Source organism: Ovis canadensis, chromosome 13 (assembly GCF_042477335.2).
Source record: "Ovis canadensis isolate MfBH-ARS-UI-01 breed Bighorn chromosome 13, ARS-UI_OviCan_v2, whole genome shotgun sequence".
Taxonomy (NCBI): Eukaryota; Metazoa; Chordata; class Mammalia; order Artiodactyla; family Bovidae; genus Ovis; species Ovis canadensis.
Window position 1 is genome coordinate 73,827,349 of NC_091257.1, and position 71,707 is coordinate 73,899,055.

The 71,707-nt window shown below is 43.6% G+C and overlaps 2 protein-coding genes across 4 annotated transcripts; both read right to left on the reverse strand.

Moving 5' to 3' along the window:
• Positions 1-3,774: 3,774 nt before the first annotated feature.
• Positions 3,775-21,919, reverse strand: RAE1 (ribonucleic acid export 1). 2 transcript variants are annotated; one of them, XM_069546829.1, is made up of 13 exons: positions 21,663-21,919; positions 21,182-21,256; positions 18,795-18,891; positions 18,108-18,212; positions 17,083-17,175; positions 13,277-13,363; positions 12,250-12,336; positions 12,056-12,127; positions 10,965-11,072; positions 8,783-8,889; positions 8,623-8,698; positions 7,848-8,042; positions 3,775-4,873 (listed from the first exon to the last, which is right to left on the reverse strand). In XM_069546829.1, the coding sequence occupies exons 3-13, from the start codon at positions 18,882-18,884 to the stop codon at positions 4,787-4,789; spliced, it is 1,107 nt and encodes a 368-aa protein (XP_069402930.1). In that variant the 5' UTR covers positions 18,885-18,891; positions 21,182-21,256; positions 21,663-21,919; the 3' UTR covers positions 3,775-4,786. The 2 variants fall into 2 exon arrangements, with proteins under 2 accessions (XP_069402930.1, XP_069402929.1); XM_069546828.1 differs by lacking the exon at positions 21,182-21,256 and having other exon boundaries at positions 21,663-21,904.
• Positions 21,920-29,337: 7,418 nt separating this feature from the next.
• On the reverse strand, positions 29,338-43,898 carry SPO11 (SPO11 initiator of meiotic double strand breaks). Of its 2 annotated transcripts, XM_069546830.1 has the most exons (13): positions 43,768-43,898; positions 41,629-41,742; positions 40,263-40,351; positions 39,786-39,852; positions 39,433-39,541; positions 39,004-39,087; positions 37,802-37,838; positions 37,254-37,363; positions 33,699-33,798; positions 33,376-33,413; positions 32,208-32,284; positions 29,939-30,050; positions 29,338-29,457 (listed from the first exon to the last, which is right to left on the reverse strand). In XM_069546830.1, the coding sequence occupies exons 1-13, from the start codon at positions 43,896-43,898 to the stop codon at positions 29,338-29,340; spliced, it is 1,188 nt and encodes a 395-aa protein (XP_069402931.1). The 2 variants fall into 2 exon arrangements, with proteins under 2 accessions (XP_069402931.1, XP_069402932.1); XM_069546831.1 differs by lacking the exon at positions 41,629-41,742.
• Positions 43,899-71,707: the final 27,809 nt, after the last annotated feature.

Here is a 71,707-nt window from a genome sequence, read left to right on the forward strand (position 1 = left end):
CTTAGCAGCAAATTCTGCAGAGCTATGAAACGCTGGGTCTCTGGGTGTCAACCCAGCATCTTTCAAGGAAATAGGACTCTAGTGTTGAAACTGCCTTTGCTAAACACTACAGCCCTGAGAGACTTCCCACCAGGCACTCTGGACCCCAGGACTGGGGCTTATATAGCTTGTTCAAGGGCCTGCAAATGTGTCTGGGGTGGGGTTGGGAGCAGGAAGGAGAGAATGAAAATTGGCTTCAAAATATAAAAACAACCCCAAACTAATGTAAGTGTCCACAAATATAATACTGTCAAACTCTCCGGTGTTCCAAAGATTCATCAGAAAACATGTTTTGAGAAACTTCCTGGTATTCTTGGTGATCATTAAGAAATCATTGCCAAGTGTGAGTTACAGACTGCCAAATAATCTCAGAAGTAAAACATCAAAAAAAAGTTTTTTTTCCAACAACTTGCAGCAAGAATATGTATGTAAGGTGGGATGTGGGTGCATTTTAACATATGATGTGATGAGGGGGGAAATCTTCAAAAAGTCAGAGGGCCTGGGGCCCCAGTGTCCTGGGGAAATACACTGTGGTGGATTTACATTTCTAGTAGCTGCAGTTACAAAAGTATGACAGGGTGAAACTGATTTTATCGTCTAGAATATTATTTCAATGTGATATTAAAAAGAAGATATTTATATTGTTTTTGAAATCTACTGTGCCAAATTTTACATCTCTATTCTGACTTAGACACACAGAGGCCTGGAGCACCCAAAGTTACTAAAATGCATCTTAAAATGGGCTGTTTGCCACCAATACCCATGTGGGATGGAGATTTTCTGAATCTTACTTTCTCAAACCAAGGCAGGGATGCTGAAGGGTGAGCAAGTGCTCAGAGCCCCCCGCCCCTCACCCCACACAAGAAGGCCTCAATGTCCTAGGAGGAAACCAACAGGGACATTAAATCTAAGTAGAAAGTGGGGAATCTGACCTCTGAAAAACTGTCCCCTTCAGCATTGTGGCACAGACATTAAGGAATCTGCTTACAATGTGGGAGGCCCAGGTTTGATCCCTGGGTCAAGAAGATTCCTTGGAGAAAGGAATGGAAACCACTCCAGTCTTGCCTGGGAAATCCCATGGACAGAGGAGCCTGGCAGGCTACGGTCCATGAGGCTGCAAAGAGTCGGACATAACTAACACTTTCACTTTGACTTTCCTAATTTCCCACACAGGACATCAATCTTCTAAGATAAAAAAGTATTAAAGACTAGTCTTCTAGCAGCATCAATAATCCTTAGACTCTACTTCCCAAATATTTTACAAGCTTAGTAACAACAACAAACGGTGACCCACCCCATTTCTTCTAATAAGCTGAAGTCGGTGAAATCGAATACAACACTGGCATTGGCATCCTTGGCGCCATCTACTGGTCACATTGAAACACAGCCTCCCTGAGGGAGAACCCTCTTAGGTCCCGAAAGGCTCCCTGGGACAGGAAACTTCCCACATCATCATCTCCCTGAAGTTAGAGCATAGCAGCTGACATTTATTATGCACCAGCCACTGAAGCCGTTCACACCCATTAGCTCTTACACTGACCATTTGTGGCAGCTACTTTTAGTGTCTTCCATTTTAGATGAAGTCACTGAAGCTCACAATTTAAGTCACATGCTTAAGGTCGCAGAATTGGTCACCACTTGACAGCTGGGATGTGGAGGCAGGAGGTCCAACTCTGAGTGCATGTTCTTTACATCATACAGGCATTTCAAGTGTCACCTTGGAACTGATGTAATTACCTGTTCCATTTGGGGAGAATGCAAACACACAGTTACGACTGGTGCTCAGGCAATAAATGCTACTTGAGGTTATCGGACCTCAAGAATTCACCCAAATCAAAAGTCCCCAACACTTGGGTTCTAATGCCTGACAATCTGAGGTGGAGCTGATGTAATAACAATACAAATAAAGTACACAAGAAATGTAATGTGTTTGAATCATCCTGAAACCATGCCCTCCAACCCCTGGTCTGTAGAAAATTTCTCTTCCACAAAACTGGTCCCTCGTGCCAAAAAAGTTGGGGACCACTGCCCTAGACCATGTAAAAAGAGGGACAGAAAAAGAAACCCCAATCCAGTACATTATTAAACATGTAATGGTAGCACACCATGCAAAACAATATTTACCATTACTGTTAAGCCACGTAGAATAGGTTCTGTCTGTGGCTTGACACAATTCGTTGTAATTGTACCACCTACGAGGGGTCATGATTTAATTGGAAAATGCTGGCTTAGATGTTCCTATATGCATTCAAGGTTCATTTCTTACTGAGCCTTTCCTTTAAAGGAAACTAAAATTTTGAATTAAAAAAAAAAATCCCTCTCTCTCTCTAGGTAGCCCAGAACACATGGAATAGTCACCTTTGTGGAATTCTCACTGTATTTTCTATGGTAACTTTCTAGTTTGGGTAAGAGATACTAGTTTTCCATGTAGTATTGAAATTTTTTTCTCTAAATTTATGTCAATGACACATTTTTTTTTTGAGGAGCAAACGTTTTCAGTAACTGAATCGATTTAAAAGAAAAACAAGGGATAGTAGCAAAGTGTTGACTGTAGCATCTAGGTGTAGATAAATGGTCACTATAAAACTCCCAACTGCTTCACGTGTTTGAAATTTTTCATTAAGAAGTGTTTGGGGAAAAAAATGAACGACAAAACCTGTCTTCTCCATGAGGTTTACATACTCCACCTTCAGTGAAAGCAACTCCAACTTAAACTGGGTATAAATCTTTAATGGCAGAATGACTTGACACTAAGTGGAGTGAAGATTATACTTGGGTCTTCCCAAACTAGATGATGCCGTCAAATGTGTGAATGCCTATTGAGCACCTGTGGCTTAAAGGTGGCTCAGTGGTAAAGAATCCACCTACCAATGCAGGTTCAACCTTTGGGTTGGGAAGATGCCCTGGAGAAGGAAATAGCCACCCACTCCAGTATTCTTGCCTGGGAAATTCCACGGACAGAGGAGCCTGGTGTGCCTGGGGTCACAGTTGGGACTCAACTGAGCAATGGGGCACCTGCTGTATGCAACACGTAGTACTGGTGCCTACAGAGATGTCAAAGATGGAGAGTTCCTAAGAAACCCACATAACTTTTTACAGAACGTGAAAACAAGTATCTTACGAAATTTAATGATTTCAACAAATATTTACAGGTTCACTTTTATGTTTCAGGTTCTAGGCCGACAGAGGACTGAACCCATCTCCAGGACTCACATCCTGGGGCCCTTACTTACTACTGGTTTCTACAGCCATAAGTCCAACCAGGGACTTAAATGTTTTAAATCTGACAGAAAAGAACATTCTAAAACGTTCATGACTTAAGATGTACTATTCTATGGTCACTTTCAACCATAGCCAGTCACTAGCTTGTAAAAAAAGAACAGTGAAACTCTGGCTGAACTAACTGTGATACATTTCTTCTCATCTCCAGCGAACGCGGACTACCGAGACAATCGAGTTTGGCTAGAGCCTGGCTCTCTTCAGAGCCACATCTGCACATACATACAGATGACAGGGCTCAGGGCTGATTCACAAAGGAAAGGAAAAAATTAGCTGCAAACATTTAACTTGAAAACTAAGAACTTTCTAATGCACCTGCCTTTCTCTCTCAAAAAATTAAAATTAGAAAAGCCAAAAGAAAATAACAAAACTTTTCAGACCAAAAGAACCAGATAGTTAACAGTCTGAATTCATGTATGATTTGATGAGTGAAGAATTTAAACCACTGACTGCAGGTTGTCTTTTAGTAGAAAACTTTATTTTGTCTTTTAGGAGTAGGCAAACATGTCTTACAATATTACAATACCTGACTTCCACACTGAGCAAGTTAATTTACAACCGGCCCCAAAGAGTAAAGCGGCAACATTTGGGTTTGCAGGGTAAAAACACAATAGGCTCTCATTTCTGATACTTACCAATCAGGAATTTTATACATGAAATAAAAAAACACTCCAAAACTACGGCTACTAGGGGCAAGAGCTCAGAGCACTTCCCATGCAGTGGACTTGGGAGTCCACAAAGGCATCACCCACTCGGGCTCTGCCCACAAACGGCTGTCCCTCAAAACAGGAAGAACCATGTTCCAGTCACCAGGACACCCAGCAGAGGTGAAAAGCACTAGAATGTCAAAGATGGGAATGAGGGAAGCAAGAGAAAAGCACACCCAAACTCTTTCCAGCAATGCTTGGAGAGGCTGCTGCTGGACATGCCAACGGGCAGAGACAACCCCAGCTCAGGACTCTCTCTCCTGAGGGGCAAGATCTCTCATTTCCGAAAGGGCATCTGCAATCACAAACCAAAACCCAATGAGGACGCCGAGCAGGACACTACTTCAGAGCTCATGGGTGGGTGAGAGGAGAGTCGGACAAAGGGAGCTTAGGAGACAATCTTCAAAATGTTTATTACAAAATACAGTACAGGCTCGCCAAATGTTTCCCAATGTTGTCTAATACGTACACTGCGGGATGAAGCACTGCAAATACCTGGCAGGCACCCATGTGAATCTAAGGACGTCTATAATGATTTGAATCTCCTTAGAGGTACAGACGAAACCTGTAACCGGCAGTGGAATGGAGACGGACAGTCACTGCGACCGCCGGGCTCCTGCCTGCTGAAGAATGACATCGTTTTCTCCAGAGGTTGAAATCCACATCCAGGGCTGACAACCTACTGAAAGCTGGGACCCAAATTCGTACAGAGACGAGGCAGAATGGAGAGAAAACTCCGGACAACCCACAGGTCTCCGCCACTACTTCTTATTCCTGGGTTTTAGCTCTTCAGCTGCGTTACGCAGGAAAATGTAATTTTTCTTTTGGGGATTATAAAATTCATGTCCCTAAAGGGGAAAAAAAAAACCACAGTATCTTAAAAACTGATGAAAAGTCAGGTTTGCATTTTGTGGGCACTTTTAACATGCCAAGTCCTATGCCCTGTGTGTGAAGCATCTCTTAGGAGTGAAAGAGGTAAATGGAGAGAAATAAAAGTCAAATCTTAAACAAAAACTTCAGTCCCCAGAGAAAAGGTTAAGGATGTGGGACTTGCAATGTCCCCTTGGAAGGATGATCTTTTACATATTTCTCTCTTCAGCACTGAGACTCCTGTCAACCTTCCACCCACTGCTTTACTGCTGAGACGACTCCCAGACAGCACAGCCTGGGAAGAGGAGGGTGGTGCAGGATGAGCTGCACGTTTCTTAGTACAGGAGACATCTGGTCTGTGACATCAGAGGGAGCAGACGTGCCGTCCCAGACGCCAAGGGAGGTGAAGTGCAGGTGTTGGCGTATCTGCCGGGGAGGGAGGGGGCCATGTGACACTGGGGGAGCTGGTAACACCCAGTTCAGGCCAGGCTATGAACGACAAGGGGAAAAAGGAATGGCAGCCACAAAGGCTGTAAGTGACAATGACAGTGACAGGACAGGAAGAGAGCAGAGTGGGTGGACAAGACAGAGGAGTGGAAACCCACGGTAACCGAAAGGCCTGAACACAGGTGGGAAGGGCCTCTGGGTGTACCCTGCCACCTGCACTGCAATGGCACATTTTATTCTCATTCCTTGACAGTTATGCCGAGATGGTTCTAGAAATTCTGCTCAACCAATGACCAATCATTCTCATAATATACAAAGTATAGCTTTTCTTATTGGTTATGCTAAAGCAGCAACCTAATATTAATCACATAATCATGACTCTGTCCTTCAATTAAGAACAATGGAAAACTCCTAAAACAACTTTTTAAAAAATTAAAAGATTATAATTAAGTATTCCACTGTAAATTGACATTAACTGTTCACATTAAGGGATTCTGAGCAGCATTCAAATCAACGAGCTTTGGTTGTACACCTCTTTGAATTTACAACTATTTTTTCAAGGCTTGAAAACAAAACCCTGAGTATCATGTGAGTAAAACATAAGAGTTCTGATGTGGCTGCAGGTCGAGCAGGTGAAGAAGAGGAGTTCCATCAGAGGCCCACGGGGACACTGGGGCCTCAGGCCAGAAGATGGCTCCAACCCCAGACAGGCAGAAACAAAAACAGCATACTCTGTAAAACTGAGGGTATGGCTTCCACAGGTGAATAGATAAACAGTGATCCCAGACCACAGGATACTACTCAGTCGTAAAAAGAACTAGTGACATACTCAACAGCAAAAAAGCGTACCTACGTATGACTCCATCTGCATAGAATTCTAGAAAACACAAATTCATCCATAACAACAGAGAGGAAATCAGTGTGTGTGTGAAAGAAAGGATTACAATAATACACAACATTTTGGGAGATAACTGTTTGTTAATCTTGACTGTGGTGATGGTTTCCTGGGTATATAAAGATACTGAAACTGATCAAAGTATACTTTTTACATATGTTATGTGCAATTTACTGCATTTCCATTACAACCCAGTGAAGTTGCTTAAAAGGGGGTGGGGGCGGGGGAGGGGCAGCTGCACAGCTCACAGAAGCAAAGGCTCAGAGAGGCTGAGCCTCCCACAGGCCAGAGCAGGCACAACAGGTCAACAGTGTGCCGAGCGGGCAAGATGTACCACATAGGTGAAGTGGATGCAGCTCAGTGACTGCCCAGCTCTTCTGAGAGAAAGAGGCAGAATCAAAGGCGATTCCAAGACTTCTGCCCCACTGACCAGGTGGTGTTTAAGGAAAGAGGAACATAGGGGAAGCAGCAAGCCTGGAGGATAAAAGGAGATGGGTCGGAAAATCCACCCGATTTTTATGTCCTAGGCTAAGGTGCTCACGGGGTACCCAGGTGCAGACACCCCACTGGGATGGGGACACAGGGAGAACTGGGGCACAAGGTCAGGAGGCAGGTTAGACACAAGAGCCACTAGCTTATGCTGGAGGTGCTTCATGAATGCAGATGCGCCTTGAGGAACCTGCAGGAGAACTCTAGAAAAAGGCCTGCGTGCAAGAGTTGGGAAGACGAGCAGAAGCCACCAGAGAGGGCGAGCAGTCAGGAGTAGGAATACAACAGAAATGTCAGAGGCCAGGGAGAAGGCTTTGTGAATGGGAGAGGAAGGGGTGGCCCACGGTGCCCAACACAGACAATAAGCAGCTTCTGGACTAGATGAGGACAAAGGCAGTGAGATCCCAACTACAGCTCCAGGAAACAGGAAGAGACAGAGGCGGGGGAACAAGAGGGCAGGTGGTTACCTCTCTGGGCAAGTTTATCAGGAAGGAGACATTGGGATTCTTAACGCTGGTTTCAGAACAGCTAAAGTGTGTGCTTACAGACCGCAGAATGAGACAGGGGACAGAAGAGAAGATGGAATAACAAGAGGCAGAGAAGAATGGAGTTAAGTGTGTTGGGGATGGGAGGGGAGAGGGGCAGGACGAGTGAAGACAGACACGTGTGGAGGTGAGACTGTGGCTGAAACCTGAGTGTGAGGGTCAGTTCTTTTACCGCGGCACTGGGATGACTCAAACACAACCAGGACCCCATCAGTCTGTAACTTCCCTCTCCAAACAGCTAACAAACAAAAAGCCTATGCCTCTGGTGAAGGCTGGGTGCCTTGCCGAGCCCTCGTCACTCTCACCCAACAACCCCCGACATCCCTGAATGACTCAGATGCCCCAGAGTGTCGGCTGCTGGGTTTACGCTGACCAAGCACCTCACGTGGGCATGTTCTCAGGCAAAGGCTGAGAGGAAGGCCCTGCTGCTTCCTGCTGCAGTGAGGTGATGGTGACAGGCCACGTGCAAGACACACAGCACGTTTGGAGAGGCCTCACGACTAAGCTCAGGCCTTCCGTACTCCACAGCTTGGCTCTGCTGCCGGAGGGCGCCAGTGCAGGCCTGGGGATTCTCACCTTTGACCAGTCGTAGCTGGAAGCATATGCAAATATGTTTCCATTGTGATTGAAGCAGCAGGCTGATATCGGCTGATCTAACTGTTCCGAAGTCTTTAGTTTTGTTCTGGCATCTTTGTCCCAAAAGCTGAATCTACCATCAGATCCCACAGTGGCAAGGGTGCCATGGACAGGATGGAACGCAATTCCGTTAACCTACAAAAGATGGATACATACAATGAGGAGCAGAGAAAGGAGGAAAAACCAGGTTTTTGACAACGCAGACGTCTTGGTTCAATGAGAACATAAAATGAACAACCATAATTTCATTAGAGTTGATGGCCTGCTGATCACATCAGAAACCAGCCCCGCTTCCTGAACCAACTGATAGCCCAGGACTGAATCTTGTCTCTCATTAAAAACACAAGTCAGCAGAAGTTAATAAGTATGTAAGCTAGTGGCATCAAGAAGCAAACCTCAGGAAAATGCCTTTTTCTTTTTCAGCAAATAGCAAATTTCTCAGTCTTAGCTAAGCGTACCAACTGTCTACCAGCACTCACACAGGTGGAAGTTGCTCCCCAAAACTCCTAAGCTTGCATTTCAGAAACAGAGAGAATGAAGAGAGTCAACATGTTCATAAAAACAGAAAACCGAAACCTCCCACGTAAGCCATTTATCCCTGCACATGAACACACACAATGACAGCGATCTTTTCTGATCCCATAATGACTCAGCTATCCACCGCCAAGTCTAGTTTCTAGACACATTCTCAGGATTAACATTTCTAAAAACGCACCGCATAGATGTCCTGAGGAGCAGAAGTGTTGGTCCCATTAGATCGATGACATTTAAAGGTGAAGTTATCCTTGGCACTGAAAAACAAAGGCCCAACTTAGCTTTCCTTCAAAACAAAATGTCTCACACGAACATCTGCAAGCTGGCCAGGCCTCACTTACGGATTTGGGGGGTTGATGTAGTGGATAGCAACTCTCCCCTCGATGCTTCCCAGGGCAAAACCTGTCGGCTTGTTCTGTTTGTCTTTAAAAATAGCCACACATCGATGCTATAGTTGGGGAGAAAAAGTATATCATCATCATGTAAAGCATAACATCCCATAAATAACGTAAACGACTTTTACTCCATTTTCGGGTTTTGAAAGAACCAGAAACATATTTCTCAAACACGATAAAGATTTCTCCATTCCTCCAGTAGGCATTATTTTTTTATTTAGCCACATGATTTTATGAATAAACCGCAGACCACATGCTTCCGTCCAGGTGCTGCTGCTCCTTTGCCACGCTGCAGGCCTCGCTGTCACTGCAGCAGGGCATGCACCCCTCAGCCCCACCAGCTCCTATTCTGGCACTGACCCCCTGGTGGGTTGGGAGGACACGTCACTTTGATTTGCAGCATACCACTGACTAGGCGAGTACCCTCTAGGAAGACACCCAGCGTCCCAGGGTCTCTGCGTTCCCAACTGGAAAAGGGAAGTAGTGTTGGCTTGGGAGGATGTGGGAACAAGGGTCAACCATACAGTGGATACGGCCAGAACTTTTTAAACCATGAATAAGCTATGCAAAAGCTAGACACTGCACTTGATCCAACACTGAGCCTGAGGGCCCAAAGGAGGGTCTCTTGGACCCCACAAAAGATCCCAAACAAACAGCCCATAGCCCAGTCTCCAGAGGCAGAGACACACAGGTCCACACTCCTGTTGTCATTCAACAAGAGCTGCTTTTGAGTTGGAAGGAGAGAAATGGTCAGATTCGAAACCACACACAGGGTACAAGTGAGCATGGTGGTTAATGAGATGGGGGAGGAGGAAAGGAAGGGCAGTGAGTAAAGGACAACTCCTGATTTCTGGCCTAGACAGCTAAAGGTGGAGGCTCCACCTAGTGAGATGCAGAGCATATGGGTAGGAGCAGGCTGGGAGCAGTGGGGAGGGCCTGGTATGGGATACTATTGGGCTGAGATACGGGGGGCGGGGTGGGGGGGAAGCGGGGACATGCCTAGGGAGCCGTCAGACTGCGGGTGCCCTTGTCAGGAGCACAGATGGTAGGTAGCTAGGGATCCAAGACTCCAACCCACCACACACCCCTAACCAACAGTCATGAACAGCAGACGGGACCGTGCTGAGGTTCAGAAGGCAGTGGCCCAGGGCAGATGCCTGCGGAACCTCAAGATACAGCAAGGAAGACAAAGCAGCAAGCAGAGGCAGGAGCTAAGAGACCAGCATTATAGAGCCCAAGCACAGTCTTAAGAACACACAGTAAGGCTGTCGGTGAGTGCCACGGCTTTGGGAAGATGAGGGTGAGGAGTATCCACTGGAGTTACTGACTAGGAAGCCATCAATGGCCATGCCAGAAACAGTTTTGGTGGAGTAACAGGGGCGGAAGTCTCAAAGGAGTGGGTGAGAAATGAGTAGGAGGTAGGGGAACCAGGAAAGCTCATTTAAGACACTTGACTTACAAGGGGAAAAGGTACCTAGCCGGCTACGGATGTGGGGGTCAGAAGAGGTTTGTTTCCCAGGATTAGACTTGAGTCTGTCTTATGCCAATGAACAAAAGTTGGGGGGGTAAGAAGGGGGGAAGACGAGATACAGGAGGGAGGTGGGTGGCTGATAGCCTGAGGCTCCTGAGAGGTGAGAGGGCACAGAGCCCAGCCAAAACTGGGACTGGAGAGCGTGGCCCACCCCTCAACAGGTGGGGAAGGCAGGGAAGAGGCAGGTGCAGCCAGAGTTCTAGGTTCAGCAGGAGCACGATGAGGAAGCTTCCAATTATCAGCTTCTGTGTTCTAGGAGCAGAGGCTGCAGATCAGATCTGCAGAGACAAAGGCCAAAGGAGTGATGGATCGGAAGAGGGTGAAGAAGATCTGAGAATCTGTGGCAGGTGGAGACCGAGCTGAAGGCAGAAGCTATGGACTCATGATGGAACCAATTCACTGTGGTGTGTACCCATTCAGCAGCATTACTGCTACCTAGGGGATGTCTGCCAAGGATGGTATTTACCCACTAACACTGTGTTTATATCCTTAAATTCACCTCCTTTTAATATCCGACAGTATAACAATTTCCACATGCAGGCACTTACTTCCTAATAGATGCTAAATACAAGTTTCCTGATCTGATTTGTGACTCACCTGATGCTTCAGTGGAGACTCTATCCTCCTGAATTCAGAAGGCTGATTCTCTAACTGATACACAATCAGGCCCCTTTCTGCAGTTGCCACCACAGCCATAGGATATATCTAGGAAAAAGAGGAAAGCAGAGACCTACTTAAAGTGGGGTGTGCTCTTTTGTATACCAAAGTATTCTATCAATTTTTTCAAAGTTGCAAAAATAAGTGAATTTTTTTTAAGTTTAACAATCCAATGGTATTTACATGTTTCAAGGTAATCTAGAGAAATCATATTTGAAAGTAGAACATACCTTTTTAAAAGACTCATTTTTTAAAACTATGAAATATTATGAAACATTTATTTAGACTATATACTGAGGAATAGAGAAGAAATGAAAATCATTGTTCTACCACCCCCTTCAAATGCTAACAGTTGTCAGCATTATGGTATGTTTTCTCTTGTCTTTTTGTTTTTTAAGCGTTTTTTTAATACACGTGTGTATATGTATGTTTCTATATAATTCACATCCTTACTAAAGCGTGTTCAGTGAGCACTGCTCCACACATTTTCCTGAGAACACTAGTGGTGGCCACCTAAGTAACATTCCCTCAAATCAAACGACTATGTCTGTCTAGTTGGCCCACTGGGTCATTTCCAATGTTTCACTCTATTATACAGAACAAAGAACATTTGCATCTGTACTTTCCTCATGATAAACTCCTGAAAGTGGAATTATGGGGCAGTTAATACACTCTTAAGACTTATTGCTATACCAACAGAGAAAGTTCTTCAGCTTCTATCCCACTCAGAGACAGTCACCAAAGGATCTAGTCCCACATCACAAAGTTATTGCCAGTTTTTGTACAGTACGCATCAGACCAGTGCTGGCATAGCCTGTGACTGAATATGTTCGCTAAGAAGTGACTAAAAAAGTGTGACATCCAGTTTTCTGTAATTCTGGAACACATGCAGTACAAAAATCTAGATTTACGACAACTGAGGCAATCCAAACTACATCCCACATCTATAATTAAAGTCTGAAGGGGTTTCACGTTGTCCTCTAAATGTTGTCCTCTAATTATAAGATATCATAAAGTAAGAAACTCCTTACCACGTCAGCACAGTAACACCTTTCAGGGAGCTGTAACACCATCATAGGATTTGATGATCGTGTATCCCAAAACTGAAGGACCAAAAAAAAAAAAAAAAAAGACAAGTGACCAACCATTCAGAACTAACATCCAGATAGTGTAAGAATAATGTCCACTTGGTCAGGCCAGGAAGTCCCTCGACTATACAGCATACCTTCAAGGTCTTATCCCAGCTCCCAGTCATCACACAGCTGTAGTTTGGTGCTTTGATCCAATGTATTGTTTTGACAGGAGCATCATGCTTTCAAGACAAAACCAAAACAGATCAAGGTAAATGTAATATAACATGCCACACAGCTTTGGTTCTGGAAATTCAAAGAGAAGGAATCTTAAACATTGAGGTCATACTCGACAAAAACCAAAGGATAGTTTAGTCCTTCCCCATGACCAATGCGTGTAACATTCCATACCAACAAAATTTAATTTGATTTGAACCATAATTAACTAGTATGAAAGTGAAGGGGGAGGTACTCAGAAACAACTCACAGGGAAGAACTCCACCACAGTTGTGTCACTGAGAAGACAAACATTAGAGATCGAAGAAGTGCTCTAGCACACAGAACTGCCGTCTCAGGGTATGTGACACCTTCCTGAAAATGTCTCACTGTCAAGAGGCTCTTCCCTACCAGGCCTGACCCTCTGGTTCAAGGCTCTCTCCTCTTCATTGTTTCTACTTTTCTTAGCTGTCTTCACATAAGAACCGGCCTGCCATCCTCAAGCAGGCTGTAAAAGCTCCTGAAACGGAAGGGTGCTTCTCACTCACTGCTGTGTTTCTACTCCAAGGGCAGTGCCTGCGGTATCACTGGCAACTGATACATACTTGTCAATGAACAAGTGACCAAACGCAGCCTGGGACAAGGCAAGCCACACACGGGTGCTGGAATGCTGAGGATCAGTTTTAACACTGCCTTTTATTACAGGTCTGAACATCACTAGCTCCTTATGATGCAACCCTCAACCACACAAATGCAGAAGACCCTTGATAGAACTTGTGAAACATCAGTAAAAACGAGAGTGCTCATAAAATTGGTGTTATTTTGTGCTGAAGAGGTTTCTGGTATATTTAAGTCTAATTGATTTGGTAAAGTTGAACTGCACCTTTCCTGTAACAAAGAATAAGAATCATCACAACCCTGCCTTGCCCAGCATCTCTGCAGAGAATAAATTTTATTATTTATTACCTGTGCAATCTGTATCGCCTGGTTACTATTGAGGTCCCACATTTTGGCAGTTTTATCACATGAGGCTGTAAATACTTTACTCCCATCCTAAAATAAAGTAGAAAAAATTCTGACATTCTAATAAAAATTCTATATGTACATTTAGATATTAGATTGAACATACTGAAGAAAGTTTTATTTTGCAATTTTTATTTTTCCAATTATTTGGGGGCTTGTGTATTGCAATACAATGTCATATACAAAACACATTTCTAGCTCTTTTCAATGATCGATTTTTTCCTGAGAGACAATGTGTAAACAGGTTAATAAAAAATTTAAATAGCATTTCGAGTTATGTAATGAAAACCAAGTCCCTCCCTGACCCCAGCTCACTGTTCAGAGGCAGTCGTGGTCACTGGCAGGTCTCTAGGAATAGCCTTTCATATCCTGTATCAATGTGTATTGCCTACCAGGAGCCACTTACATTTTTTTTTCTTATTTTCATCCATTTTAAGCCTTCACAACAGGTACAGGAACAGTACAATGAATATTCACAAACCCATCATCTAGGTTCACCAATTTAAACATTTTGCCACATATACTGCATCTTTCTCCCCCAATTTCTGCTCTATACCACACATGTTCAGTCATTATTACTTGTGTTCTGTTCAACATCTAATAGCATTCTGAAGTGCATGCAATAAAACTACACTAATTTACAATGGTCACTGGTCCAATATAAACTTCAAAACAGCTTAGAAAACTGGCAATCACTGTGTTATGGTTTTAAAATATTCACATACAGAATTCATAAAGTAGGTCAATTATGAAGTACAAGACAATTTAAAAATAGTAAGTACCGAGTAGAAAATCTAGACCAATCATCAACAATTCTTTTTCCTAAAGGGTGATAAAGTACATATTTCAGCTTTGCAGGTCAAGTGGTCTCTGTTGCAACTCCTAATTCTGTGTTGTAGCTAGAACGCAGTCATACACACTGTCAAATGAATGAGTGTGGTTGTGTTTCAAGGAAACATTATTTATAAAAGTTAGCAATGGGCCAAATTGGGCCCATGGGCCATAATCTGCAGACTCCTAACACTTCATTTCTGGTTCCACAGCTCAAAGAATTAACATTATCCTTCCCTAGCAAAAACTTATCACCAGCTCTCCATCTGAAAGGAGAGAGAAAACCTTCTCTATTAATGAGGCTCTGTAAGTCCACAAATCCTTGGAAAGATGCTAATGTGGGCTGTCCTGAGGCTGAGTGAAACACTGGCCCCTCAATCTCATGAAATGCTGACCCTACCAGCTACAGGATGCCAGGCCCCACTGGACACACCAAGACAGAGGCCAGTCTATCAAAAGGCTGGGGCAGAAGAATGAGATCCCTAAACGCTCCCAAATCAGCTCCTCTAAGCTCCACCTGCTGTGTCCATGCAGCGAGCCGCGTTCTTGGACCGCTGGAGAATCACCCTTACCAAGTTGGGCTTTTACACCTCGAGGGTAACTCTGGCTCTTCTGTGCCTTTCCATACATGCTTTCCTCTTCCAGGCCAGCTCCTATTTCCTATAAGCCCCTGCGAGTGAGGTTGTCAGTGCATGGGCTCTGAAGACAGAAGGTCCAGGTCTGGGCTCAGCCTTTCTCTATGTTCCCTTAAGCAAGTCTCTTAACCACTCCCCCCAAGTGCCATGCTAGTCTTTGAGTGACTGGATAACAGACTCAGAGAGATTAAGTAACTTGAAAAAGCCAAAAAGTGAAGACAGAGCTGAAATTTGAATCCACGCTTGGAACGGACAACAGTGCTCTAAAGCCATAAGCAAATGGCTTGCTTTTAAGATCCAGCTCAATTCTTGCCTCGTCTGCGTAGCTTTCAGCACACCCTTCCCAAACTTCATAGTTGCCTTCTGGGTTCTGCCCACCCAGCACAGTGCATCCTGCCTCTCTAAGAACTTAGCTCCCTGAACTGGAACTCTTAATGGCTATATTTTGGCTCCTCCACTAGACGGCGCGTGACTCTAATGGAGATAGAGAAAGGAAATGGGCTGTGTACATTTCCGTAAAAGGTGACCCACGAACACTTGAGCAAGAGTTCTGGCGTCAGGTAATTCTATTTCTTACCAAACCTGTTAAGAAACTTACAATTCTGACCTGTTCTCTCATCAGGAAAGAAAGACAGGTAAAATAAATTAGAAGTATTTAAAATCTACTCAAATGGCTGTTTTTCTATGTGTAATTTAAAACTATTATTAATCTCATAATAACCTAATCAGACAAATCAGCAATACATTTTACAGATGACAAAAATGTCTTAGAGAAGACTTTCAGAGATGATTAAAATGGGAGCAACTCAAAATATTTATAAACAGAATATTTACAAATTATAAATTTATAATGTATATAAATTATATAAATGCTATGTGTAAGCTAAATACAATCACATAAATGCATGGTGTGAGTAGTCTGGTGTTTCTCATAAAATTAACATAAATTTTTCTTATGACTCGGCAAGCCCTCTATTAGATATAAACTCAAGAGGAAAGAAAATTTATGTTCACGGAAAATCCAGTATACAAAATGTTTATAGCAGCATTTATTCACTACAACCAAAAATGGAAAACAACCTACACGTCCTTCAGTTTGTGGATGGTGAACAAATGGTGAACATCCATACAATGCACCACTACTCAGCAACAAGGGGGACTAACTACTGCCAGATACAAGCTGGTTGGACCACAAGTGCACTGAGCTGAAAGCAGCCAGATTCAAAAGGATTCTGTTGATGGCGTTCTAGTAAAGGCAGAAACACAGGGACCGAAGACACACCAGCGGTCTCCAGGGAAAGCAGCTGAGGAGGATCTGACTACAAAGGGCAAGAGGAAATCTTTTCGCTGACGGATCTCTTCTATGTTTTGATCACAACTCTATGCATTTCTCAAAACTCACAGAATCATACACTTAGAAGGTTTAATTTTACTGCCTGCAAACTACATCTAATAAAAAAAATTCTATGAGCCTGGGGAGGGACCTTGAGACTTAGTTTCCTCAGCACATCTGCCCTACTCTGAGTCAGGCGCTTTTGTTTTCAGCTGCCAACAAGGGAAGAAGGGGAGGGAGGCTGGGCCCTTCACAGCCAAGGCTCCTGCTGAGCGTGACTTCACCATCCCTGTTGGCTTCTTTGTAAATGGTATACCTTCATTAAACTCCCCAATCACCCACCTTCTCCCCTCAAAAAAAAAGAAGAAAAAAAAGAAGAGCTCAGAGTTGAATAAACTCAAACACATTAATTTATAATGCTAATGTTCAGTATTTGGGAGGAAAAAGAATTTCAAAGAAAGGAAATATTTCAAAAGTCTAATAATGGTAAAGGACTAATTTTCCCCATAGGACTTACTTCCTAGGACTGTAAATTTCTAATTTTAAAGCAACATAAGCTCCTGACACATCAAGAGACGTAAGAAAAGCTTTAATAGTCTAACCCCTTGCTCAAGAAAATGGCAACCTGCTCCAGTATTCTTGCTTGGAGAATTCTATGGACAGAGGAGCCTGATGGGCTACAATCTATGGGGGATGCAGGGTGCACAGAGAGTCAGGCACGACTGAGCAGCTAACACTCTGCTCAAGGAAACAGGTCAATAAATTAATGGATTTTTTTTAAATAAGAAGCTTTCAGAGAGACTAGCTAAAGCTAACATAACAAAAGTTAACTGACTACAGTATGAATATCAATCAATGACCGTACTTAAATTCAGAAACAGCATTTCTAAAATGTGCATGCATACATGCTATTTGTATTTCAGGTCATATAAAAACATAATAAAACTTACATCACTCCAGCAGACATCCAGCACAGGCCCTGTGTGCATCTGCTGGGCTTTTGGAATAGTTTGTCCGCTATCTTGAACTTCCCAGCATCGAACCTACAGTAATAAAACAATGCAGACACAACAATTAATGATAACCCCTATGCTCCCAGCCATAATCAGATAAACACAAATTCACATGACAGACACTTTCCCCTATCAAACTGGGATAATAAAATGAATAATATTTGGCACCAGCAAGGAGAAGCTGAAATCTGAACTAGTGGTAGCTGTACCCTGTGTCTCAGATACTCCCTTCCTGGGACTTGAGGATTTCCCATGATGTACTTTGTATGCGTTATCTGAATTCATCTCTACAACAGCTAAACCTCTGTGTACTTAATGTCATCTCCATCTTATTTCAGGATATGAAGCTTAAAGAAGTAAGATAACTGGCCTAAGTCCCCCACTTAAGTCAGCAGCAAAGCCACTATGCATTTATCTGATTATGAGTATGGTTATATGGTTCAAGTTTGCTCCAACAAGCCACATGCACTTCTTTTGTGAAGTGCTTCTAAACATCCTTTGCCTTTTTTTCTACCAGAATTTTTATCTTTCTTTTTGAATACTACAATTTTTGTTTGGTAAGTATAGTGTTGATGCAGGACTGTTAATATAGCTAAAGGTGAAAAACTTTAACATATGCCTAAAGAACACTTTCAGGATGTCTAGAAGGGAAATTCACACAGAGCATCAGGGACAACATTTATTTTCAATGAATACGACACATGATCAGGGAATCTATTCAAGATACTGAACTAGAGTATAAATTTTTGAATGATGCATATGATTTTGCTTTCTTAAAAAATGGCACAAGAAGTGATCCCTGCCATTCAGAACGGTTCAGACTCTTAAACTCATTTCTTTAAAAAAACGTCATGAATAAGCCGTAGGTTTGCTTTATTCACTTGGAGCAGAAACAAAAAACCCAGCCCTGCCCATACAGAGAGATACATGACAGAGAAAACATGCGTTTAAGGAGCACTTACATCATTAGCCCACGATCCTGCAATAAGAAAGTTTCCCGGCAAGGTTGGGGGGCTAAATGATAGACAACCAATGCTATCATCAGGAGAGGATGTTACTTCAATATCCTGGGGTGAAAAAAGTCCATGTTAAAATGTATACATCATCACGATTTAATTCAAAATTGCTTTCTTTCTCACCAATACTTCCAAGGTCAAGTGTTCCTGTTCCCAAGAACTACGTTAATCAGATCTCACTTACTTGGATAAAAAGGCGGAATGTAACCCAGCCAGTGAAAGTACTGGCACTGTGGGACCGCAGGCAGCATCTGCAAGCCAGGCCTGCAGCCATGTTTCCCAACAATGGCCCACCAGGTCATTCCTGCCCCGCAGTGCTCAACCATCATCATCACCTGCCTCCCTCTCCCAGAGAAACTCATTCCACAGTTGTGGACTGGACTCGGGGCACCTGCAATCTTAACAAGCGCCTCGTGTGATTCCAGTGACTAGGAATGTTAGAGGAAATAGGACACTAGTCCAGGGGACACACAGTTTCTCTGCTCCAGTATTTGAGAAAGCAGGCTGAACAAAACTTCAGCGTTTTCACCTCAAAGGAGGCTCCCACACCAACTGGGATTCTCTTGCTATCATGGATGTGGGACTCTCTGGCCTGTGCTGTTTCTAAAAATCCTGTGAAGCTGTATGTGGTACCTTCATAGGGTTGTGATTATCTGTGGTTGTGCTGCCAAACATGCTGGTCCCACCAGATCCAAAACCCGAGGTTGTTCCAAACAAACTCATTTTGGCCCTAAAAAATAATGGAAAAAGTAAAGGACAGGTCCTCTCTTAAGTAATAAACATCCTTAAGAGGCAATAAAAAGATACAGTTAAGTTATAGAAGAGATATAGAGAGTAAATAAATAAATGACTTGATGTCAGGCTTCTCGCTTCTGAGGAGATTTAAATATGCAATAAGCAGAATGCCTTTTAACAATAAGCTTTCTATTTTTAGAACAGTTTTTAACGGAAAATTACAAAGACAGGAGAATTCCCATATATCCCACATCCAGTTCCCTTCTTACATTCATCATAATTAATTAACCAATATTGATACATTATAGCAGAGTATTTTTTAGTCACCAGCTAGAAAATAAATTCATTTTTACACAGTTTGAGACACAGTGCTGAGCAGTAGGAATACAACAGGAAACCAGCAGGAGGTTCTGTTCTTCCAGGTTCCCACTTAGTGACAGTTCACTTTCCTTGTACAAATTTCTGCACTCTGGTTTAGGTCACTATTTCTGCATGAAGTTTCTAAGAAAAGCAACCAATCTTGGCAGCAATCACAGTTTTAAAGAGTAATCAACCTTTATCTGGTTTGGCATTGTGCTGGACATTTGCCTGCAAGAATTCCCCACTTAGAGTTTTTTAGGGGTGCCAGTCTAGTAGGCCCACCTAGGTTAGAACCATGCCTCTGCCACTCCCCGTAACTGGGATCCTAACAGGACCAAGCCTCATTTTCCCTATTCTGCAAATACAGAGAATATTAACACCTTCTCCAGGGTTGCTCTGAGTATCAAATCAGATTATCTATGTAGAAAATGTAGTATTTAGTGGACAGTGGGTCATAAACAAGTTTCCCGTTTTCCTTATAAGGAGAAAGTATATATAACTCTCTGATGATTCACTTACATTGATGTCATATTTTCAGTTCTGTAACTGGTTAGTAAATTCTTACATCCAGCTGCCTACCCAAGGAGCCTTGCAGCTGAGTGACATGAGATAACAAGAGTAGCATCTCTTATGATGACAACACAGAATGGGAAAACTATGAGGAATTTTGGAAGATATCTGAGTTTCCTGAGCTTCAAGAAAAATAATCAAGTGTAGACATACTAGGTCTATGAGTACATTAATATCTCAAAAAGCGACTCTGTGCAAGCATGTGGCACTTGCTGACCACCTCTGACTCAAATGATTGAGATGTATTTGGAACATCAGCTAACTGTGTGAGCAAAGGAATGAAAAAGGTTCTGCAATCAAGTCCAGGAGCTAAATATATGATTTCGGGCAAATTATTTAGCCCCACTGGCTCAGACAGTAAAGAATCTGTCTACAATGCAGGAGACCGGGTTCAATCCACAGGTCAGGAAGATACCCTGGAGGAGGGCATGGCAACCCATTGAAGTATTCTTGCCTGGACTATCTCATGGACAAAAGAGCCTGCCGGGCTACGGTCCACGGGGTTGCAAAGAGTTGGACACGACTGAGCAACTAATACTTTCTCATCTACAAAAATAGACACTAAGATCCACTTGAAGTGAAGCCGCACGCACAGCTCCCGAAACCTCTGTTCCTTCCTTCTCCTCAGCCATGGAGCATTAATCAGCCTGTGTGGACCATATGTTGTGCAGGACACTGGGAACCCACAACAAGTTCAGAAGGCAGGTGCTCAACTCTAGCCTACCTAGTCTCTCACTCCCTCCTTGAGCACCCCAGCTCTGAGGGTTTCCTTTCTGCCTGTGAACACAACAAGCGCCTCCCAGTTTGAAGCATTCCTACCAGCTGTTCCTGCACCCTGGGGTGACCCGGCCTCCCCCGATGGAGGGAATCGGTTTTTGAGATTATTGTGCTCACAGACCTAGTATGTCTACATTTCATTATTTTTCTTGAAGCCCAGGAAACTCAGATACCTTCCCAAATCCCCAGCTTTCTCAGTGCCAATTTTCAGGTCCCACTTAAAAAGGCAGCTCCTCTTGTGAACTTTTGGGGGTGATGGAAATGGTCTAAACTGCACCGTGATGATGCTTACACGACTGTATTAAACTTTCCAAACTCATCAAAATGTGCCCTTTAAATGGGTTACAGTGTGTAAGTGACGTTCAGTGAAACTCTTGGAGCATCTTTTTTTTAAAGTCACCGCCTCTCCTCAGAGGCCTCCCTGCCTTCCGAAGGTGTGACACCTGATCCTCCATCACTAGCCCCTTTTCTTCACAGCACCGGTCCCCATCCGGGACTTGTCTGCAACCAGCCCCCTCCCCAGGAGAGTGCCGGCTCCAAACGGCCCAGAACTGTCTGGATGCTCCCCTAAAACACACCTGGCCCGCAGCACAGCGCCTGGCGTGTCAGATGCTTGCCTGGGCGGAGTGTGTGCACACGCATCTAATAAAACCCTTGGAGGAAAACAGAGAGAGAGTTAACTGCAGACAGCGATAAGTGTAACAAAGGAGCTCAAGCACGCTTCCCTGGGAGAGACTACCAAGAATGATCAGGGAGCGCCCGCTTGCATCTGAGGAGAAACCAGACGTGTAACCAGTAAGGGCAGAGGCGATAGGGGCTGCCATCGACTCTGCCCTTTCTCGGTGCCTCAGTTTCCCCACAAGAAAAACGAGGGGGTCAGACCGGCGGTGATCTTAAGACACCCTTGCAACTCCGACGTCCCTCCCAGGGGCCACTCAGGAAGCTCGCCAACGGTCCGGCTCGCGCTCCAGCATCTCGCGGCGGGACGCACTTCCCCGGGGACCCGGCCTCAGCAGCGCCATGGCGGCGGGGAACAAGGGGAATCCGCACGGGGCCTACCTGAGAGTCGCGCAGCGGAGGGAAGCCGGCGATGGGAAGCGGGAGGAGCTCGAGAGCCTGCGACCCCGCTCGGGCGCGGAGGAGACAAAGGCGAGGTGACAGGAACACTAACCCCGAGGGACTGGGGTCCCCTCACGCCCGCCGAGGAAATCACCCGAATTACCGCGGAGACACTACGCATGCGTCCCCGAGCCACTTCCTTTGGCGTCCGGAAGTCAGGGAAGGAAAGAAAAGGCTTCTCCGCCCTCAAGGCAATGGCACACGCGCAGAAGCACTATCGATCCTAGACATTCTCGTGCCAGCAGTTTGCGGATTGGTCGAAAGTTGGTGTCCGACGCAGTTGCCGAGCGACCGCTCTGGTAATTCCGCGGTCCCGGCAGGAGAAAGGTAGTTAGAATCTTCTCTTGTGAATTTACTGTAACAAAATTCTGATTGCCGCCAATTCAAGTTCAAGGCCATCCTTCGAATACCTCGTGGTTTGCTGCCTGGGTTCTTACCGTGGCCTCCCTGTTTGCGACTAGGGTATCTTGAGCCATCTGGGCTCTATGACCTCAGTTTATAGCTGTAAAATGAGGACAATGATGCCCAACTTCCAGGACTATTCTTAGCTAGGCTCAAGTGAAGTAACACGAGTGAAGGTCTTTTGCTAAGTGTAAGGTTCCATAGTAATATTAAGGGACTGTTGTGGCGCACATATGCCAATTCTGAATATATTAGCTGGCTTTCCCCTCCCCCTTTATGAATATCTAAAGGCAAAAAAGGGGGGTTGTACATACACTGAACCTTCTCCTTCTCGACTCAGTGTGGGCTGCGTACCAAAAACCTTGACGTCTGAAGATCCGGGGGATCTAGTTATAGCATGAAGATTCAGAAGGTCCAGTGTGGGTCTAAGAACCTACAGTTCTAGCAAACTCCCAGCTGAAGTCGCCAAACGGACCACAGTTGAGCACCAAGAATCTATGTTTAGAAATCACTTGGGGAAACTTTTAAAAAAATAACTGATGCCTGGGCCTCACTCTTGAAGATTCTGATTTAGCTGGTTTGGGGTGGAACAGAGGGAATTAATATTTTTTAAAAGCTCTCAGTTATTCTAAAATGCAGCCAGAGTTCAAGAACTCTGGTCTAAATAACGCTAATAGCTCGTTTACTATCTGGCTGCTGTTTATTATCTGGCTGCTCCATCTCCTGTAATTTCCAGAGCAGCCCTATAGGGTAGCTGTCTCCATTTTATAGAAAAAGAAAAGGAGGCTGAGAGAGGTAATGTGACTTGTCAGACATCAAACAGCTGTTAAGCAACAGAGCCACCAGCAAAACCTCAGAAGCATCTCTGACAAGTACCCCCTCCTCAGTGACACCTTTCCTCATTCTTTCCCACATGAATCATCTCATACCATCTCTCCTTTCATCTTTCAAAGTCCTCTCAGTGCTTATCATATTCTGTCTCATACAGTCATGGGTGTATTTGCCTTGTCTAGCTTCCTGGATTTTAAACTTTGTGTTTTACGCCCACATATATAGCACCGAGCACAGTCTTACATATTTTGGGGTTTAATATGTGTTGAATTATATTTTCCATGTCCAAGGAATCTTCCAGAAGCCTCTATTATATTCAGATTCTTGTATAATAGTGGTTCTTCAGCATACTTTAAAAAAATCTTTCTGCGGCTTAGGAATATGTAATTGACAAGCTGCTTTTGCATACCCTATCAGTGGAACAATAGTAGCAGCCTGTGTACCAAATAGAGCAATAACATCCCGAAGGTGTTATTCAAACCCACACTTGCCCTAACAGTTATACTACAGAATAGCTATTATTACTGTTATCCCCATTTTATAGTCAATGAAACAAAGGCCAGATTGTAACTTCTCCCAGTTACAAAGGCAGTGAGTATAAGTGGAACTGGGATGCAACCATCCTGTCCCTCAAAATATGACTTTACAGATGGAAGACAGGCAGTGGTGTCACCTAACTTTTCCCCTCAGAAACAGGAAGAGGGATCAAAACCATCTATATCAGGCGGTATGATTATTGAGCCATAAAATAAAGGTGAAATTATGAAAAAAAGTAATTAAAATTCAGTTTTGGTCATGGCTATTATTCACATTAGTAAATCCTTCTGCAGTTTTAACACACGGAGATATTTATGAATGACTATAGAAGGCGATGGCACCCCACTCCAGTACTCTTGCCTGGAAAATCCCATGGACAGAGGAGCCTGGTAGGCTGCAGTCCATGGGGTCGCTAAGAGTCGGGCATGACTGAGCGACTTCCCTTTCACTTTTCACTTTCATGCACTGGAGAAGGAAATGGAACCCACTTCAGTGTTCTTGCCTGGAGAACCCCAGGGATGGGGGAGCCTGGTGGGCTGCTGTCTCTGGGGTCGCACAGAGTCGGACGCGACTGAAGGGATTTAGCAGCAGCAGCAGCACAGAGCTTCCCAGGTGGTGCTAGTCGTAAAGAACCTGCCTGCCAATGTGATGTAGAGTTGCAGGTTCGGTCCCTGGGTTGGGAAGACCCCTTGGAGGAGGGCATGACAACCCACTTCAGTATTCTTCCCTGGAGAATCCCATGGTCAAAGGAACCTGACAGGCTACAGTCCATGGGGTTGCAAAGAGTTGGACATGACTGAAGCAACTTAGCACTCACACATATAGTTTATATTCCATGTTTAGGTGAGTAGAGACTGAATATATTTGTAATTTTAGTATCAATTTCTTTTCACTTGAAGTGATATTTAATTCTTCTATTTTAAAAGTCCTAATATATTGTCTTAGGTTTTTGTAAATAGCCTGGTTGCAATGATGTACACATTAAGTGTAGCTTTACAAGGAATTTGGGGCATCTAGAAAGCCAGAGAGTTCCAGAAAAACATCTATTTCTGCTTTATTGACTATGCCAAAGCCTTTGTGTGTGTTGCAATAAACTGGAAAATTCTGAAAGAGATGGGAATACCAGACCACCTGATCTGCCTCTTGAGAAACCTATATGCAGGTCAGGAAGCAACAGTTAGAACGGTACATGGAACAACAGACTGGTTTCAATTAGGAACAGGAGTACATCAAGGCTGTATATTGTCACCCTGCTTATCTAACTTACATGCAAACTACTTCATGAGAAATGCGGGGCAGAAAGAAGCACAGGCTGAAATCAGGATTGCCGGGAGAAATATCAATAACTTCAGATATGCAGATGACACCACCCTTATGGCAGAAAGTGAAGAGGAACTAAAAAGCCTCTTGATGAAAGGGAAAGAGGAGAGTGAAAAAGTTGGCTTAAAGCTCAACATTCAGAAAACGAAGATCATGGCATCTGGTCCCATCACTTCATGGGAAATAGATGGGGAAACAGTGAAAACAGGGGCTGACTTTATTTTTTTGAGCTCCAAAATCATTGCAGATGGTGACTGCAGCCATGAAATTAAAAGACGCTTACTCCATGGAAGGAAAGTTGTGACCAACCTAGAATAGCATATTCAAAAGCAGAGACATTACTTTGCCAGCAAAGGTCCCTCTAAGTCAAGGCTATGGTTTTTCCAGTGGTCATGTATGGATGTGAGAGTTGGACTGTGAAGAAAGCTGAGTGCCGAAGAATTGATGCTTTTGAACTGTGGTGTTGGAAAAGACTCTTGAGAGTCCCTTGGACTGGAAAGAGATCCAACCAGTCCATCCTAAAGGAGATCAGTCCTGTGTGTTCATTGGAAGCACTGATGCTGAAGCTGAAACTCTTACTTTGGCCACCTCATGCGAAGAGTTGACTTATTGGAAAAGACCCTGATGCTGGGAGGGATAGGGGGCAGGAGGAGAAGGGGATGACAGAGGATGAGATGGCTGGATGGCATCACCGACCCAATGCACATGAGTTTGGGTAGGCTCCGGGAGTTGGTGATGGACAGGGAGGCCTGGCGTGCTGCAATTCATGGGGTCGAGAAGAGTCGGACATCACTGAGTGACTGAACTGAACTGAAAGCTGATGATACAAAATGGGTTCCTGTGTAGAAGTACTCGATCTCACAAAGAAAGCCTCACAGTTTTCACAACCTCTTGTGTCTCAGACTCTTTCACCTCATTCCTGGAAACAAGGGTTTGAAAATATTGCAAAGAAATAGCCACCTAAAATAGTGGAAGAATTTGAGAGAACTATAGAGCTTCTGCCAGCAGAGGGAGACCTTGACTTCTTTTTACAAGATTGTTTTCTTGAACAGAAGTCCAAACAGAAGTAATGTTTCTCAATAGTTTACTACAAAAAAACATCCCGCTGAAAATATTTTTTAACATCTATGTACTTGTGGCTTAGCTTTGACAGCATCCCTTCTTTTCAGCATCACTGAAGAGGTATTAACATCAAACAGTTCAAATGAGACACTAAGGGAAGTCATAGATGGAAATCCCGGAGTGTTTTTTTGCCTGTTTTGTAGAAAGTGCAAAATGGGTTTATTTTCCCATGAAATCATGACTTCTGAAACCAATTAGCATCATCAATGATGACAGTTAAATTTCCCAGAAACCTGGGGATATTATGAGAGCTTTTATTTTACAAGGGTGATTATGAGCCCTTAAGGAAAAACCAAGATTCTCTGAACATCTTTCTGTTGCACCAGTTTTTATTCACTTTAATTATAAACAGATTCCAACCCAAATGTTCTTTCTTGATTAAAATTATAAAAATATTAAAAATAAATACAGATGGTAGAGAGGATGTCTGTTGTCAGTTGCCATTTTAAACAGCTGCCTATTTTACAGTAATCCTTTTTAGAAAGAAATCTTAAGACTCAGTATTCTAGCTGGGTCCCAAACAGCTACTAACGTTTTCATCTGTATCTAATAAAGATAGGGAGCTAAGCCCAACTGCAGTGTATTTTGCTCTCCTCTCTCCTCCCATTTTCGTTTCCCAAAATAAATGAAAATTAGTTTACATAAATTTCTAACATAAACTTGAAAGGAATTTAATTATCCAAAGTGAATGTATCTGCAAACCTTTTTCAAATCTATTTTCAGATTTTAATGACTATGGTAGATTTTTTAAATTTCTCCTCATTTTGACAGTATACCCTAATCCAGACCTTCTGTGGCTTAACCACATATTTCTAAGTTAGTATTTTTCTCTTTTACAAAACTTGTCAAAATTCAATGATTATTAGATGTTAAGGCAGAAGTGTTGTATACATTCAAAGAAAAACTTGCAATTTATAACGATTTTTAGAATTTGCAATAGTCTCACAAGCAAGTCAAACTAATGACATACCAAAATACACTCAAGAGGAAATATCTGGTTCTGATGTGACTAGAGAACAGAATATAACAGGCTTGACATCAGAGACCCTTACTGGGCAGTGTGCATGTCTGGCCACACATGACACACTTAACAAGCACCACTACCATGATTAAAGCGTGAACTATGGAATCAGACTCCCTGGGAGTAGGTCCCAGCTCCACCACTTTGTAGTTATGTGACCTTGGGAAAGTTGCTTAACCTCCCTGCATGCTTGATGCCTCATCTGAAAATGGAGATAGGAAAGGTACTTGCTCATAGGGTTTCTGTGAACATGATATTAGCTAATGCTGGTAAAGCACCTAGAAAAATACCTGGCAACATAGTAAGTGCTATACAAGTATTTTCTTTCATTATTGTATTTGACCTTATTTACTCAATCTTGAGTAGGATTGGCTTAATGGCTGTGCCACCGGTGCAGTCACACAGGGCCTTGTGCTAAGAAGGGCCCCGTGCTTGGTTTAAGTCTCTGCTGCTGTCATCTTGAAATTCTTAATAACTCTGAAACAAAGGACCCTACACTTACCTTCTTCACTGGGCCCCGAATATTGGGTACTTGGTCCTGCCCTGGAAGTAGATGGTGTCACTGTCCCCTTGTGCTACATCTGGCTGGGGCTTTAGACAAGCAACAGCCTCCGTGTTCTCACTTGTAAACTGTGAGTCTAACTACTGCCCTGACAGGGCTCTTGGGAGAATTAAGTAAGATAATATGTAAGCAGTAATTGGCACATATAAGTTCTCAAAGGTACATTCTGTTCACATATATCGTGATAAAAATTAACCCAATGTTTCTTTACTTCTGTAAATACATATTCTTGCCTACAATTACAAGAAAGTTTTCAGTGCAGTTAAAAGTTTCTTGAAAATACAGAATAAAATCATAAAACTCATCTCTGGAAAATTGATAGGTTTACGAGAGGAAAAGATCACACCTTTACTGTTATAGATCAGTTCAGTTCAGTCGCTCAGTCGTGTCTGACTCTTTGAGACCCCATGAATCGGAGCACGCCAGGCCTCCCTGTCCATCACCAACTCCCGGAGTTCACTCAGACTCACGTCCATCGAGTCAGTGATGCCATCCAGCCATCTCATCCTCTGTCATCCCCTTCTCCTCCTGCCCCCATCCCTCCCAGCATCAGAGTCTTTTCCAATGAGTCAACTCTTCGCATGAGGTAGCCAAAGTACTGGAGTTTCAGCTTTAGCATCGTTCCTTCCAAAGAAATCCCTGGGCTGATCTCCTTTAGGATGGACTGGTTGGATATCCCTGCAGTCCAAGGGACTCTCAAGAGTCTTCTCCAACACCACAGTTCAAAAGCATCAATTCTTCAGTGCTCAGCTTTCTTTACAGTCCAACTCTCACATCCATACATGACTACTGGAAAAACCCATAGCCTTGACTAGATGGACCTTTGCTGGCAAAGTAATGTCTCTGCTTTTGAATATGCTATTCTAGGTTGGTCATAACTTTTCTTCCAAGGAGTAAGCGTCTTATTGTTATAGACAGGCCTTATTAAAATTTGAGGCTTCTGTAAATCTTAAAGCTGGACAAGTTCTTTTTTCTATAAACCTAGGCTAGAGAAGAATTCAAGTGACTTGAATTTGGGTGAGAACTGATAAAACCCTGGGGAAATGTTTCAAATAAGTATATTATTAATAAGAAGTATGCTCAAAATCAAATCAAAGCACTGAGGATTACATCAACCCAGTATTTATTAATAATGAACATTACCACTACTTTCACAGTGAATGACTGAGGCATGACCCCTACACTATGAAGGCAAAGGAAAATGTAAGAAGAAACTGCTTGATACTTTCATTAATTTGCAACCTTTCAAATTTAGGTTATTACTTTTGTTATTGGGGCTTCCCTGGTGGCTCAGACCGGTAAAGAAACCTGCCATGTGAGAGACCTGGTCGATCCCTGGGTTGGGAAGATCCACTGAAGAAGGGAATGCCTGCTCACTCCAGTATTTTGCATAGTCCATGGGGTTGCAGAGTCAGACACGACTGAGTGACTTTCACTTCACTTCTTCACTTTTGTTACTAATAGGATACTTCATGCCTTAACATTACTTGTATTATAGAAAGTAAATAAAGCATTTCTGCAGACTTTGATGACATGTGTTAGACATTTTTTCAAACAAAATTTAAAAGTCAAAATAACATATATTCTTCTATGATTTAATTTAGAACATAGGATAGAAATTAATCTCTAAGAGAATGATAAAGCCTTCTCAAGAAAATTAGAGTATAGCATTTTTTGACAAAAAAATAAAATTATGAAAAATTATTATATTCTACCTCTATAAAATGAAGAACATTTGTCCTTTGCACAACAGTATATACTGCTGGAAACAAAATTAATGAAAAGACTTTTGTGATCACAAGATATATTCTGACATATTTTTATATCCACCCACCAAATTTTAGTTTGTTAGGTAAATATACTCTGGAAAGATAGTCTGATGATAGGAAGGTCAAAGCTTGAATTTCTGCCTTCATTTTAGAGTCTGCCATTATTTCCATCTGTCAATAGAAATAAACTACAGTCATACCAGAATCTTTGCTACAGTTCTGTCAACTCAAACTGGTAATTCTAGATTTGTTTTAGTCTCCAAAACCATGAGCAATAAACTTTAAGTCAGCCAGAATATTCTAGAGCTGCTACAGCTGAAAATATTAGTACGGATTCCTTCAGTAGTTAGGAATAGTCTGGCATCTTTATAATTTCCTTCTCTCCTTTTTTCCTCATGAACTACGATAGAACTGTAGACAATGTGTATTTAACTGTGATGAGAATAAATTAGGTCAGCTCCACCCAGCTAATCTTACCTATTAGCATTCACAATTCAATGTTTCAGCAACAATTTACTGCCAAATAATGCACATAGCAGTTGCTAGTTATATAAAAATTCAAGAAGGATAGCTTCAAAATATGATGCAAATAGCCACTGCTAAAAGTAAAAGGCAATAAAACATGACATTTGCATTTTAAAAAGAAACATACTTCTTTTCTCCAAAATGGTTGGCAAGTAATATAAGGTCTCTTTAGGATGCTGTCAAGTTTCATCTGGTCCCGTTTTGTCAGTGGAATTAAAGTACCTTTGGGTATATTTAATCTGGGGGAAAAAAATAGGTGAAAAAAAAAATCAGTAAAAACAAAGTGCTCCTATAACTTTAAGGTCATATACATTTCATTTTTATTTATCATGCTATTTCAAAAGACTCAGAAATAACAGATGAAAAAATCAGTACAGGTTCACTTTTAAATATGGAGTTGGAGGGAATCTGGTATGTCTTTGACTACTAAGTGTTCAAGATCATGGTGGAAGTCTGTTTCAAGTTGTTTTCTTTCATGCCACACTCACAGGACGATGACAGGAAGATAGACATTGGTTATAAAACAAATGCCGGGAGCACTAACATCATGTGTCTCAACACCAAGGCTGCCCCCAAAGCGCCGCAGTCTTAGAGCGGTGAGTGCCAGTGTGTGTGTGGCCTGCAGCGAGATCCACTGTGGGATTTCAGGTCCCACTGAATCCTTAATTCTTTGTAATTCAATGAGAATTTTCTGGGCCAAGGAAGTTAAGTCTATCAATTTTCACTTATCACTCATGCGTGCACACAGACATACGTATACACATCTATCTTGTTTCAAATTTTTAAAAAGTGGATTGTAATTTTATCTTGGTATGTGTTTTAAAAATAGAACATGAGAGGTCCAGGATTTATGCTGTGAATTGCTTTTAGAAGTCACAAATCCTGGATTTCCCAGCAGAGCTCTAGTTTCAAATAGTCTTTCTCAGTGTCCCCACAATAATGACTATTTGCCACTGGCAGCTCCTGGATAGGGTGACAGTTTGATTGAAAGAGAGACCTAGAGGATTTCTCTTGAAGCCATGTTTGTGTAGCTATCATGCTGTTTTTTCTTTGATTGTACATTTATTTAGAGTACATTTATTTTGAGGGCACTGGTGGAATTTATGAGATACACCTCGAGTTTCGTTTTCTGCCTTAATCAGATTCTCTGTCCTAAACTTGTATTAGAAACGATCTTCATACAAAGAGATAACCCCCAACGGATTTTGACCATGATGTATACACTAAACTGAACAAAACTTTGATTCACGACAGCATAAACATTCAAAAGTCAAAACCTGTTTTCTCTTGTGCCCTCATTTTGTAAGAAGCAGCGATCATTCCATTTTTAGAAAATAAGCGCCTTTAACCAAGGTTTGCTCACTGCTTGAAGAAATACAAATATGTCTAATTTCACTCTCACCTCTCAATAGCCAATTAAAACAATAAAATATCTTAAAAATCACATTAGCAGAGATGAATAAGGTGATAATGTCTTATGCTGAGGGGCAGGCGGGCTCTTACTCTCCAGGGAAGACAAAATAATTAACCTATCCAGAGGGCAGCCGAAGCCTTAAAAATGTGCATACCCTTTGACCCAGCAATTCCGGGAATTCAGCCTATGGGACTAATTAAGGATACAGGCAAAGATTCAGTCACAAGAGGGTCGGTCAGAGGACTATCTTTCAAAACAGAGATTTGGAACCCATCCAAATGTCCAATTACAAGGGACTGACCAAATAGACACACTCAGAATTGAAACCAAGTGGAAGAAGACATTCAAATAAGATCATAGGGATGTATTTATTGATAAGGAAGTGCAATTACATTGTGTTGTGGGAGAAAAGATTACAAAATCAAGCTCTTTCAAATTCTTTTGGAAGAAATTATGGCAATGCACAGCAAATAATCTACAAGGGCAGAACTGTTTGTCTATAGGTGACTTTTATATTGTTACTTAATGATATTTTTTTCTATAACGAACACATATATCTTAAAACTGACAAAATGTGGATCCCCCAACTTTAAGTAATCTTAAAATGAGATTTTTAAATGAAATTAAGAACTTATGATAAAATCAATTCAGATGGCAAACGGTGTTGTCAATGATTACTATTTAGATTCAATGTCTTAATACTTTCTAAGTATAAAGAAATTATTAAAGACTTTAACCATAAGGGTAAAACAAAAAAATATCTTCTAACTAGCTAAAGGTTCGATTAGCCAAATATATTCAAGTATTTTAGTAGCTGAAACAGAAACATTGATAAGTTAAATTTATAATGATATAATCCTGAATTATCGTGAACAACATAAGTAAAAAACAATAAGCACTTCTCCTGGTAGTGACTCTCCAGGATGAGTGCTACATGTTACAGTGAGTCATCATTTTAAATACCCTCATTCTGCTGTCTAACCTTTTGATATCAGAAGGGAGGAGACCAAGCCATCTAATAGCTGGAACTGTGAGATTATGGGCTTCAAAAGACATAGCCTAAAATAAAGAGCAGAAGTTTATCAGCTAAACCTTTTGCAGAGAACTAGCATACTTGTTTTTGCAGCACTTTTTTTTCAACTTATTAAGGACTCTTACTGAAGACTTCACACTCCCAGAGGCCACAGAAGTAAGAAAATCACCAAGAGCTTAGCTAAACTGGACTTTTAGTGGAGGTTTTAAAACTGCTCTATACTATTTCTGTGTTGATTTTCTATAATGTAAAAGTACAAATGACCCTCTCTGACCCAAATTTATTGTCGTTTGTGATACCACACCTTAATCCCTGGCTCCACCATCCTTTTCTTCTGCTATAAACATATACATCTGCTGCTGGTACTGCTAAGTCACTTCAGTTGTGTCCAACTCTGTGCGACCCCCTAGATGGCAGCCCACCAGGCTCCGCCGTCCCTGGGGTTCTCCAGGCAAGAACACTGGAGTGGGTTGCCATTTCCTTCTCCAATGCATAAAAGTGAAAAGTGAAAGTGAAGTTGCTCAGTCGTGTCCGACTCTTCCAGGGATACACAAAGTGTATACCAGTGGTTCCCAAACTTCACCATGAGTCAGGATCACTTAAGGGGCCCACCCTTAGAATTCCAGACTCAGGAGGTCTGAATGGGGACTGAGATTTGCATTTCTAACAACTTCCCAGGACCACATTTTGAGAACCACTGATGTGTAGCAGTTGCTGTCCCTAGTGGTAAAGTTTGGTGGTCTTTTCATTTCTCCTGATGGTTGGAATTGGAAAAGTCAGAATTCAAGACTATATATACTTTTCAGGGTATAACTGGTAATCAGTGTTGTTATGCTGAAGGCTTGCCGTTACTTCAGCAGGCCAGGAGAGTGGAGAATAATTAAGGCCTCTTGCCCGAAGGTAATCCCACTCTGTCATCTGGAGTCACACTGGTTATGCTGGAAGCTGGAATCACCAACTCTGAAACAGAGTGGCCCTAGACTAGGACAGTAGCTTCCCTGGTAACTTTTGGGGGCCCTCAGCTTACTAGGGCTGATAAGTAAATGCAGAAATCACTCCAGTGAATAATATAAACTATCTCAATAGTGGAAAAGGAAAAATATTTTTCTATACTTACCATAGATCCGTACTTATAGATACACATTATCTCTATGCCTGTTAAAAGAAAGTTAACTTTGAAATTTGTCTCCTTGCGTATTATAGTTAGATAATTATATCTAACATCTGCAATTTTTATTTTTGTGAACAATACCAGTGGAAAATTTATGGTTCAGTTTAATACAGTAAAAAACAATAAATATCCCAAATGATTAGTCATTCATTTAAATCTAATAATCGTATTCTTTTAAAGTATTTTATGAAAGTGTTCTATGAGCAGAAAAACACAGCTATAAATATGATTTGATTATGACTATTTCAAATAGTCTAACAATAAATTACCATGTGGATCAGCATCTACCAGAGTGAAAACAGGAATGTGAAATGTATCCCACAACTTCTTGACTAGAAGTCTTGTGTTCAGATCAGGTACCCCCTTTCCCTAAAAGCAAGGATTGAAATCATGCATTTTAATTTCAGTAGAATGAAACTGATGACACTGTATCCTTATTTTATTATTAACATAAATATCTTTATAACTTTGACTTAATTATCCCAGGCCTAGGAAAATATTTTAGCAGAAACAAAAATAATAAAAAATGTGACATACATAAAGATGTCCATTGCAGTGTGTTACTTAAAAGGACAGAAGCCACAGTAAATATTCAAAAGATCTAACAACAGGCAGCAGAGCACAGTGGCGACATGCATCAGCTTCAGAGCCGGCTGCCTGCAGAGGCTGACATGCATCAGCTTCAGAGCCGGCTGCCTGCAGAGGCGTCTGGCTCTACCACTGCTTAGCAGCATGGATCTTAACAGTCATGAAAACGCTCTGAGGTTTGGGGCTTTGTAATAACACCTTCTGATATTATTACAGGAACTAAGTTATTTAATAATTATAAAGCATTTTAAAGTATCTGGTTTAAACTCAGGATTTAATAAAACCAAACAGTAGAATGGTATTATGATGTGATTAAAACAATAATTATGTAGAAAAATAATTTGAAGAGCATTACAATAATATTAAAAGAGAGAACAGGAAACTAAATGAAATGTGGAACAGGGAGGAAGCAAGTAGGGATGAGAACCAGCTTTTGATGGGATAGCCCTGAGTCTGAATTCCCTCTCCACCAATCACTAGTCGGTTTCCTAGTCTCTTTAGGCTGTGGCTTTATTTATAAAACTGGGCTAAATATGCCTACCACCCAGAGTCATGGCACTGCAGCAATGTGGAGTTGAACGATCTTAATCCCAGTACTATGGCTTCCCTGGTGGCTCAAGGTTTGTTTGTTTGTTTTTTTTTAATATGTATTTATTTAATTTACTTATTTGGCTGTGTCTGCTCTCAGTTGCAGCACACAGGATCTTTTGTTGTGGCTCTTGGGCTTTGTTGCCCTGTGGAGTGTGGGATCTTAGTTTCACGACCTGGGATTGAACCCACATCCCCTATATTGCAGATTCTCAACCACTGGACCACCAGGGGAGTCCCTCTCCAAGTCCTAGTTTTGACCAGCCTTGGGATTGTGGTAAAATACCTTCCTGGGTCCCAGTGTTCTATTGTTAAAATGGGGATGATAATAATACCTATCTCATAAGGCTGGAGAGACTTTACAAGTTGATATGAGGGCATGAAGAGAAGGGGGCAACAGAGGATAAGATGGTTGGATGGCTTCACTGACTCAACGGACCTGAGTTTGAATAAGCTCCAAGAGATGATGAAGGAGAGGAAGCTGGTGTGCTGCAGTTCATGGGGTCCGAAAGAGTTAGACACAACTGAATGACTGAACAGACAACGTAGAAAACAGCAGTAAGTGTGAACCCTTATTACGTAAAGTGCCTAGCAGAGTTCCTGGTGCGTCACAAATACATAGTGAATGGTAGTGTACTTTAACTATTTCCTTTGGGAGAGATAACCCATATATGTGGTAGAGGAGTCAGACAGTACCAACGATTCCTTCCTAGCCCAGCCCTCGACTCTAAGCTCCCCTCTGCAGGGGCAGCTACTACAGACCAGCTTCTAGTGGGTGTTTCACCATAGTAACAACAGCAATTATCAACGGCTGCCATGACAGCACCAACATGTAGGTAGACAAAGACTAGAAGGCACCATTCAAGAGGAAAGACAAGGTAAAAAGAGAAATGTGACCAAGAGCTGAGCTTTATGTGCGTCTCCAGTGCACTAGTACCAGCTGTGATTCAAACTCCAAGGGCTGAAACAGAGGCCTGGGCCACTGTTGGCTTGTCTATAACGGCTTGTCTTCTGATAGTCCAGCAAGCACGCACTCTCACCAGGAAGGTGTGAAAGAGCAGGACTCCACCAAAAGTGAACCCCAGGACAAGGCCACTGGGAGAGCACTTCAGGGGTTCAGGTATGGCCTTGATTACTGACGAGGTCTCAGTGTGCATTTTCTGTCACAACTGTTCTCCCCTCTCTTCAAACTGGGCACATGCCACTAGGATCTCCTGTTATCATCTCAAATTTTTATTTCTAAGACTACATTCAACAGCTGTTTTCTACGAAGTACCAAGCCTCCCTGCCACTGGTTCTATAGCATCCACGGGGACATCGTGGTAAAGCTCCACACACCAGAGCCATTTTGACTCATTCCTCTCATCCCGCGGTCATCACGTCTTTTTAAACTTGCTTGGAAAATGTCCTTTGCTTGAGTCCTTTCTCTTTAACCATTTCCTTGGCAACCTGCCACCAAGGTAACTACCTGAGAGCCTCCAGACAGGCTTCCTGAATCCAGTTATCTCCCTATCCATCTAACTGATGATGTGACCACATGAATCCTTGTCATTTCCTTTCTCACCAATCCTTCTCACTTTTGTCAACACCTGATATTTTTGCACTAAATCGGGATGCCTCCTGGGGGTGGCCAGGCCTTCCAAGATTCCAACAGCTGCCCAACATCCTGCTCCCTCGGCAGGGCAGCTCTCCTTACTGCCTGCACAAACATACCTCACAAGCATCATACTTCCTATTAATAAGCCAGGAGAACTGTAAGTAGATGAGCTTTTTTTTTTTTCTTTCAGAGAACTCGGTCTTTATGCAGATCTGTAAGAGTGGAGGAAGGCTGGTACAGGAGGGGGAAGCTGATGTGTCTGTTGCTCTTCCATCATCTCACGGACCCACACCCCTGGCTTCCTGTACTGCCACCTCCTTCTTCCCCAGGCCAGCAGATGTCATTGGTCTCCCCAGTTTTATGAACACCTTACCCTTTGCTAATTATTGCCTGTAGCTCCCTGTGTATTACCTCAACATATGCTTCTGTGTTCTTTGCTCTTCTTTCAACAGCATACAAACTGTGTGAGGAAGAACAAGGAGTGGCTCTTGTTCATTCAACCCTGTCAAAGCTCCCATGTTACCATATTATAGTCAAGACAAGTAGCCCGTGTGGGAATGGTGTTGAGGGTGATACTGAGAGCCTGTGTAAACTTACATTTCTATTAGAAAATCTCTGGTATTTAAGAATCGGGACCATCACCTTGATTTCAGTCAGATTTGAGGATGGTTAAATAAACACCTTGGAAATTCTTGTTCTATAATCCCAAAGGATGCTTCATAGTGACAAGAGAATGCTGTTCAAACTCATAGATGAAGTTATGAACCACTCTTGTGTGTTTACGTGCTTCAGTTGTGTCTGACTCTTTGCAGTTCCTTGGACTGTAGCCTCCCGGGCTCCTCTGTCCTTGGGATTTCTCAGGCAAGAACACTGGAACAGTTTGCCATTTCCTATTCCAAGGGATCTTCCTGACCCAGGGATAGAACCCATGTCTCCAGCATTGGCAGGTGGACTCTTTACCACTGAGCCACCTGGGAAGCCATAAACCCCTCTTACTGATCAACAAAGTAGTACATTCGTCTGGTAACTGAGGTAAAAGTAGATAATATACCGTAACCATGATGCATGGAGACATTTTGTTGCAAAAGTTGTCATCCAGGAGGCGCTGAAATGTTGCATCTTTTTCTACAATTAGTAGAAATTTTGCATCTGTAATTAAATCTGTGAAGTTAAGGCTGATAAATTTAAGGCATGTGTGTTTCAACTGAACCACTAATTATAAGTAACAATGCCATATCGATCAATTCAAAAGTAGCTATAGATATAGAATTTTTGTTTTTACCCTCACATTTCAGATACCTAGTCTCTTCCAGGGCATCTTCGCAAGCCAGGGATCAAACCTGCTTCTCTTGCCTCTCCTGCACTGGCAGTCAGATTCTTTACCACTAGCGCCACCTATTCACACACAGTATTTACATATCTGTCTTTCTTACTAGATAGTGAGCTCCTAAAAATATCCTAGAAAAGGGAGCATGATGTGTTCATCTTGACCAATACAGGGTATGGCTTACTGGTTACATATTATGAAGGCTTGATTTATTAAAGTAAAAATGAATGAACATGCTGTAAGTTTAAATAGCTTTCTCACTCAAAGGATACTCTGAATTCCTTGAATATTAGATGGCACAGCAACAGCCTAAGTTAACAAGAGGAGGCAGTTTTTATTTTAAATAAATAGCAAGTATAACAACATATGGGCTTCTCTGATGGCTCAGATGGTAAAGAATCCGCCTGCAATGTGGGACACCTGGGTTCAATCCCTGGGTTGGGAAGATTTCCTGGAGGAGGGCATGGCAACCCACTTCAGCATTGTTGTCTGGAAAATCCCCATGGACAGAAGAGTCTGGTGGGCTACAGTCCATGGGGTCGCAAAGAGTCAGACATGACTAAGTGACTAAGCAAACAAACACAATAACATTTAAAAATTTATCAAGAACACTTTTTGTTGTTGTTTAGTTGCTCAGTTGCAACTCCTGTGGACTGTAGCCTGCCAGGCTCCTGTGTCCATGGGATTTCCCAGGCAAGAATATTGGAGTGGGTTGCCATTTCCTCCTCCAGGGGATCTTCCCAAGCCAGGGATTGAACCCATGTCTCTGAGTCTCCTGTATTGCAGATGGATTCTTTACCACTATGCCACTGGGGAAGCCCTATATTTTTTTATTTTCATTTTTAAAAAATACACTGTCATCAGAAGTCTATGCCTCAGTAAGAAAACAGTAGGACACAGATTTACTTTTCAATAAGAAAACAGACATACGACCCAAACTACTTCCAAGCAGGTGAAAATTTCTTGGAAACTTTATAGATATGTGACTTAAAAAGCAGAAACTGATGAAGGAAAGACTTCCTTATGTAAAATCTCATAGGTGTCATTCTCCTCTTTCTAAAATGGTGAGTTAACCATTTCCAAACTTCTGTGCTAGTTCTGTGACTTTCTATTTACTAAAGCCTAGCAAACACTTTAGTCTCAAACTTACAAATTTCAGAACCAGAAAATTTTATGAAGATTACATAAAATAGCCATGCTAAAATGGTCAAGTCACACTCTACCTGAAAACAACAAACTGTGCATTTAAAAAAGGAATGTGTATGTTTGTTTATTTCAATATGACATCTGACAATTGGCATATTTGGAAACTGGGTAATGTACAACCCCATAAAGCATATACCTCTTCATCCTTTCATTTTATTTTAAAATCTTAAGCTCTGAACTACATAACAAACCCAGTCAATAAAGTGCATTTCAAACACAAAGGAGTTTGATATGGAGTGGAAGCACATGAACACATTATGATGCTTACTGTTGCACGTGTGCAGTTCACCTTGGTGCCATCTTCCTCAAGGTACTTTAAATCGCCAGCAATTAAACCTTTTGATGTAGACAGCTGAAAAAAGTAATAGTCATATATGAAACCTTTTTCTCCAGTGCATTTTATGCTTCTAAGTCCCTTCTCATGTTCACCTGCTAAATTATATAGGTGTTTTGGATCAGACTGGAATTCAAGAAATAAAGGAGAAAATACGTAAGCATTTAGGAATGAAAAGTATTTGACAATTCATCAGTTTTGCTTTCTTTAGCCAAGGGGATACACTGAGACTAGATTATTTAAATTCATAGTGAGAAAAATATAATATCAAAAATATGAAAAGAAGGCACAGGTTACATTTATTCTTCTACTATAATTTTCATACATTTTGTTTTAAAATATCTTGTATTAAATGCTACTTACTATATGCAGACTCCTCCTCGGTACTTTTAACATACAGGAAATATCATTAATAATATTGTCCACAACAGTCTGGTTACCAAAAAGTTGGCTGTCAGTGTAATAAATGTCTCTGTGAAAATTTTAAAATTCTATATTTTAATTAATTATATTTTCTCTGAATATGATAAATATTGGAATATTAACTGAAGAAAGCTTTGAGTTGATGTAAACAAATAATTTATTACCCACAGACTAGCCTTATGTAACTTTTCAAAACATATAATGAAAGTCAATCCCACACATATAATGAAAGTCAATCCCACTTAACCTCACAACGAATTTCAAAGAGTAATTTATTAGAACAATGTACTTACCTTTTGGTTGCATAAGTGTTGCTCTGTACTAATTTATAAATCATGGAAAGTATTTTAAGAATTAGCGCTGGAAAATAAGATGCAATAAGTGAGTTACTCATCACTTACAAAAATCAAAACATTCTGTGATCAAGGATTAACTCTCTCCAGTTACTTTCCACAACATTATAAAAATTATCTTTCCAGAAGAGAAGTGTTAAGTACAGAATAATTGTCAACACGTTAGATAAAATTAAGTGTTCTCTGTACAGCAAAATTGAAAGAATATTTTTCCACTGAATCATATACTTGAACATTCATTTTGGAATAATACTTTACTTCCACAGTTATTGACAAGGCAAAATTCTACAAATTTATTTCAAGTACAGAATGGCCTGTTAATGAACAAGTAAAATTATTTAGCTCAGAATAACTATAACCCAGAAAGTAATCAAAATTATTTATTTTACCACTAAAAGCTAAGAAAGAATAATTTACCAAAATTTTTAACTGATTTTGGTGAATCACTTTTGATTTTTCTTATGGTACAATGAGATACCATGTGAAGACCCACAGAATCTTCAAACCTGTCAATTTGTTTAAAGCAAGGGAACAGAATAAAAAAGAGTTAACTTCTGAACACCAAACAACATACGATTAATTTCCTCTTCTGAATATCATTTAAATCCACATTTCTTCCCAATGTAAGCACTGAAATTTTAGGATAACCTCGTTTATAGAGGTTTATAAGCTTAGAGAATTACAAGTGGTAATTAGGTAATTATCTTTGCAACATAGAGGCACTAAAAGAGTGTTTAAAATACATGAATTAAACACCTTTGATTATAGTGTGTGTGCATGTGTGTGTATTTCTTTCCTGGAAAGACATTTAGGGTATGTGAACTATTATAAATTATTTCACAATTTTATTAGCATTTTGCTTACTGATTTAATACTTTTATTCAATTTAATAATACGTTTTGAAATATTTCATTTAATTTACCCCCAAAGTTACAGTGATGAAATAAGTTTATACTAGGTTGTTAAATTGAACTGCCAAGCCTGCCCTAAAGATGGCAGAAGGCACCAGGCAAACAGGCCAGGTGACAGCTGCTTCAAGGTTTGGTGAAATCCACCCTACAAAATATAATTCAAAAGTTTACAGTTTCACTAATTATATTGATCATAAAAGAATAATGAATGACTAAAGAGCCTTAAGATTTCTTTAATTCTTTTCCTATAACTCTTACTGAGGACTAATTTTGCAGTGTTTTTCATTGTTTAGTGAAAAGTGTCTACAGGTTGAGGACCTGAAAGAATCAAACTATATAACTAGATTCCAAGACTCTGATAAAGCTGTTTGCTGATTTTACCCTCTTGGGGACATGACTTCACAGGAGATCTGCTAAGAGAATGAGCCATTGCAATGTGTTCAGGATACATTTATTTTGGTCTCAATATCAGGGCTGGTTATAGTTCCCCTGAGCAAGTGGTTTGCTTCTGCAGTGCAGATAAGAATTCTGATGGTGATATTTTCCCCTTTGAGTGCTAGAAAGCTTAGATCCCAGGCTGGAGCCTATTTTTAGCAGGACTGTAAGGCTTTATCATAGGCATTTTGAATTCTAACTACTTTTGGTGCTCCATTTTTTTGTTCCTAGCATTGTTTTCCCTTTGCCTTATCTTTCACACCTACTTCTAGTTTATATAACCTGCCTGTATGGTATGTATTTTATAAACTTCCTTAAATCCTTTTTGGCAGGGTAAAGGCAACAAATATAATTAAATCCAACTAGAACTCCAACTCAAATAAATTCTAAATGACTTAAATAATGCACTTAAAAATTTAAAAATGCAAAACGCCCACTTTATATTTTCCCAGCTTGATCTGTTGTCTATTGTGAATGCAGGCGCTTCATTTCTTGCCAAGCTTGTGACTATGTCTTGGATAATTTTTTCTATAGATGAAAGAACCTCAGAACTGAAACAATAAACACACAATGATTCAATCTTAATTTTAAATTAGACCTTTACAATAGGTAACATTTCCCCAGAATATTAATTTTTTGTTTCACTGGTTGTTTTTTAAGACTAGATGATACATGTCAATAATATTCTCTCCCACTAAATTTTAACATGAAGTAATACATGAGTAATACTTTATTACTTTAACATGAGTTAATACATTAAAACAATTGTATTTATAGTGGTGAATTTCAAAGAAATTTCATTTGCTTGTAATTTTGCTTCTCAAACAATTACCAACTTAAGTAATATCTCCCTTTTAATGACCAATTTATAAATACATTAATATAAATGTATTGATATAAATACATTGATCTTCAGATCAACCTACTTTAAATACAAACTCATTGCCTTGAAATACTACTGATAAGGGGGGTTCATGTTTGGGAATGCATGTAAGAATTAAAGATTTTAAAATTTAAAAAATAAAAAACTAAAAATTAAAAAAAATAAAAAAAAAATAAAATTAAAAAAAAAAAAATAAAAAAAAAAAAAAAAAAGAAATACTACTGATAAATCTTTTAATTGATGTAATACTGGTTTTGAATTTATTTCCCCAAATGCAATGTGAAAATATTTCAAAAAAACAGTTCTTACTGTAGTATGTTACCCTAATTGATGTCATGCCATAAATCAGCCCTTTTGAATTTTAGTGATACAAAAAGAAAAAAGTTTAATCATTAGCATAAAAGGGCTTGGCAACTACTACACCACAGAAAATTATTAAGACTTAGCCCAATTTTCCATCAGCTGACTCTTAATTTCACAAGCCATCAGCTTCAAAAAATGTTATTCTGTTATAAACACCATAAAAATATTGCCTAGGAAGGAAAATCATATTAAATCTAGAAAATGCACAAAATGTAGTGTTCTAATTTCCATAGAAACTTCACAGCTTTCATTGAAAATGCATGTATCAGAAAATAACTTTTAAAGCATTCAATATTTCTAATTTGGGGAGCAAAAACTGATTCATTTTTATTTATTCATTTTCCTAGTTTGGAAAAAAGCTGCAGTAATATTATGACCAACTTTAAAACAATCAGATTTACATCTGAAACTTAAACAGGGACTGCTACCCCCTTCTTTTACCCTCTTCTAGTACTCCCTTAAACTAAAACATTTTGTGAAATTTGTTTGAAGGTTTTTTTGGTAGTTGGTTTGGGCTTAAATGACAGTAATTTGTTTAAGTGAAAAACCTTACTGATAAACTAGAAAAGCAGATCAAGTAAGCAGAACAACAGAGCGTTTTAAGTGAAAGTGGTGAATAATGTAAACATATTTCTTGCAGTTAACTCCAGGTTGGGCAGCTGGAGAATCTCTTTAATTGATTTTATCAGCACCACACTCTAAGCTAAACTCTAACTGCTTTAACTGATTTAAAGAAATGTGTATTTTCTTCCCCTTCAGGTCCATAAATCCCATTGTCTTACTATAAACCACTTAAAATGTGTTGACTGCCTCATTCATTTTGATAAAACACACTTATTAAGAACTTACAACATTGATTTCCCCCCTTTTCTTAAAAAAAAAAAAAATGCTTGAAAACTTCTGAATTTCCACAACTTAAAAAAAATAAACACCAAGCCAAACTGTGGCTTAAACTCCTCAAACTGTCCAGATCTCAGGAAACCTGTGACCCCAGCTGCGGGGATGCTCCTGGAACATTCTAGAAGACAAAGCACTGGGGAGGGGGGTACTGTGGGGGTGGGGTGTAGGTGCGGCTGGCACCTGGCTTTTTGAATTGAGAATGTTAACAGAAGAAATAGGTGGCACTACACAAGCGCCTTTCTTGGGGTTCAGGGCTGGTGGGCCGAACAGGCCTCTGTGGCCTCAACATTCTGAGGCAATCTTGCTCCCCAGATTGGGGAGACGGGAAGGGGGCCCAGCATTTCTCCACAGAGCACCTCAAGCCTGGCTGGGCAGAACCTTCTTGCTCCCTAACTCCCAGCAGTCTGTGCCCCAGAAAGAGCCCGTATACCTGGAAGCCAAGCACATCCCCCCGCCCGTGGGCTCCTCGCCGCCTCTCTTCAGGGCGGCCAGTAGGGAAGCCCTGTGCTGGTCCAAAACCTCGAAAAACGAGGCCTCAGGGCCCCTGGGCGTAAAGGCCATAAGGACCCCACTGCAACAAAAGCGTCCAACAACAAGAGCTCCACCTGGCCTGAGATCACCCTTCTCTGTACCCACAATGCACTTAAAGGGGTGGGGCCTGGAGGGACAGCGCTCCTCTCCCGAGCTGCGGGGGCCGGACTGCGCATGCGCACACCTCACCCCCAGGTGGGGCTGGACTAACGCATGTGCATGGCGCTTGCACTGACTGAAACATCTGTGCACAGGGCTCTATCAGGTGCAATCTCACCTGGGCCCCTTCCTGGGTACCTTCTGACAAGCCTCAGGGACCAATGTCAGGGACCAGCAGGATATATTTGGGATGTGGGACCAAGATTTGAGACCTTGAAATGGTTTTATATCTCCTTTTTTTTTTTTTTTTGCTATTTAGGGAAAGTCGTATCAATGATTTTTCACTAAAACAAGTAGTTATGGCTATCCAGCTGTGTATCAGACACAGTTCTAGGCACTGGGTTCAGATGAGGATCAAGGCAAACGAAATTTCTGCCTTTGCTAGCATTTATGTAGTAGCCTAGGGCTTAAAAACCTATTTCATTCAGCCTCTCCCTTTAAACTCTCATAATCACACCAGTGGGGATTTTGCAAGAGAGGAGAAAGCAGTCCGCAAGCCCAGGCAAGCCTGGGTTAATATCCCAGCTCCATCACTTTGTTGACCTGCCAGATTTTGCAAATTATAACACACGACCCTCAGTTAAAATTGAATTGCAGATAAACAGTGAATACTTTTTTTTAAGGATAACTTGGTCCCATGCAATCTGTGGGACACTCTTTTACTAAAAAATGATTTCATTGTTCACCTAAAATTCTTATTTAATTGTTCATCCAGTATTTTTAACGTAGCAATCCTCTTGCAGATTTGAACTGAACCTTTACTCCTACTCTCTTCTAGAGGAAAAGACAGAAATTCTGAAGCCACAGGGAAGGAGTGCTGCCCCTGGGGGACAATTTCCTTGAGGGAGAGGAAACAAGGAGAGGCCTTGGAGCAAGGTGGCACTGAGACCTTCCTAGGGAGTAGGGGGCAGGATGGTGTCCTGGGGTCTTGGCCCCAGAAGAGCCACCTGACAGCAGGCTCTCTCCAGAGAACTATTTTGTTCCATCAGTTCCTGGTCATTTGATACTGTTGAAACAAAACCTGCTTCCCACCATGAATAATGAGCTCCCTGTGTTGGTAGTGATGACTGTCTGTGCCAAGCCCTGTGCTGAGGGCCTTTATTATTATCAACACTAATACTTCCTCACTGCCTACCCTGCACTAGGCAATTGTAGTTACTGAGAACAAGTCTGTGAGCAAGGCGGGCAGAGTCCTTGCCCTTAGGGGACTCATAGTCTAAGGGGAAGGGGGAAATTGAGGAGAAATAGGTGAACACCGAAATAATTGAGGGCAAGTTGTGCATTTGAATCAACAACCCTACGCAGTAAAAATTATTCTCCCTATTTCACAGATGAAGAAACTAAGGCTTGGAGAGCCTGAGCGGGTTGTGCAAGACTGCATTGTGATCAGCACGATGAAAGGTAAATCTCGACTCCAAAGTCGAGCTCTTACCATTAGGTTATGAGGCACCACTGAGGGTCTGGCTGGAAATGGGTCATAACTTTGCGGAGGTTTCTTTGATGGGTGGAATTGCCCCTCTGGCCTCAGGTTTCTCACCTTTCAGATGAAGGCTTTGCAGCAGGTGGGTTCTCCATGAGAAACAAACAAATAAAAGGTCTTTGAACGGAGAGGCTGAGTGGGGTGCCTCTCACTCGGGACTGGAACCATCTGACCACTGGTCTCTGTCCCTCAGGAGGGCAGACCTTTCTGTATCACACAGCGCTAACACTCAGCCAGAAGACGGTGGCCTCTCTAGAACTGACATGAAATGAAAGGTCCCGAGCTGGGTGAGGGCCGGGGCAGGGGATCAAAACAGTGAAGGGAACAAACCCATAATAAAGCTGGCCTTCCTTCAGGCAGAAACTGCAAGGTGCAGACGGGCCTCTCCGGAATTCTCCCTGCATGGACTGGAAGGGGTGGCCTGAGCCCTCCTCCCAGGCAGCACATCTCTGCCCTCAATTATCCACCTCCACTCAGGTAACCCGCATGTACTTCCTTTACATCAAAGTGAACTGGCCCAGCCCTGGGCTGAGAGGAACCCAAAAAAACAGATTCTACCCCTAGCGACAGATTGCAGAGGAAACTTGCAGGTGCCACTTTGCAGGGCAGTCTCAATACCAAGTTCTTTCCTCCAGCTGGTCCCCTGCGCTCAGCACAGGGATGAGGGCCGGGGTCAGGGAGCTCCCCAAACTGCATTCCAACTGCACACAGTTGGAAAAGTGAAGAGCTTTTCCCCACACCTTACTTGCGGGTGTTTCCTCCAAGCTCAGCCTGTCACTCAGAAATGTGTTTGAGGACCAGCGGCTTCACGATGGTTAGACAGAGCATCGTTTAAATTAGGTGCAATGATCGTTTCCGTGTCTAACACACCAAGAGGTGGGGAAGGATGGGGAGGCCCTTTCAGCAAACCAGACAGGAGAGGATCCTGTGCTTGGTACGTTTAAACAAAGCGTTTTTTTTTTTTCATTAAAGCAAATGTGAATGAATTTTAACATCTTGTCGAATTCTTGAGAGGAAAGAGTAGAGAAAATGCTATAATAATATCTTTACTTCTTGGGGCTTTATAAGGTGTTTTACTTTTGTGTGTATATTTTTAAATTTTTTAAAAATGTAAGAATAATCATTCTTAAATTTTAATTTTCATTAAAAATTTTTAATATTTATGCTTCCATAAAATATTTACATAATTCAGAAGATATGAAGTTAAAATGAACAAACTGCAACTCCATTGCCCTTTGTCCTGCTCGGGACTCTGATCCCTCTGACCCTGGAATTAGTCCTTCTTGCCCTGAGGGCCTTTGCACTTGCTCTTCCCTTAACAGCCTGGAATGCTTTGTCCTCTTTTCTCTCCGTGTTTTCTGCCCTCCCTCCCTAAATCCAGTTTGGCTCATTCTCCTGTGTCCTTCAGATCTGGTCTGGACCTCTTTCCACACTGCCCCTAAGTCTTGACCCCTGCTTTTTCCTTGTCTTGACATGTCTTCCTTTCTCTTCCCCGGGGAGCAGATGCTGAGCTCAGCCAGTGGTCCTGGTTCCTCTGTGCCTGACACAGGCAAGATACTCAGCTGTGCTTGTTGAATGAAGGAATGACACCCTGAGGGATTTATCTCTGTAATCTCTCTTTAGTTTTTCATCCAGGCATCTTTCTGCAGATGCCCAAAGAAGCATAATTTTTTAAATTATTTCCTTTCTTTATTTCTGGCTGTGCTGGGTCTTTGCTGTTGTGTGGGCCTTTTTTTTCTAACTGTGGCAAGTTAGAAAAACTACACCCCTCTGTAGTTGTGGGGTGTGGGCTTCTCATTGTGGTGGCTTCTCTTGTAGAGCATGGGCTCAAGGGCTTCAGCAGTTGCAACTCCTGGGCTCTAGAGCACAGGCTCAGGAGTTCTGGCCCACGGGTTTAGTTGGTCTGAGGCATGAGGGATCTTCCCAGATCAGGGATTGAACCCAAGTCTCCTGCATTGGCCATCGAATTCTTTACCACTGAGACACCAGGGAAAGTGAAAGTGAAAGTTGCTCAGTCGTGTCGGACTCTTTGTCCAGACCAGAATACTGGAGTGGGTAGCCTTTCCCTTCTCCAGGGAATCTTCCCAACCCAGGAATCGAACCCAAGTCTCCCACATTGCAGGCGGATTCTTTACCCGCTGAGCCACAAGGGAAGCCCAAGAATACTGGAATGGGTAGCCTATCCTTTCTCCAGGGGATCTTCCCGACCCTCAAATCAAACCGGGGTCTCCTGCATTGCAGGCGGATTCTTTACCAACTGAGTTATGAGGGAAGCCCAGCATAATTTTTTAATATGAATAAGCCTCTACTGTGAATTATTCTGGTGTTGCTGCCACTGGTCATAACATCAAACATGCAAAATCTTATTTACTCCTTCCCATTTTAGGAGAGAAAATTGAGGCTCTGAGAAATATAAGTGAATTTGCTGGGTTTTCTAGAGATGCAGATGACAAAACACGGACAGGAATAGTTAATCGGCTCTCAGCCACTATATGATATTGCCTCTAAGCCAAGGTAACTTAGGGCTGATGAATAAATTCACACATTTTTCATAGCCAGTGACTGTATACCTGGATGTAGGTTGTGAGGCAGAGCAATGAAACAATGTTAAATTGAATTTTAATAAGAGCCCCCAAATATTTGTAATCCTGTAGGTCATTTGATTGATGAAGTCATGCTTGTTTTTAGGGAGGGGCTATGTAATCCACTCCCATAGACCCAACACCAGCTGCCATGATTGGTCAACCAGGAGTTTGTTTGGATTTTCCCATAAAATGTAATACATCCTCCCTTTCCCCACCCTCATTCCAGATTATTTAGAAGCAAATCCTGGGCATCGTATTACTTCATCCACAGTATTTGAACAAACATCTCTAAAAAATAAGGATCCTTTAAAAAATAACCTTGATCCATTATCATATCAAAACTTGACTTCACAGTCATCCTTTCATATCACCAAATATGCTGTCAGTGTTGAAATTTCCCAGCAATTTCATGAATTGTTCTCAGTTTGTTCTTCTCAAAATGCAAACAAGGTGCATCTGTGCATGGGTGCAGATTGATATTTCTCTGATTGCTATTGTTGCTAAGTCGTGTCCAACTCTTCGAGACTCCATGGACTGCAGCACACCAGGCTTCCCTGTTCTTCACTGTCTTGCAGAGTTTCCTCAAACTCATATCCATTGAGTCAGTGATGCCATCCAACCATCTCATCCTCTGTTGCCCCCTTCTGCTCTTGCTCTCAATCTTTCCCAACATCAGGATCTTTGCCAGTGAGTTTGCTTTTCATATCAGGTGGCCAAAGTATTTTAACTTCAGTTCAGCACCAGTCCATCCAATGAATATTCAGGGTTGATTTTCTTTAGGATTAACTGGTTTGATCTCCTTGCAGTCCAAGGGACTCTCAAGAGTTTTCTCCAACACCACAGTTCAAAAGCATCAATTCTTTGGCACTCAGCCTTCTTCATGGTCCAACACTCACATCCATACATGACTAGTGGAAAACGCATAGCTTAGACTGTATGGACCTTTGTTGGCAAAGTGATGTCTCTGCTTTTTAATACACTGTCTAGGTTTGTCATAGCAATCTTCCAAGGAGCAAGCATCTTTTAATTTCATGGATGCAGTCACCATGCACATTGATTTTGGAGACCAAGAGAATGAAATTTGACCCTGTTTCCATATTTTCCCAATATATTTGCCATGAGGTGATAGGACCAGACACCATGATCTTTGGTTTTTGAATGTTGAGTATTAAGTAAGTTTTTTCACTCTCTTCTTTCACCTTCATCAAAAGACTCTTTAGCTCCTCTTCACTATCTGCCATTAGAATGGTATTATCTGCATGTCCGAAGTCATTGACATTTCTCCCAGCAATCTTGATTCCAGCTTCTGATTCATCCAACTTGGTATTTCCCATGATGTACTCTGTGTAGAAGCTAAATAAGCTGGGTGACAATATATAGCCTTGACATATTCCTTTCCCAATTTGGAACCAGTCCGTTGTTCCATGTCTGGTTCTTGCTTCTAGACCTGCATACAGATTTCTCAGGAGGCAGATGATGTGATCTGGTATTCTCATCTCTGCAAGAATATTCCACAGTTTGTCGTGATCCATACAGTCAAAGTCTTTAGTGTAGTCAATGAAACAGAAGTAGATTCTTTTTTTAATTCCCTTGCTTTTTCTATGATCCAGTGTATGTTGGCAATTTGATCTCTGGTTCCTCTGCCTTTTCTAAACCCAGCCTGTACATCTGCAAGTTCTCCATTCATGTACTACTGAATCCTAACTTGAAGGACTTTGAGCATAATCTTTCTGGCATGTGAAATGAGTGATATTTCTCTTAAGACTCTTTCATTCTAGAGGATTCTCTCTTTTCCTTCCTTGCAGTTTACTTGTGGGAGACACCAAGTCATTTGTTCCAGAGAGTTTTGTGCAGTTAAGTGTTTGTGGGTTACATCCCTGTGGTACCATTTAACATGTTTTTCTGTCCCTGGTAGTTCCTACCAACTAAAAAGTGAAAGTGCCATTTAAGGACTTGACTGTTTCTGGTTTTTGTTTTTTGGGGGGTGGAATAAAAATATTCAGTAGGTGGTTGGAAATGTTTAGGGCCTCCAGTCTAACCTTCCATGGTCTCTGTGGCTGGGACCTCCACCTCAAGATGCTTCAAGCAAGCCTGAGCCTCTCGCTAACAGAAGAAGAAGCCAAGCCTAGAAAGTTTAGTTGTGCACAGCAGAATCCCTGTAGAGTTCAAAATCCCTTAACGGAAGACCATCTGGGAGGAGGAGACCCAATAGAGCTTTATTTATTTATTTATTTTTGCTGATTTTATAAACATATTTTAATTTTATTTTTTTACTCTTAAAATCTTTATTAATAGGATTGAGTAAAAGGAATACTTTCTTTTTTCTTTTATATTTAATTTAATTAATTTGTTTTAATTGGAGGCTAATTACTTTACAATATTATAGTGGTTTTTGCCATACATTGACATGAATCAGTCATGGGTGTACATGTGTTCCCCATCCTAAATCGCCCTCCCCCATCCCTCCCCATCTCATCCCTCAGGGTCATCCCAGTTCACCAGCCCTGACCACCCTGTCTCATGCATCGAACCTGGCCTGGAGATCTGTTTCACATATGATAATATACGTGTTTCAATGCTATTCTCTCAAATCATACCACCCTCGCCTTCTCCCACAGAATTCGAAAGACTGTTCTATACATTTGTGTCTTGTTTGTTGTCTCACATATAGGGTCATCGTTCAGGAGAGCTTTAGAAGCTGCAGGTCCATCCCACTTCATGTGGGTCTGTGGGAGAGTTCCTCAGGCTGGCTCCCTCTCTGCTTGCCAGCATGCAGGGTGGCCCACAGCCCCAGTCTGACTCATTCTCTCTGCCATGTATTTCTTTATTCCTCACATCCCAAGCAGACTGCTCATTGCTCTCCTCCACTCACCCCTATCGTCGGAACTACTGAAGCTGGGACCTAGAGACACCCCACCATGAGTACTTTCCACTCTTGCTCCAAGGTCTAGTCCCACTGTATTTAAAAAATCAGCCGACGCCTAGCAGAGACTTGCTTTGATTTTTAAAGACTTTAAAAATTTTAAAGTAATTCTTGCCTTCCTCTTCTGCTGTTTCTTTTCCTTCTTTTATTGTTTGCTTTTCATTTTAAAGACTTCTTGGCAACTGGTTTTGGGAGAAAGAGATCTTTTACAAAAGACCAGAAGGCATGCTCCATGCCCGCAGCCAAGGTGGTAAAACTCCTCACGTGTTTTCGCTTTCCACTGCCAGTGTCGACCGAGCCCGGGCACGCGCCAGGAGGGCTTCCCAATACCTGTGGACGGGTTCGTGATTCATCCAGCACTCAGAGACAAGCTGCTGCCTGGCACCCAGGTTCTTCTTGGCACCAGAGATTCAACGAACTAGAGCACCAGATGTCCACACACACTGCTGGTGTTTTAGTGAGGAGGACAGATTATAAGGAAGAAAACCCAAGAACACATCATAAATTCAATAATGGTGTGTTACAAGGAGAATTAATCCGGGTGTTACAGGAGTGAGTGACTGGGTGGAAAACAGCAAAGAAGATGGACAGACAAAACCTGAATAATGAGGAAGTTGGGTATAAGCCTTGGCACTGTCCCTTCATGTCTGTGTGATCTCCAGCAAGATTCACAACCTCTCTGGGCTTCAGTGTCTTCTTTTGTGAAATGAGGGTATTAATGGTATCTACCTTTTAGGGTTAGCACCAAGAAGTAAATTAGTTAATATGTGTAAATGAGTCCGTGTATGTCTGGTCCATTGTGAAAACTCAGTAAGTATCATCTCTTATTAAGACATGTTCCTCTTAGGAGTGTCCTTGTGCATATCTACAAATTGGAGGCTCTAAGAAGTCCTTCGTTAAAACCTTACTGAACTTGTTTGGTTTACATTTGCCAAACTTACTTTTTTCATGACATTCCCTCATGAGTGTTCAGGAAACCAAAGCTCCTTAGAATACATTTTAAAAACAGCTTTGCTGCTGCTAAGTCATTTCAGTCGTGTCCGACTCTGTGCGACTCCATAGACAACAGCCCACCAGGCTCTACTGTCCCTGGGATTCTCCAAGCAAGAACACTGAAGTGGGTTGCCATTTCCTTCTCCAATGCATGCAAGTGAAAAGTGAAAGTGAAGTCACTGAGTCGTGTCCAACTCTCAGCGACCCCATGGACTGCAGCCTACCAGGCTCCTCTGTCCATGGGATTTTCTAGGTAAGAGTACTGGAGTGGGGTGCCATTGCCTTCTCCGAAAACAGCTTTATTGAGCTATAATTCACATATAAAATTTGCCCTTTTAAAGGGTGCAATTCAATAGTTTCTGTAGCATATTTGCAGAGTGTGCAACTGTCATCACAATCTAACTTTAGAACATTTTTGTCCCTCTCAAAAGAAACCCTGCATCTACTAGCAGTGATTTCTCATTTTTCTCTTTCCCCAGCCCAAATAACCACTAATCTGCTACCGTCTTTATAGATTTGCCTGTTCTTCACAATTCGTATAAGTGGAATCATATGTTATGTGCCCTTTTGTGACTCATTGCTTTCATTCAGCATAATGTTTTCAAAGTTCACTCACATCATGGCATGTATCTGTGTTTCATCCCTTTCTATGGCCAAAAGTATTTCACTGTATGGACATACCACATTTTATTTATCCATTTATTAGGTGATGAACTTCCATTGTTTCCACTTTTATGAAGAATGCCACTGCGAACATTCCTGCAGATGAACATTTTGTGGATGTATGTTTTCATTTCTTTTGGGTATATACCTGGGAGTGAAATAACTGGGTCATGAGATAGCTCTGTTTAGCATTTGGAAAAAAAAAAAAAAGAGCACTCGTTTTGGTGTGTTGGTGCTGTTGTTTTGTTTTCTCTGTCATTTTCCTTCCTCTTCCTCCCCACTACCACCACCCTCCCAACACTTCCCACCATCTAGGGAGCAGGTCAGAACTTTGCCACTTCCAAGCTACGTGTGATTTTGAGCAAGTGAAATTTACGTTTCTCAGAACCTCCATTTTCTCACCTATAAAATGGACATAAAGATGAAAGGAGGTTATTTATGTAACATTCTTACACTAGTGTCTGACCATCAGTGGTAGCTGTATTCTTGTTAGTAGCATCTGTGCATGTGGTGGTGAGATTTTACCAGTATAAGCATTGTATGTTGGTAGATGTGATTGTAAATAGTGTCATAACCAGGAGTCCTGTGCTTGCCTCCCAGGAGGGAGAAGGACAGGCTCATCCTTACCTCCACTTGATTCCGCCAAATGAATCTCTGAAGCGATTGCATTGATGTGCACTGTCAGTGGAAGCCTCACTCACTCACATCCTTGCCAACCTTTGGTCATGTTTCAGCATTCTTTACTTTTTGCCATCTTATGGTTTTGATGTGGATACCAGGCACCTTACCTGGACTGTTTCATTCAGCGCCTACAAACACCCCATGAGGCAGATACAGAAATTCTCCTGTGTTGCAGATGAAGAAACAGGCTTTGAGGTCAAGGGCCCGCCCTTAAGATATGAAGGCAGGCGGTCTGGCTCTGCTGCCTGGGCTCTCAGCCATGGCTTCCCTCTGCTTCCCATGGAGCCAGGGCTGGCAGATAAACATGAGCATGACCTCGGGGTGACTATTTAAGACCATTAAGAAACTTACATGTTCTTCCTTTCATTCAACTAGTATTTACTGAGCATCTACTCCTTGCCAGATGCTGCAAACAAAGTCAAGTCCCTGTCCCCAGGGCTTAGGAGTCCAGTGAGGGAGACAGATCAAATAAATCTGCAAGAGTACTTCAGCTCCAGGGAGAGATACAAAGCAGGATCAGGAGGCTGCAGAGCAACGGGGGCAATGGTTCTGATGGGAGGTTGGGGAAGGCTTCTGAAGGAGGTGGCCTTTATATGAAGACCTGAATGAAGTGAAGGGTGGGCCACATGCCCACCTGCAGTGAGAGCTTTCTTGGAGGAGGGAACAGCAAGCACGAGCCTTTGAGGCAGGGCTTGGTTGGGATGTTCGAGGAACAAGGTAGCTGTCGTAGGTGGAATTCTAAAGCCAGACCCCCATCTCTGGTCATTTAACCAAACACGAATCCAGCTAGTGCTGTAAATGGACTTTGTGTTTGTAATTAAGGTCCCAAGTCTGTCGACCTTGAGGTGTGGAGATGAGCCAGGTAGGTTAGGTCTAATCAGTTGAGCTCTTTAAGAGCAGAGAGCTCTCTCTGGCACCTGGCAGGGGAATTAAGAGGTGGTTGAAGCACAGGAAAGATTCCATGTGCTACTGCTGGCTGCAAGTGGAGGAAGACACATGGCAAGGTGGCCTCTAGGACCTAAGAGCTGCCCCTGGCTGAACACCGTGAAGGAAACGGGGACTACAGTCCTACAACCACAGGAATGGAGTTCTGCCAGTTACAGGCAAGAGCTTGGAGGAGAATCCTCAGCTCCAGACAAAAGCACAGCTGGCTAACACCTTGACTTCCACTTGAGTGAAGGGTACAGCTCACCCTGCTGGACTTCAGCTTCCAGAACTGTGAGCTAATAATCAGGTGTTGTTCTAAGCTGTTGACTGGGTGGGTAATTTGTTACATAGCAGAGAAAATTGATACAGAGGCCTGTGGCTGGAAAGGAGGATGGGGGAATGGTGGCGCAGAGAGGAGACGGGGCCTGAGAGGTCACGTTGGGCCAGATATTGTGGGACTGTGTAGGCGGTGGTGAGCACTTTGGCATCTGTGCTGAGGGACACACAGAACCAGCACAAGCATCTCGTGCCCAGCCCTCCTCGCTGTCCGTTCCCAAGCTTGCCTCCTCTAATTTTCCATCCCACCCAGTGTTCCTCCCACCACCACCACCACCCCCATTTCCTGGTGTCATCTACCGATGTGTGCGTGTGAATTGGTTGGGGCGTTATTGATGGGAAGTGACTGGAAAACAACACAAACTACTTAACCCCCGAGTCCAGGGACTTCAGGCTTAGCCGGATCCAGGAGCTCAAGTTACCTTCAGAAATCTGTGCCTTTACAACTCTCTACTTTGCTTTCTTCATTGTCTTCATTCTCAGGCAGGCTCTCCCCATTCTGGTGGTGGAAATGGTTATCAGCAGCTGTGAACTCACATCCTGCCCTGTTATCAATCCAAACAGAGCCATCCCATCTCTCCTTCATGGTTCCCCTAAGAGTCCTGGGATAACTGGCACTAGCCCAGGTTGGGTCACATGACCACAGCAGAGCCAGTCACAAAGGCTGGGGGTAGGATAGGGAGAAGACTTTCAGTGGCCTGGCCAACACTCTATACCTGTTCCAGGACATGGAGCACAGGGGAGGGTGGGAAGCAGAGGTCTTTAAGCCTACCTGGAAAACCCTTGAACGGAGAAAGGGAGAGATGGTCCTTGGGGATCGTCTAGGTGGTCACTGGGGTGCTAGAGCAGCCAAAGAAGGCCTGGATGCTGGGCTGCACAGCCAGCAGACGTCCGCTAGGGCAGCGAGCCCCGTCCACACCTCTGGGCACCATGGGTGCCTGTGGCAAGGATACAGCTTCTGCGCGGGGCTTCCAGAGCCTCACGCTGGGTCCTGCTCAGATCACAGGGCCCTCGCTTCTCCCCTTGTTATCTCTGCATCCTCTTAGGTCTTGGCACCAGCATCAGGGGTTGTGGAAATACCACAGAGCCCTGCCTCTGCCCTGTTGTTTACTGAAGAAATAAATAGAGAAAGAAACTCAGCTGAACAGATGCTTGGACCAGCAGAGCAGTCCTGGGAGATTCATGCCACAGAGACTCATCGTCATAAACAGGCACTGAGAGGAGCAGCCTGGAGAGTCTGTCCAAGTCCCAAACAAACGGGGGCCCACAGCCAAATATGAGGCCAGCTGGAAGGCCCCTAGCCAGGAGGATGGGAGCCCCTTGGCTGGAGGAGGGTCCAGCAGGATGCTCCAGCTCATTGGCTGTGTGGAGGGTCAGGGTGGGTGCCAGTGGCTGCATCTGCTCCTTGTTGCTTTTTAGAGGCAGCGTTGGAAACAGATCTGGGAGGACAGGTGTGCTGCTCAGCTTGGATGGAGCGCCTCTCCTCCCCAGACACCAGTAATTGTGCTTGGCGTCACAGTGGCCGACAAGGACATGATCGGGTACCCCTCCTTCCCCACCCCCCACCTCCCGGTGCCACACTTTCCTCCTGAGGCCGCTCCAACCACAGCAGCCTCCTCCTGTTCCTGAAATCTACCAGCACACCCCTGTCTCAGGGCCTTTGCACCTGCTGTTCCCACCACCTGGAGTACTTGCCCGGCAGCTTACTCCCTCACCTCCCCTAGGCTTCCGCTCGCATGTCCCCTTATGACACAGGACTTTTCCATCAGGCTCAGTTTGCTGCAGTAACAAGCCCCCATTCCTCATGTCCAGGCACAGCCAGTGCTCACCTCTCACACCCGCTGCATATCCAGTGTCATCACCTGGGGGCTCTGATGGTCACCCAAGGCTCCATCTCTACTTGTTTTTTGCAGCCATGCAGTGGGTGGGATCTTAGTTCCCCAACAATGGATAGAGTCTCCACTTCCTGCGATGGAAGCCTGGAGCCTTAACCACTGGGCCACCGGGGAAGTCCCTCCATCTCTGCTTGTGTCTTCACCGTTACAGCGGCTGCAGGACGGGAGGGTGGAGAAGCACGTGGTGGCTCTACAGGTCCTCCAGGTAGTCACACCCGTCACTTTCATTCATGTTTTGTGGTCAAAGCTAGTCTTAAGTATCTGGAAGGAGAACCAAAAACATTTGGTGAACAGATCAGCGTCACCCATTTTCTTAATCACCCTGCATCTGCGGACTCTGCTCTGCTTTAATGCTTGTCCCTGCCCTGTTCCCTGCCTGACATTACATTATATTTAGTTGTGTGTTTTTGTTTTTTTTTTGCCTCTTCCACTAGAGTCTAAGCTCCATGAGGTCAGGCTTTGTCTGATTTTGTTCACTGCTGTACCTGTAGCACTTAGAGCACTGCCTGATATACAAAAGCCACTCAGATAAGTTTTATTCAGGTGGATCAGCAGCAATACAAACAGGCAGTGAGTTAGGGTTGATGGTGATGTGTGTGCTCAGTCGTGTCCAACTCTTTGCAACCCCACGGACTGTAGTCCGCCCAGCTCCTCTGTCCATGGGATTTTTCAGGCAAGAATACTGGAGTGGGTTGTCATTTCCTCCTCCAGGGGATCTGCCTAATCCAGGGATTGAACCTACATCTCCTGTGTCTCTTGCATTGCAGGCAGATTCTTTATCCGCTGAGCCATCAGAATCTTGGGTTAGGGTTATTGCCTTATTTTATAGCTTTAGTGGGAGTTGTCATTTGGCCCTCCACTGTAGAGGGAGCAGCAGATAAGGCATTACTCTATCTCAAGGCCCTCTTTCTTCTACCTGTATTGAAAACGATACCCACATGTTTGGAGCTGTTTATTCATCTGGCATGTGGAGGTGATGCTGGTGGCTGGACAGCCCTTGAACTCAACTATCCCAGGGCCACTCAGCATCCCTGCCCGGTCGGCCACTTGGGTTTATTTGCCAGCCGTTCTATTGAACAAGTGGGTTTCATTAAGAAGCACTACCAGCCATTCAGACCTTCTCAGGTAACTCATTAGCATGTTGTCTAGACAAGGTAAATTCTGGAAAGAAAACAGCAGTAAGGCAGGCAGAAAAGAGCAGTCACCAAATTCGGGGTTGGGGAACCTCTCAGGCAATTGTCCCCAGTCACAGGGCATCCAATGACCAATGGTTTCTGTTTCTACCGCATTCGATGGGGAGTTTGTTTGGCGTCTCTTTCAGAAGATTGGTTCAAGCCTCCACAGTCAGGACCAGGAGCAAGGACCTCCCTGAGAGCAGCCCAGCCTGCCAGCCACAGGCACAGTTCACCTTGGCTTTCATAGTGGCTGAGAGCACATTATCTGTGGCCAGAATTCTTGGGTTCATACTTGAGTCCTGCCAGTTATTAGCTGTGCTACGTGCTGTGGTTCATCATTCAGTCGTGTCCAGCTCTTTACGACCCCATGGACTGTAGCCCTCCAGGCTCCTCTGTCCGTGGCGTTTCCCAGACAAGAATGCTGCAGTGAGTTGCCATTTCCTCCTCCAGGGGATCTTCCCCACCCAGGGATCAAACCTGCATCTGTTGCATCTTCTGCTTTGTCAGGTGGATTCTGTAACCCTGGCACCACCTGGGAAGCCACCATAGGTTGTTAGGAGGATTAAATGAATTAGTACATTTCCGTAATTAATTAATGCAAACATTCATAAGTAAAGAGCTTAGAAAGGGGCCTATCATGCAATAAGTGCTCAGTAAAAAATAACCATCATTATTACCACCATTATTATGACAATGATTATTATCTTTCTGTTGTGATATAGATGTTGGTCAGTATAAGCACATTCTCAGAACTCTGGTCATATCTTTTCTGTGTCCCTTTTCAGCAATTTGATCGAAAGTCTGGCTTTATTGGCTAAAGGATATGTTCTGGGCCCCTGCAAGATGCTGGAGTGTGTTAACTGTAGCACCAGCTTTGCCCCCTAGAACTTGGGAGTCTCATTTAGTTTGCTCCAGCCATCACCTGCAATCTCCCCCATGCTGTTGCGTCTTCACACAGAATGCCGCCTCCTTCCACTGGTTGGTGGTGTCCATTCTTGGGGACAATCTTCCCTATAAGTCTTCCTCACACCCCTGCCCACTCCACCTCTTACTCCTCATTCTTACAGCTCCCAATTCTGGAAGCATCCACTTAGAATCTTCTCTAGAGACCCACCTGCCTACTCAGTCTCTTATCTGTAAGTGGGACATTGGATCCGATCATCCCTAAGATCCTTTTCAGTCGAATACGGGTTTTTGAAATATAATTAAGAGAATATTGATGAGATCTTTACAGGAAAAATCATAAAACATTATTTAAGGTCATGAAAGAAGGCCAGAGTAAATGGAGACATACACCATTTTAGCGGATGTGAGATTCAATATTATAAAAACAAGTGTGTGCCCCAAACAACTTAGGCCCAATTAAATTCCAATAATTATTTTTGGAATATGCATTCTCAGTGGAGGTTAGCAAATTGATTCTAAAGCGTTTATGGAGAAACAGAGGCAAGAATAATTTAGGCAAAGTGAAAGATCATGGGGCAATTTAAGACATCAAGATTTGTTATAAAGCTCAAATTTTTGAGAGACTGATTTGAAACGATGCATACATATGTGAGTGAAACAGTGGAAACTTGTTCTGCGACTCAGGTGACCTTGAAGATACAGGAAAGGATGGACTACTTAAAAAACAAATAGTGCTTTAGCAAGTGTTTTTCCAGGTTAATTTTTTTAAATTCCTACTATGTATCATACTCAAAATTCAATTCAAGGTGGGTTAAAAACCTATGTATGAAAAACAGAACTTTGAAAGGAAAGCATAAGAGAAGATGACTTTAGTTAGGGATGAATTTCTTTAACACTGTAGGTGGGAAAGTTCAGGACGACTAGTGGCCAGGCAATGGGTCTAGAATCAGCACCTGCCTGCAGTGCAGTGTCAGACACCCAGCTTCATCTTTGTGCACCTCAACTCATTTCTCATAAAGGGTGGGTGAGCATCTGGGAAGACACCATCAACTGTCTCCCTCCTCCAGTTCCCCTCCTTTCTGGCAAAGCCCACTACTCACCCTGGAAGGTGAACACTCAGGCTAACTCCTTGCTAGTGAACTATGGCACTAAATGGAAGGCTGTGCCCCAGTCCTGTGACATGACACCCAAGAGCCTTTGTGCCTTAGGTTTAGGGGGAAATCTTCCATCCCTAATAGACATAGATAAGGCAAGTACCTCTCACCAGGATGTTGTCACATCTGCTGGAGCTGCAGTAGCCTTTTGTGACCATGAGGGAAGAAGTAGGTCTGCTGTCCATGGGGAGCAAGAAGATGAAGATAGCCTGGGTCCTTGAAGAGTTCACAGGGATGCCAATCCTGCCTGGACCAGCCTGCCAGCAGACATCAAGTGCTGGGAGAAAGTCCAGTTTCCTTCTTGTTCCATCTGCTTTGAATTGGTTGACCTGTGACCTGCTTTCAGAAGTGTTGCAGTGGTCCTAATGTCACAGGTTTGCTGGGAAAATTAAGTTAGGTAATGATACCTGTTAAACGCTTAGCACGATCCCTGGAGGCTGAGAGAGTTGGACAAAGGGCAAGCTTTACAGTCAAGAGAACACGGAAGCCCTTCAGCACTGTGCATTCTAAGTTGCTTCAGTCGTGTCAGACTCTATGTGATGCTATGAACTGCAGCCCACCGGGCTCCTCTGTCCATGGAATTCTCCAGGCAAGAATACTGGAGTGAGTTGCCTTGCCCTCCTCCAGGGGATCTTCCCAACCCAGGGATCAAATGCACATCTCTCCTGTCTCCCACATTGGCAGGCAGGTTCTTTACCACTAGGGCCACCTGGGAAGCCCCTTCAGTATTGTAGCCACAGTAAAAGTTAAAGTTAACAGGGACTGAGAGGCACTCACGGTGGGGGAGGAACAAGGAAGGGTTTCCAACTAAAGGCTCTTGGTGAGTCCTCCTAAAAGTCCTTTGAGATTGGCGCTATTATTGTGTTATTCACACAACAGGAACCTGAGGCTCAGAGAGGTTAAAAAACTTGCCCCAGGGCTCTCAGCAAGAAAGAGGTGGGGCTGGGACTTGAATCCTGGCCTGTCCCTAACTCAGCTGGGCCACAGCACTGGACTGGTTTTCTTGGGACAGGAGCCCTACTGATTCGTCTCCCAGGTTGAAGGACTTGTGCGATCAGCAAACCCTGCAGAATCAAGTGCCCCTCCGCCCCTGGGGATCTCAGCTCAGGGCCTCTGGTCGTGTTTCTGCCCCTCCCTGCTTTATGGCTGGTCCCGACGTGCTCCCCAGAGAGGCAGGGACGAGCCAAAAACGCTGGCTCACATGCCTCCCTAATAAAATTAGAATGTTCTTGTTAAGATGGATTTCTTTCGGGGATGGCCAAGCAAGCCACGTACTCAGCAGCCAGAGGCAGAGGACAAACACGCTGTGTCATCATAGCTGACACTTTGTCTGCAGGGCTGGGAGGGCAGAGAGGGGCCTGTTATTTGCACTCCAAATCCAGCTTCACTGGTGGGGAGTGGGGTGGGGAAGTTTTGATAGTTTTTGATAACTTTGGGCTTTCCTCCTACATTTCTGTCACTTTTCCCCTTTTGAGGCCACTCTTCCTGTCAGCTTGCAAGCGTCCCATTGCAGGGACATGATGTCGTGTGGTGGCCCTACCCCTTTAGGGGTCTGATCAACCCATGACGGGGACAGCAGGTACTGATCTGGAGTAGGGGCCCCTGCTGGTCTTCCCTGACAACCTGAACATCACCTGCTTCCTGGAATTCCACAGACAGTGGGGAGCCCTGGGTCAGAAATTGCTGTTTCTGTTGGCTTTCAATTCTGTCTTTGGCTCTCTTCTCGGATTTCTTGGCCGGCTTCAGCATGGACCCTGCAAGGCGGACTCCTGCCGGAGCACAGGACGCAATGCTAGTGAGGTCACCACTGAGCTCCTGGAGGCTTCCGAGGGGAGAACAGCTGAGAGGCTGCAGACCAGGGCCTCCACGGGACACAGCTCTTGAGCCCCAAGACTCGTTGTAGGGGAACAATTGCACACAGACCTGAGTCCTCTTTCTGATTTGTCCAGTGTCCTGCAAATCTAAAATGAAAAGTGTTAGTCTCTCAGTCATGTCTGACTCTTGGCAACCCCATGGACTGTAGCCCTCCAGGCTCCTCTGTCCATGGGATTCTCCAGACAAGAATACTGGAGTGGGTTGCCATGCCCTCCTCCAGGGGATCTTCCCAATCCAGGGATCAAACCTGGGTCTCCCACATCACAGCTAGATTCTTTACTGTCTGAGCCACCAGGGAAACCTGCAGATCTAAAACACCCATGACCTTTGGCATGATTTGTGACCAGGAAAGTCGGCCATGCTGTCCTCTGCCTGTGAATCCCTGTGTCCCCTGGCTCCTCACTCGTCCAGCTGCTGCAACTCGGGGTTTAGCATCCACATATTATTTATTCTGTTGAAATTCCATCCTGGAGTTTTGGCTCTTGTGTGCTGGTCACAGGTGAAGGACATCCTAATCAGGATTATGCTGAGCTTTTGACCACTCACCTAAAAGAAGGCGATACAGGATTCAGAGGCCCCTTCCCAAGCTCCCAGGGAGGCTCACGTGGACACTGTCTGCTGGGAGCTGTTCCTGTTTTCACCCTGTGTCGTTGGCTCTGAAAGTCCAGGTGGGCAGGGGTAGGATCTAAGGAGCCACCCCTAGGTTGACCTCATTGACCATCCCTCTCTGTTGCCATTTCAATACCCCTGTTACAACTCTCACTGCTACATGTTGGCATTTAATTTGGCCAAAGCGTGACAAAGTCACAAATACATCCCCTTTGGAATTTTTCTCAGTGTCCCTCTCATTCTAAAAATCCCGCATTTTCAAGCAGACTATAAATTATTTTCCTTTCAGCTCCTGTTTGTCTCTTTCCCATTGTGAAAGCGAAAGTGTTAGTCACTCAGTCATGTCTGACTCTCTGCGACCCCATGGACTACAGCTCGCCAGGCTCCTCTGTCCATGGGATTCTCTAGGCAAGAACACTGGAGTGGATTGCCATGCCATTCTCCAGGGCATCTTCCTGATCCAGGGATCAAACCCAGGTCTCCTGCATTGGCAGGTGGATTCTATACTGTCTGAGCCACCAGGAAAGCCCACTGGACAGTTTTATTTTTCTTGGCATCACATCCGACATTATACTGTAACGTAGGTGACTCTCAGGCCACTGTCTGTCTCCTCCCACTGGAATGGGAGCATCAGGAAGTCAGGGACCTTGCAAGTCTTTTGGTTGTTCCATTCTCGGGGTGTAGAATAGTACCCTGGGCATCCCATGGGCTCAACCAGTATTTCATGACGGATTGCATTAATCCATCCACTAAATATTGGCCAGTGGATGCTCCACAATGTGTGTGGAGCCCTGTGGAGGATAGGAATAACTATCCCACACTACGGTTTATGGACAGCCTGGTGCAGATGCTCTGCGGTATGTGTTTCACATCCATCATCATACTGAACTCGAGATCGGTGGGGCCAGTGGTCAGAAAGCTGGGCTCCACTGTCCAAAGGCCTGGTTTTCAGTTCTGGCCCCAGAACTTGCTAGGTCTATGACCTCAGGCAGGTTGTTCAGGCCCCCTCTGTATCAGTTTCCTCATCTGTAAATCCCCTTCACCTGGGGATAACATTAGTACCTGTCCCATTGGGATGTGGCCCAGATCAGATGAGGCCACGCATGTAACCCACTTAGAAAGATGCCCTGCACAGGACAGAGGCTCAGCAGAGGCCGCTGTCGTATGAAGCTGGGACCCCCAGAATCCCAATGTAGCAGATGGGGAAACGAAGCAGGCTCCTGAGCAGAGAGTCAGATAAGACCCACCCTGCCCCTCAGGGATTTGCAGTGTAGTGGAGGGTCAAATGCAGACAATGTACTTCATTTTCACTACTCGCTTCCCAATTCTTACAGAGGGACTGGCTCCAAAGCCTACACCCAGCTCACGAAACTGTATTCCATGACTTCTAGTACGCCTTGGACTGATCCGTGTCATTTCGAGAGAATCCCAGTTATGCAAGGACACTTGGGTGTGACCTCAGTGTCATGTGGTGGTGAGCATCTCATACAAGCAGCAGGATGTTTGAAGAGTGCTGTGTGAGTGGCAAAAGCTCCAGTAATGCATATCACAGCCCAGGATGCTCACAGCCAAGGAGCAGCCCCAGTGATGGTTTAGGGTGGGCATGCTGTTCCAATTCTCTCATAAGCTATATTCAGTTATGGGTTACTTTGCATTTCTGGCCAATGTCCATTCATTGACTGTTCCATTTCTACAGAGCCTGGGGGCTGAGAGAACCAGCAGCAGAGTTCCCGCATGCTTCTTATTCCTTAAGCGGAGGTGAAATGCTCCGTGCAAGGCGAGGCTCTCTGCTACAGCCTCACCTAAGAGAAGCTCCAGGCCCTGCCTAGCAAGCTGGAACATGCCTTAGACTAAGGGCCCATAAGGGGTAGTCATTACCCGGCCCTGGCCTTTGAATCTTGCCGATGGTGGTATTTATATTCTTAAAACCTGGCTGAGCAGGCAGGCATTTCATTGGGGTGGGCCTCGTTTGGAGAGTTAGGTCATTGGCTAACAGTGTCTGCAGATGACTTCATGGAGACCGCCTGGGAGATGGCCAAGGGCTGTTCTCCTCTTTTTTAATCCTCAAGGTCACCGGTGGCTATGGGCATTAGTGGGCCAAGGACTGGGGAGAGGCCATCAAGATTAAGAATAGTAGTCAACATGGATGAGTACTTCCTATGGGCCATGCAGTGACACGGTGTATTTATAAGACTCAAGAGTAGGAAGTATTATCCCCATTTTACCAAAAAGTAAACCAAGTCTCAGAGAGGTTAAGTAATCTGCCCACGTCACACAGCTGAGATGCTTGGTATCTCACGCATATGATTCCAGATTCCACACTCAGCCTTTATTCGTCTTTAATTCTTCCTCTTAGGAAAGCAGGAAGGAAGACAGCCTCTGAAAAAGGGAAGAGGGAGAAGAGATGGGGGTGGGGAACAAGAGGATCAAAGGAAGAAAGGGCTTCAGGTGTTAGGGAGCCAGGTTGGGTGGCCTTGATGGTTTGCCCCAAGCCTTCCAGAGGAGCCCGAGCCTGTTGGGCAGGAGCGTGAGCTGGCAGCTGGCTACGGAACTCCCAGTGCAGATCACGGAGGTGCGGCACTAAAGCAACATCAAAAGCCATCCTGTGCGTTCTGCCTCAGGATGGCCAGGACTCTATAGGTTGCTAGTGACAGAAAACCTAATCAAACCAGCTTAATAGAAAAACAAATACGGGCTCACAGAACTTAAAAGTGCAGAGCCAGTGCCTTCAGGCAAGACTGCGTCCAGGTGTTCCACCAAGGCTTCTCTCTGTGTGGATCTCTTCATCTTAATGCATGAAGAAACTGACTATGTGGATGTGTCATATAACCAGCCCCCTTTGTTAGATATATTTAGATTGTGGTTGCTCTTTTGCTGTTCCCAAGAGAACTACATTTAATAAGCTTCTTCAGAAATGATCTTGCTGCCATGTGAGAGGAGATCTCTAGGATTAGTTCCTAGAAGTGGCATGGCTGGGCATGTGAACTTGAAATTTTGATAGACGTTCCCAAATTACCCTCCAGAGGAACTGTACCACTGACAACTCGTGACAGCCTCCCCAGCTTGTTGTATTGTTTTAGCCTTAGTCTCCTTCTCAAGGAAGAGTGGGGCTGGGGCAGAAGGGTAGTATCCAGGGAGCTGATCCTCTTCAAAGATTTCTCCTGACACCCAGCCCAGCAGCTTCCACTGACATCTGGTAGATTTTATAGAAACGTGGGGGGAAAAAATCACATAGCAATTGCCCATATCCCTATGGCCCATATCCCAAGTAGTGCTAGTGGTAAAGAACCTGCCTGTCAATGCAGGAGACATAAGACACACAAATTCTCCCTGAGAGGAGAACCTGGCAACCCACTCCAGTATTCTTGCCTGGAGAATACCACGGAAGAGGAGCCTGGTGGGCTACAGTTCATGGGGTCACAAAGAGTCCGACATGACTGAAGCGTCTCGGCATGCACACACATGCCGTGGCCTAAGTTTCATAATTAACATTTACTAAACTTACTTTTCCTCATTATCTGTCCAGCTTGCAGATGCTAGTGTAAGGAAGCCCAGTTTTATTTTATTTTATTTTTTGGCAACTTGTGGGATCTCAGTTTCCCTACCAGAGATTGAATCCGGGGCCACGGCAGTGAATGCCCAGAATCCTAACCACTAGTCCTTGAGGGAATTCCCAGGAAGCCCAGTTTCAAAAGTTATTGTGAAAAGTTTAGATAAATGCTAAGTTTGATAGATTGAGGTTTATAGGACTAGAGTGGAGAGTTATTTTATTCAGTCATTTAAATTTTTGAACTATGTGCTGTCATAGTCTTCTAGGACAAGTCTTTCCCATCCAAAGGGCATATCTACCAGATTTTTGACACAGGAATTTTAGGGTAGGTTTTCAGTGTTAAAAGTGTATGTAAAAATCAGGCTTCCCTGGTGGCTCAGTGGTAAAGAATCTGCCTGCTGATGCAGGAGACATGGGTTCAATCCCTGGTTTGGGAAGATCCCACATGCCGAGAAGCAGCTATGCCACAGCTACTAAGCCCACATGCTGCAGCTACTGGAGCTTGCGCACCTAGAACCAGCGTTCCACAGCAAGTGAAGCCACAGCAATGAGAAGCCTAGACACTGCAACTAAAGAATAGCCCCTGCTTGCCACAGCTACAGAAAAGCCTGCTCAGGAATGAAAACCCAGTATAGCCAAATAAATAATTAAAAAAAAAAAAAACTACTGAACAGAATAAAGTGCTTTTTGGTTAAAAAAAAAAAGTTTCTTCCATATTAAAAAAAAAAAGTAAATGTAAAAATTTTCATTCACGTTTATTCATTCACTCACTCATTCAGAAACACTTGTTGAAGTCCGTTTAGGAGTCAGACACTGTTTAAAGTACTATCAGGCATCTCCAGATTAGGACAGGTGGCAGTGTATTGTACCTAGAAGATGCTCAATCAATATTTGTCAGACAATGATGTGACTATCTAAAGAACTTTCTAGCAATGACATTCTTGGATGTTGATTGGTTTATTAATATTTATTAGGTGTTTTTTTTGTGTGTGAGATGGTTTCAACATATGATGAGTTTAAATTCTAGCTTTTACAAGTAGTAAAAATTATAATATGTACAAAAAGATGTATACATTACAAATTTGTAAATTCCACAATTGCAGTGTGTGTGGTTTGAGATGAATTATTCAAATCTCTGAGCCTCAGGTTCTTGACTGTGTAAAGGGAGATAATAACCAAACCCCAATCTCCTTGTTCAGGAGATGAAATAAAATGAGCCATAAAAATTGCTGAGCCTGAAGAAAGCCCATAGGAACCCTCGCTCTAGTTACATTTGTGACCTAGACAGCTCTGTGCTGTCTCACGGATTCTGAGTGGTTGGGGTTGGGAAGGAGAGTCCGAGGGAGGTAGAAAGGAGAGGAGGATTGTGATTGCCTTGGCCCCCTGTCTGGCCATCTGCTTTCTCCGCTCCCAGTTTGAAGCAGCCACATGCCAAGGTGGATAAAGCTGGTTTGCCAGCTCTGAGCCTGAGGTCTCTCTGGTCTGAGCAGCCTAGAGGTCTCTCTAGGCGGCCAGAGCCACTGATACCGGGCACTGCACACCCCATTCCTGCACCTCTAAATATCAAAATGTCTCCTGGCCCGGCCCGAGGATCCCTGAGGTCAAAGTCACACTTGATGCACTGGAGGTTCCTTTTGCAAAGTATGCGACAGCCCTTTCCAGGTCAGTGCAGTGGAATTTGACCCCTGGAGCCCAGCTCTCCCCCTTTCCAGAGTCAGCCTCTAGCCTATGGGTTCCCACCAATTCCCAGAAGCTCGGCTTCTGCCTCCTCTGAGGAGGGCAGTTACAGCCATTTTCATTTCAATGTCTCTTTATTATATGACTATGTTTAGATTACAAAAGTCGTGTGGTCTTGTTGCAAAAATACTGAAACACGAATGTCACAGCAAATCCCTTTCCTCAGAAATCAGCAGTTTGTGAAAATTCTCTTAGAAATTTTTTTGCATATTCTGATGATTTTTTTTAAACAACAATGGGATAACACTCTACAAATTATTTAGTCACTTCCTTTTTTCAACTTCAGAGACATCTTGGATGTCATTCCAAATCAAAGTCATTCTTTTTTAACAGCTACAAAGAATCTGTTGTATGGATGACCTATATTATTCCCACCCCTGTGGATAGTTATTTAGGTGGTTGCTAATTCTCCACTGTTACAGATACTGCTGCAGCGAACAGCCTTATGCATTTATTGTGAAGCATTTGAGCAATTGTGAAATTGAACACGGGAATTGAGAAAGAAAAATCACTGGCTCAAATAACCATCCTAATATTAATCAGGAGACACAGCCGTCTTTGAAACAGTCATTATTAGTCTGGTTTCCAGTACTCTTCCCTGGAAAATTCCATGGACTGAGGAGCCTGGTAGACTACAGTCCATGGGGTCACAAAGAGTCGGACACGACTGAGCGACTTCACTTCACTATAGGTGTGGAAACTGAATCACAGAGAGGCCAAAGGACAGTAAGTCTCCTACATACAAACCTTCAAGTTTCAGACTTCCAAGATGCAAATGTGCATTCCATCACCGTCAGGCTTGAGTGAAACTGCAGCTTGCCCTCCGTCTCCTATTGTTGATGATCCTTCAGCTCTACCATCGCCCACCTCCTCTGCCACTTCCAGTAACTCTTCTTGCCTATTCACTCGATGCCAGCCCCTGTATACCAGCTGTTGGAACTGTACTACTGTATTTTTCAAGGTACTGAGCTGTAAGATTAAAAATATTTTCTTTATATTTTGTGTTTGTTTTTTATGATTATCTGTGTGAAAAGTATTATAAATCTATTACAGTACTATATAGCGAATTGTCTTAGTAGGCTAACAGTTTTGGACTTAATGCCCTCTTGAAATAGAACTCATTCATAGGCAGGGGGCTTTACTGTATTTGAGATCACAGCTGGTAAGAAGCAGGTTTTATATTTTGACCTGTATTCTGATATTGATCTTCAGAAAGATTGTTTCCAAGTATGCCCTGCCATCAGGGCATACTGAGGACCAGGATCACATTTACCCAGAGCTTCATCAGTTGTCTATGTATCATCCTGTTGTAATCTTCACAACCACCCCGTGAAGCAGGAACTGTTGTTACACCAGTTTATGACGGGGGAGACAAAGCCCAGAGGTTAAGTGGTTGCTGGAAATCACCCAGCTGGCACAAAGGGACTGGGTATGATGACACCTGTTTCATTTTCAAATTAAAGAAAATTTAACTGAAAATGTCTTAAGAAGTCTGTGGCCACCAAAGGGTTTCCTGGACGCCCCTCCACCCCCCTCCCCCACCACACCGATGACCCTCTCCCTAATCATTCCCTGAATATGTGGATGTGTGGTTGGTGGCTGGCAGTGGCAGTGCCTTTGGGGGGTCTTTAGGGGTGGCTGGGAATGACTTGGGCACAGACTTGGGAAGAGTTTCAAGATTGGAAGGGCAAGACTCTTTCCAGGGTGAGGCTTTTTAGGAGCAAAGGGTGAGGGCAGAGAACCCCTGCAAATGTGATAGAGAGGAGTGACCTTCCACTTCTGGAAAACAACCAGGTGAGTTTTTTCTGGGAGTTTCCAGCATTTCTGGGAAACCAGAAGTGCCCTCCGTGCCCTCCGTGCCCTCCCCCGTCCCCTGTCCCTCTGCTGCACACATGTTGGTCTGGACTCCTCTCCTCTAGATGTCCCTCTGTGGCCCTGCAGGTGCTCACACCTGAGTGTCAATTGCCTCACTTGGCTAATTAGATCAGCACCTTGCCTCCTGGATGCCCAAGGGCTTATCTGAGAGGAGACAGACTTATTTCTGAGGGAAGATAGCCCAAGGCTGAGCAGCGGGGACCAAGTGGTGGACAGTGGAGGGAGGAGGGAAGAGGCAGGGCTGTTTTGGAGGGAAGAGGCAGGGCTGTTTTCTGACCACTTTCAGAAGAAGGTTGGGGTGGAGTTTACCCAAGAAGGCGGAGGCCTCGGGGTGGCTTGGACCCCCAGGTGACTGCAAAGCCCTTGGGTAGGCAAGGTGAATGCTCACACTGGTCAGGAAGGCCCCTGGCCACCCCAGTTAGGATGTGACCCCACCCCACGCAGGGGTACTGTGGGCCCAGCTTCCCTGTGGAGTCTTTGTGTCTCCTCTTTGGCACATCTTCACCTGCCCACTTTCTTTCCTCTCTCTCTCTCTCAGAGTGAAGATCTCAGGCTCTGGGTGTAAGAGCCGCCAGGTGTTCCCTGTCTACCATCAAGTCCAGACTGCTCAGTACAGTGGACTTGGGGCTACAATCCTTCCCCTCTTGAGCATCTCTGAACCTCCCCCTCAGAAATACAACCTTCAGCTGCACCCAGCTGACTCTATGCTTTCTCCTCTGTACCTTTGCACAAGTTGGTCTGTCTTCCCAGAATACCTACTCCCCAACCCCAGGGACTCCCCAAGTGGCTCAGTGGTAAAGAATCCGCCTGCCAATACAGGGGACACAGATTTCATCTCTGCTGCAAGAAGATCCCACATGCTGTGGAGCAGCTAAGCTCCTGCACCACAACTACTGAGCCTGTGCTCTAGAGCCTGGGAACTGCAGCTCCTGAGCCCAACTTGCAGCAACTACTGAAGGCCTCATGCCCTAGAACCTATGCTCTGCAATAAGAGAAGCCACCACAATGAGAAGCCTATGTGCGCTGCCATTAGAGAGCAATCCATGTATCAGCGAAGACCCAGCACAGCCAAAAATTAATAAATTATTGAAAAAAAACTTTAACACCATCAGTTTGACCTGTAATCTGCAGCTTGAAACCACTTGGCTAAATGTCACTGCATTAGGTTATGTCCCCCTGAAGCAAAACCTGAGACATGGATTCATGTGCCCATGATTTCCAGAGGATGTATGTCCAGGGGACGCTGGACAGGGGAGGGAAGGTATCAAGCATGAAGTGGTTTCAGGCACACACCACGCTAAGCTCAGGACCCCGCCTACAGGGAGCTCTGGAGTGTGAGTGACCCTCAGACCCCAGCCTGCCTGGAGGCAGGGAGCTAGACTTTTGATCATTAGTTCAGGGCCACTGGGACAGCTCCAATCAGGTGTCTCCAGCTCACTGTGCCGGCAGACAGTGCAGAGAAAGAGGCCCAGGTGCCTTGCTCTGAAGGCAGCGCAGGTCTGGGGCCTCAGGGAGACAGGAGGCGAGCACAGAGCTGAAAAGGGGATCCGAGGAGGCCTGGGCAGATGCTGGCACTTGGGTCTACAGGACAGATGGTCAGGAAGGCAAAGTGGTTGTTGCACTGGAAGCCGGGGGAACATGCTAGAACCCACAGACACAAGCTGGAGCCCACAGGGACAGACTGGAACTCGTGTTGGTTCTTGTCCCTTCTGACCATGGTGATGGGGATGTCCTGCCACAGCCAAGACCTTCACCAGGGAGCTGAACCCCTGCCTGGTCTGGAAGTTGGAGGAGTTGAAGGAAGAGCCAGGAGAAGCGGGGCTGATGGCAACCTCTCATTATGGATTGAATTGTGTCCCTCAAAAGATATGCTGAAGCTCTAACCCCTAGGATCTCAGTGCATGACCTCATTTGGAGAGGGGGTTGATGCAGACTATGGTAATAAGATGAAGTCACATTGGAGGAGGGTGGGCTCCTAATCCAGTAGAATTGGTGTCTTGAGAGGAGAGGGGCAGTTGGACACAGATGTGTAAAAGAGGATGATGTGAAGATGGAGGCAGAGATTGGAGAGATGCAGCCGTAAGCCAAGAATACCCAAGCCACCAGAGGCTGGGAGAGGCCAGGAAGGATCCTCCCTTAAGAGTGCTGGCCCTGCCAATACCTTGATTTTGGATGTCTAGTGTCCAGGACTGGGAGGGAATAAGTTCTTGTCATTGTAGGCCATCTGCGTTTTGGGTGCTTTGTTATAGCAGCTGCAGGAAATGAATGTATCCCCCCATCTCCACCTCCCCTCCCATCCAGCCACTGCAGAGAAGT

Coding starts and splice junctions, on each gene's coding strand:
- RAE1 (XM_069546829.1), bottom strand. CDS start 18,884: ATGAGTTTGTTTGGAACAACCTCGGGTTTTGGATCTGGTGGGACCAGC. Junction 12,128..12,249: donor GCTGGGATAAGACCTTGAAG/GTATGCTGTATA, acceptor TTGGTCCTTCAG/TTTTGGGATACACGATCATC. Junction 4,874..7,847: donor CCAGCTACGACTGGTCAAAG/GTGAGAATCCCC, acceptor TTTCCCCTTTAG/GGACATGAATTTTATAATCC.
- SPO11 (XM_069546830.1), bottom strand. CDS start 43,898: ATGGCCTTTACGCCCAGGGGCCCTGAGGCCTCGTTTTTCGAGGTTTTG. Junction 39,542..39,785: donor AACACTTATGCAACCAAAAG/GTAAGTACATTG, acceptor AAATTTTCACAG/AGACATTTATTACACTGACA. Junction 39,088..39,432: donor CGAGGAGGAGTCTGCATATA/GTAAGTAGCATT, acceptor TACTTTTTTCAG/CTGTCTACATCAAAAGGTTT.